The 72089-nt window shown below is 40.6% G+C and overlaps 2 protein-coding genes across 5 annotated transcripts in view; both read left to right on the plus strand.

Annotated features, from left to right (window-relative positions):
- The first annotated feature begins 2796 nt into the window (after positions 1-2796).
- treh (trehalase (brush-border membrane glycoprotein)) lies at positions 2797-56730 on the plus strand. 2 transcript variants are annotated; one of them, XM_053623309.1, is made up of 15 exons: positions 2797-3009; positions 10535-10635; positions 10722-10869; positions 10965-11052; positions 11133-11233; positions 11313-11405; positions 11593-11709; positions 11811-11933; positions 12032-12081; positions 12255-12455; positions 15783-16000; positions 22077-22188; positions 43522-43634; positions 44998-45051; positions 55075-56730. In XM_053623309.1, exons 1-15 carry the CDS (start codon positions 2936-2938, stop codon positions 55225-55227), a joined length of 1746 nt encoding a protein of 581 aa, XP_053479284.1. In that variant the 5' UTR covers positions 2797-2935; the 3' UTR covers positions 55228-56730. The 2 variants fall into 2 exon arrangements, with proteins under 2 accessions (XP_053479284.1, XP_053479283.1); XM_053623308.1 differs by having other exon boundaries at positions 2936-3009; positions 9768-10635.
- Positions 56731-63028: 6298 nt separating this feature from the next.
- The window catches only part of LOC128606843 (uncharacterized), a 10971-nt gene continuing 1910 nt past the window's right edge, over positions 63029-72089 (plus strand). Inside the window, exons 1-4 of one of the 3 annotated variants that reach the window (XM_053623328.1) lie at positions 63029-63084; positions 63353-63388; positions 70935-70981; positions 71318-72089. The exon at positions 71318-72089 is cut by the window's right edge and continues 1910 nt beyond it. In XM_053623328.1, the coding sequence (XP_053479303.1) occupies positions 71993-72089 (97 nt within the window). In that variant the 5' untranslated portion in view covers positions 63029-63084; positions 63353-63388; positions 70935-70981; positions 71318-71992. Of the gene's footprint in view, positions 63085-63352; positions 63389-64593; positions 64979-70934; positions 70982-71317 lie in introns of those variants that run through there. The other 2 variants (XM_053623327.1, XM_053623329.1) reach the window with 2 other exon arrangements.

Genomic DNA, 72089 nt, shown 5'->3' on the forward strand with positions numbered 1-72089 from the left:
AGAGGTAATATCTCACAGCAAGAACTGACTAATCTGGTGCAGTCCATGAGGATGAGATGAACTGTAGTACTTAAAGCAGCTGGTCGCCACACCAGATACTGACTGAAATCCCCCGCCCCCCCCCCCCCCCCCCCCGCCCCCACACACACAATTTGTTCAGGGACTCATTATTCCATTTCTGTTGGTCAAATGTCTGTGAAACATTTCCAGTTTATGTCTCAGTTGTTGAATTTTATGTTAATACAAATATTTACACTTGTTAAGAAATTTGCTGGAAATAAAAGCAGTTGAATGTGAGAGAACGTTTTTTTTTTTTCCTGAGTATAGTTTACTACTTTACCCAAATATTGGTTAAATTTAGCCCAATGAATGCTTTTGTTGCTGAAAAGGTTTTGCTGTTACATTAACTTAGGTCTCCCATAGCATGACAATCAAAGATGGGGACAAGCCCAGTTGAAGGTACATGCATGTGCTAGTGAATATCTGACCCTAATTTATGAGGTTAATATTACTGGTTCTAAACAATGAACTTTAGTTGAAAAGGTATTCTTTATTTCTGTGTTGTTTATAAATAGTAAACAGTCACATTTCACAATATTAATTCATCCATCTTTACTAACCATTTTATACTGGTCAGAGTTGGTGGATCTGGAGCTTATCCCAGGAACACTGAAATCACCAACGCCATAATGACCCATTTTATAATCACTGACTTGCTTAGAAATTTCTGTTTATTCCTCTGCCATTAGGTGGCAGTTTAGTAACAAATAGGATTAGACTTGTTGGCAGCAGATGGTACTGTTGGTGCTGAGTTCTACTTGCTTATGTTAAATAATAAAAATAAAAAAAAACATTTCTCTTGTATTTCACAGCAAATGACATTATCCTAGCTAGCTATCTAGCTGCTCTTAGGTTTGGAATTTGACATCGCATCATGGGATTGTTCTGCTGTTTTGGGTAGAGTAATTCCTTGTTTACATGCTTTAAATGGGTTCACACTCACTTTTTTAGTGGCGCAGTCCTGGAGAGGGGGAAGAAGCGAGCGGAAACAGGACACCCACACACACACTTCGTACCCATCTCCAGGACTGAGCCAAAAAGTGAGCGGTTATTCCATCCACATTCAGACCTCTGTAGCATATCGCAATTGGTCTGATGCATATTCTCACACACACACACACACACACACGCATGCTAATACAAACATAATTACACACACACTTTCTCTTCTGTTCTGTTCCATAGTCTGTTCTTTTGTTCTCTGTTGTCTTGTATAAATGCAGATGCTGACAAGTTTGTTGTTAACATGTTGTGAAAGTAAAGACAGTCAACTGTTGGGAAAATGTTTGTTTGTTTTTTTTGTGTGCGAGATTTTGTGTTGAAAATGACAGGTTCTGTGTTATTGTACCCATCACAGGAATACTATATGCTGCCCCATCTTAAACCCAGGTTTTATGTATATAAACAGATCAGACAGATGTTCAAGGAGAGGTGTGACTTCCAGTTTTCCATGTAGTCTGAGATTCAGGATTTTCCTTTCATTTTAATCAGATCCAAAGTAACTAGTAACTTGCAACTTGTGTAGTCTTCTCATTGGATACTAAATTACTCTTACTCAAGTGATTATTAATATTACTTTTACTGTTACGTGAGTAATTGTATAACCTCTGAGTGTTACTAATAAAGGCAGTGAGTGTATAAGCATATGTTACTTGTAAGGGCACAGTATACTTTATACACAGCATTATACAGACTTGACCTTTTCCCACTAATAAAACAATAAAATAATACATTATATTGCCAGTCACATACTAAATATAATCTGGAGTTGTTGTTATTTTATTACTTTTTCCAAATACATTGTACCCTAAAATCTTGGTAGTTGACAGAAACCTAGGAATTTTATGTAAAAAGTTGGAAAGCCTTTCCAATTATAAGATAACTCATAAGAGAAAAATCCATAATAAGAAACCCATGTCCATGTTTGCTGTGTACAATCCATGTGCATCTATTTTAAATCCATTTTGCTGTTCATTTTAAATATGAACATCTACACTGACCATTTAAAGATTTTTTTTTTTTTTAATTTCCAAGCTAAAAATAATATGTCTATGTTTACAACCTGTCATTGTCTATTTTGTATAATACTCTCTGTGAAAGATGTTTTTGTGTTATTGTAAAAATTGGACAACAAATATGCAGGTAACAAAGAGATATACAATGTTTCCTTAGGTCAATCTTGAATTTGTCTATCCCTTTTTTACTTTTTTATGTACTTTTTTCTTTTTAATTATTTTTAAAATGTTATTTTAGTAATAAGGTTTAAATGATTATAATAAATAGGACATATCTTGCTGATATATTCTGTATTTTCTTCAAGATCCACATGACAATGTGAAAACATATTTACATTTACATTTATTAATTTAGCAGACACTTTTATCCAAAGCAACTTACAAATGAGAAAATACAAGCAAAGTGATATCAAGCAGAGAACAACACAAGTAGTGCTACCATACAAGATCCATTAATTGAGTTCCAGAAGAAGCAAAGTGCGCAGAGTAGAGGTGTAAGTGTAAGAGTAATTTTTTTAATTTATTTATTATTATGGGCTGGTTAGGTGTTCACGGAAGAGGTTAAACATACTTAACTGTAAAAACATGGTGGTCAAATATATATATATATATATATATATATATATATATATATATATATATATATATATATATATATATATATATATATAGCATTAGTTTTAATAGAATATGCGTCATTCTGGTACGAGCAAAGGAAAAAACATGAGGTACTTGAACTTGTACCCTGTCTTGTGACTCATAGATCATTTTAGATAAGCTGGCCTTTGCTACTCCATGGAGTTGCACAGCAGACACACTTGAAAGATTGTGTCTGGTCAAAGAATTAATAGTTTAAGACAATGTTCTGGCTGTGTGGAGGGATCACTTTTCTTTTTATATGTCATGGAGCTGCTCTTCTCCCACCTTGTGACAGGTGAGTTTTTCTTGCCTGAAGGTGCTATGGCAACAAAACAAGGAAATCTTTTTTTTTTTTTTTTTCTTATCCTTTAAAAAAAGTATATTCCTTTAGACATTTGAGCATTCCTTTAAGTACCAGTTTGCCTAAAACATATCTAGGTGTGTCTACCTAGTGATTTTGTTAAATGGCTATACAGCATAGGTTTCATTTGGATTAGTGCATTAGTTTGAAGGTTAACTTTGGGCTAACAGACTGACAAAGGCACCTTTTTCTCTCCTCAGCTTAAGGACAAGTTACGTTATGCCTGTGTTGAGCAAGGAAAATATAATACTTAACCATTCAAACCCAGCACCTGGGAAAAGTCAAATAAAATAAAATAAAAATGATATATATTGCCAAAGGTTTGTGTGTGGACACCTTACCATACAATTGTATAGGATGTCTTTGTATATCTTACACATGGGCACAAATCCCAATGGCCACATTTCAAAATCTAGTGAAAACCTTCCTAGAAGACTGGAAGGTATTATAACAGTAAAGGGGGACTAAACATATGGGTGTGGTGGTCAGGTCTCCACAAACCTTTGGCCATATAGTGTGTGTGTGTGTGTGTGTGTGTGTGTGTAGTAGAGAGATATATATATATATATATATATATATATATATATATATATATATATATATATATATATATATATATATATATATATCTCTCCACTTTATTAGGGATACTTGTACACCTATTCATTCATACAAATATCTAATCAGCCAGTCATGTGTCAGCAGTGCAATGCATAAAATCATGCAGATGCGGGCCAGCAGCTTTGGGTAATGTCAATATCAACTATCAGAATGGGGACAAAATGTGACCTCAAACCAATCTGGCCATTTTCCTCTGACCTCTCTTATCAACAAGGCATTTCCACCCACAGAGCTGTCACTCAATTTCTTTCATACCATACTGTGTAAAGTCTAGAGATTGTTGTGTGTGAAACGCCCAGGATATCAGCAGTTTCTGAAATACTCAAAACAAAAACCTTGCCCAGGAGGAATAATCTGCCCCGGGCATTCGGGACTTTTATCTTTAGCCCCAAATAATTCTCCAGTAGTTTGTCACTACGTAACTAAATGTTAGTAAAAGCAGACAGCAATGTTGTACTTTTGTATCTTCAGTGAAGGGAGTGTTGTATTTTATCTTTAGTGACTGCAGGCAAGACCAGTCGGAAAGGGCTTACGGGGAAAATACAGTTTCAGTAAATATATTTCCAATGAGGCTATTCACACGAAATTTTCATGACATTTTCATATGAATAGCCTCACTGGAAATATATTTACTGAAAAAAATGTTGACGCATCCAATACTTATTTCCCCTACTGTACATAGAAATACTTGTGTCTTATTGGCTGACAGGTCTCAATTCTACCAAACGCTAGCTCATTGTGCGGGGAAAATGGATATATGCAGATGTTTCTTTTTGTTTGTTTGTTTTATACCAGTAAAGGGATTGAAACTGAAACACTAACATCCTCTCATGCTGAGCCAGGAAAGCAAAGTGTGCAAATGTCTATACAAGTCCATTGTACACGTTTTAATTGTGGTTGAGATACACATAAAAGTGCGACATACTCAGCTCAGGAAAGCCTGTAGAATATATATATATATATATATATATATATATATATATATATATATATATATATATATATATATATATATATATATATATATATATATATATATGTGTGTGTGTGTGACAGTCAGTGAGTGAGTGTGTGTGTTTGTGTGTGCGCAAATATATATACACTGTTATTTAAATAAAACAGGCTGGTCACTCACACCTGATTGTCATCACATTAATTGAAAACACCTGACTCTGATTTCACTTTCAAATTAACTGCTAGGTTCACATACTTTTGCCACTAAAAGACATTTAATATTAGAACATTTTCCTCAATAAATGACCAAGTACAATATTTTTTTGTCCCATTTATTTAAGTGGGTTCTCTTTGTCTACTTTTAGGAGTTTTGTGAGGTGATATTTATGCAGATATATATATAAAATACTAAAGGGTTCACAAACTATATAAACCTGTATAATATTTTGAGTTGTATGATTCATTTAATGTTCAGCTGGATTATGTAATATGACATTTCAGATATGTGATTTACATATGCATATAGTGGTGCTTGCAAGTTTTTCATATTTTTTTCTCCATATTTCTGCATAATTATGACCTAAAACATCAACAGATTTCCCATTTATTTATTAAGGAAAATTATCCAATATTGCACATCTTTGAGTGACAAAAGTATGTGAACCTCTAGGATAAATAGTTACTTTGAAGGTGAAATTAAACTCAGATGTTTTCAATTAATGGGATGAAAATCAGGTGTGTGTGTGCACCCTGTTTTATTTAAAAGAACAGGGATCTATCAAAGTCTGATCTTCACAACACATTTTTGTGGAAGTGTATCATGGCACAAAAAAGGAAACTTTTGAGGACCTCATAAAATGAGTTGTTGATGCTCATAACCTGGAAAAGGTTACAAAACCATCTTTAAAGAGTTTGGACTCCACCAATTCACAGTCAGACAGATTGTGTACAAATGGAGGAAATACAAGACCACTGTTACCCTCCACAGGAGTGGTCGACCAAAAAACGATCACTCCAAAATCAAGACTTTTTATAGGTCACAAAGGTAACAAACCCATGGTAACTTATAAGCAACTAAATGCCTTTTTTTGAGGTCACAAAGGTAACAAACCCATGGTAACTTATAAGCAACTAAATGCCTCGCTGGCTAATATTAATATTCATGAATCCACCATGAGGAGAACTGTGAACAGCAGTGGTGTGCATGACAGTGTTGCAAGGAGAAAGCCACTGCCCTCCAAAAAAAAAAAAGATTGCCCCTCTTCAGTTCGCTAAAGGTAACGTGGACAAGGCAGAAAGCTAGTGGAAAAATGTTTTGTGGACAGATGAGACCAAAATAAAATTGCATTCCATTGTAAGAACCTTATCCCATCTGTGAAACATGGAGGTGGAAGTATCACGATTTGTGACTGTTTTGCTGCATCTGGGCCAGGACGGCTTGCCGATTGACCTCATGGAACAATGAATTCTGAATTATACCAGCGAATTCTAAAGGAAAATATTAGGATGTCTGTCAATTTATGGACTGAAGCTCGGCCATTGTCCTTTAGGATTTTCTGGTAGAGATCAGAATTCATGTTTCCCTCAATTATTGAAAGTTGCCCAGGCCCTGAAGCAGCAAAGCATCCCCACACTATCACATTTCCACCACCATGCTTGACCGTGGGTATAATGTTCTCTTTGTGGAATTCTGTGTTTGGTTCATGTCAGATGTAATGGGACCCTTGTCCTCCAAAAAGTTCCATGTTAAACTCATCAGTCCAAAGAACATCTTCCCAAAAGGTTTGAGGATCATCAAGGTGTGTTTTGGCAAAATTCAGACGAGCCTTAATGTTCTTCTGGGTTAGCACTGGTTTTTGCCTTGCCAATCTTCCATGAATGCCATTTTTGCCCAGTGTCTTTCTGATAGTGGAGTCATGAACAGTGACTTTTATTGATGCAAAAGAGGCCTGTCGGTCCTTTGATGTTGTCCTTGGCTCTTTTGTGATTTGCTGAATGAATAGTTGCTGAATTCTGGAAGTTCGGCAACTCTGGGAAGGTTCACTACTGTGCTGAGGTTTTCCATTTGGAGATAATGGCTCTCACTGTTGTCCTTTGAAGTCCCAGAGCCTTTACAATAGCTTTGTAACCCTTCCTAAACTGATGTATTTTCAATTTCATGCTGTTGAAAAAGTTCTAAGTGTTGATTTGATTGAACAAGGTTTGCAGTAATCAGGCCTGGTTGCGTCTAGTCAAGCTGAACCTGATTATGAATGCAGTTTCAAAGATTTGGGGAATTAGTAACTACGGGGGCAAATACATTTTCATACAGGCCCAGCTGTTATTGGATAACTTTTTGCTTCAATAAATAAAATTTATTTAAAAACTGTATTTTGTGTTTACTCAGGTTGCCTTTGTTTTATCTTAGATTTTGTTTTAATTTCTGAAACAATTTAGAATGAGATACACAAAACCAGAAGGAATCGGGATGGGGCAAATACTTTTTCATAGTACTCAAGAAAAAAAGAAACTCCCCTTTTTCAGGAGACTGTATTTTAAAGATCATTTTGTAAAATCCAAATAAGCTTTACAGATCTTTATTGGAAAGGGTTTAAACAATGATTTTCAGGCTTGTTCAATGAACCATAAACAATTATTGCACATGCACCTGTGGAACAGTCCTTAAGACTGTCGTGTCAAAAACAACTAGTGGTGCTAATTACCTTTTTCCATAGGTGATCATACTCAAAAGCACAATTGAAAGTAAAAATATAGAACACGTTGGATGAGAGAAGCAAAAATCCAGTTTATTGTTCAAAAAACATGAGATCCAATCAGTGAGATGTCCCAAAGTGATCTGAGTGTAAGCACAGACTCAATGCCCTATTTATACAGTTTTATCTTTAGGTTATGCCCAATTATCTCATTCTTTTGGAATCCCAATATGCTTTAAAATGCCTTTTTTGATTTCCCTTAAATCCTACTTTTCCCATTTTTAAATACCATTAGGATCAACTTTTCTCACTCTGGAATCCCCTTAAAACCCACTTTCAGCCATTGGATATCATCTTCATGTTTTTCTTTCGGGTATTTACAAAGGCCCTTCCTGGCATTCCTCCTTACGGTAACAGAGCTGTGCGCATCTCATCGCCCTGTTGTCCTGGACAATTTGTATATTTTATCACTTCTTCATTATGGGTGAGATATATTTTTAGTATTGCCTATTGTTACATATACAGTGGCAAGAAAAAGTATGTGAAACTTTTGGAATTTCATGGTTTTCTGCATAAATTTGTCATAAAATGTGATCTGATCTTCATCTAAGTCAAGGGTATTGATAAATATAATGTGCCTAAAATAATAACACAAAATAAATTCTGATCCCTCATGTCTTTATTGAACACACTCATTCAACATTCAAAATGGCAGTGGAAATAGTAAGTGAACCCTTAGAATTAATAACTGGTTTACCCCCCACCGGCAGCAATAACCTCAACCAGGCGCTTCCTGTAGCTGTGGATCAGACCTGCACATCGTTCAGGAGGAATTTTAGCCCATTCTTCCTGGCAGAACTGCTTTAGCTCTGAAATATTCTTTGGACGTCTCATGTGTATGGCTCTCTTCAAGTCATTCCATAGTATCTCTATTGGGTTGAGGTCTGGGCTCTGACTTGGCCACTCCAAAAGGCGGATTTTGCTTTTCTGAAGCCATTCTGTTGTGGACTTGCTCTGGTGTTTTGGGTCATTGTCCTGTTGCATCACCCAACTTCTACACAGTTTCAGCTGACGTACAGACATTCTCACATTATCCTGAAGAATTGTCTGATATACTTGGGAATTCCTGTTCCCCTCACTGATTGCAAGCTGGCCAGGCCCTGATGCAGCAAAGCAGGCCCAAATCATGATGTTTTCTCCACCATACTTTACGGTTGGGATGATGTTTTCATGATAATATGCCGTGTCCTTTCTATGCCAGATGTAGTGCTGTGTGGTTTTTCCAAATAATTCAATCTTAGTTTTATCAGTCCACAAAACATTTTGCCAATACCGCTGTGGAGTGTCAATGTGCTCTTTGCAAACTTCAGGCATGCAGCAATGTTCTTTTTAGTAAGCAGTGGCTTCCTACGTGGTGTCCTACCGTAGATACCCCTCTTGTTCAATGTTTTACGTATTATAGACTCATGAACAGAGATGTTAGCTAGTTCCAATGATACCTTCAAATCTTTGGCTGTCATTCTGGGTTGTTTCTTTACCTCATTGATGAATCTTCGTTGTGCTCTTGGTGTCATTTTGACTGGGCGCCCACTTCTTGGTAGAGTAGCAACAGTCCCAAAGTGTCTCCATTTGTAGAATGTTTGCCTAACTGTAAACTGGTGAATTTCTAAAGTCTTTGAAATCACTTTGTAACCCTTGCCAGCTTTATGTACATCAACAATTCTTGATCATGGATCCTCTGAACACTCTTTTTGGCCAGACATGGCTCACATAAGCGTGTGCTTCTTGTGCAGAGCAAACTCCAAAAGTTTAAGGGGTTTTTATCAGTCAAAGTAGCTGTAGTCCACGCCTCCAAACTCATTTTCTTAATTAGACTCCAGGTGTGCTAAAACCCGACTTTTTTGAGGTCATTAACTCAAGGGTTCACATACTTTTTCCACAAGCACTATGAGGTTTTTTGGTTGTTCTTAATAAAGACATGAAAGATCAGAATTTATTTTGTGTTATTATTTTAGACACATTATATTTGTCAATACCCTTGACTTAGATGAAGATCAGATCACATTTTATGACAAATTTATGGAGAATACCATGAAATTCCAAAAGGTTCACATACTTTTTCTTGCCACTGTATTTCTTCTCTAATCATTAGTTTGTTATATGTTTTTTGGTGCTTCTTAAACATTCTGTGAGTATATGTGTGTGTGTGTGTGTGTGTGTGTGTGTGTGTGTGTGTGTGTGTGTGTTTTCTTAAACATCTTATGAGTGTGTGTTTTCAACTTTATCCTTTTTCCATGCCGTGTATTGATACCTGTTTCCTACATTCTTTGCATGTTCTTGTACATGAATATATGTGGATATATTTTAAGTGTTACCACTACTGTTTTGTCTCATTTTTGTCCTTTCTCTCTGATCTCTGTCCAGCTGACCAACTCCCTCCTTCAGCTCTCTCTCGGTTGCTCAATCTCACAGGCCTGGGTGACTATCTATGTCATCAGCTGGCACATTTGGCAGTGGATGTTACAGCTCTGTTGGAATGTCTCTGCTCTTCACCTGAACCCTCAGGGTTTCCTTATCCTCCTGCTTATCGTATCATTCCATTGGTGACCTTTGTTCATGCATCTACTCAAACTGAGGCTCAACTGTTTCCCATAACCTCTGTGGAGAGCCCGTTTATTCTTTCCTCTGATGATTATAGTAGATGTGCTGCAAACACACCACCATGTTGCCTTTCACCTACTGATAATTCTCTGGCAAGTTCTGTTCCCACCCCAGTGTATAATGTATATGATAGTGATTCTCAATAAACTACATACTCTGTTACCCTTGTATTTTCCTGTGTCTTAAATTTATTATCACAAGACACTAACAATTTACAGAAAGTATGCAATTAAGGTCACAGTTACAATATCTTAGGACACTAAAGAGACCTTTCTACTGACTCTGAAAAACACCAGAAGAAAAATGCCTTGGGTGCTTGCTCATCTGCATGAACATGCCTTAAGCCTGCTGCAGGGAGGCATGAGGACTGCAAATATGGTCAGAGCAATAAACTGTTAAAAAGCACTAACTTGACAGCACTGATTGAGGAAAAAGCCATAGATATTTTTTATGATCCCGACCTTGAATATGTGTGTGTACAGACTGCTGTACTTCGTTGATATCTGTGTTTATGCATGTGATTCTGATAGTAAGATCTACTGCACGGGAGAGCTGTTAAGACAGATACAGATGGCCAAACTGTTTGGTGACAATAAGGCCTTTGTGGATATGAAATTGACTGCAGCACCTGGTGAGAGCACTGCATTGCTTTGGTGTTTTGCCTTTCATATTTCCTCATTGTCTGCTTATCTCACTGTTGATTTTCACTCCATGTAGATATTGTTTTAGGTGCCTTCTCCAACCTAACACAAAGGTTTCGATATGGGACAGTTCCTCCTTCAGATCTACGAGTGTTTGTGAATACGTACTTTGTGAATAGCGGGAAAGAGTTTGAGCAGTGGAGTCCTCCAGACTGGCATGACAAGTAAGATCTCAGTTTGAAGTGCAATGGATAAAATTTCAAAAGTATGTATCCTACTGCCGGAAAGGAAGAATGATATAGTTTATATTTGATTGCAGGCCAAAATTGCTGTCCAAGATATCTGACCCAAAACTTCGCAGCTGGGCTGAGGAGTTGCACAGTTTGTGGAAATCACTTGGCCGAAAGGTCTGTCCTGTAATATCTGCATGATCAGAATTTTTGTTGGTGGATCTAAGTTTCTCTTCTCTCTCAATCTCTTTTCTCAGATCAGTATTGATGTGAGAGACAGTCCTCAAATGTATTCTATGATATACTGTCCATATCCAGGCATAGTACCAGGCGGACGCTTCAATGAGTTTTACTACTGGTGAGGCAAGCATAAATACACATATTATGCTCACACATGAACACCCTTAGTGATCGTATTTTACTTATGTATCCTACAGGGATTCATATTGGGTGCTAAATGGTCTCATATTATCTGAGATGATGGAAACAGCCAGAGGAATGATCCAAAACTTCCTACACATGGTGGACAGGTGAACCTTTTTTCACCTATCAGATTAGGTTACCCTAATCTTTAGGTTATCAGATTAGGATACCTACACACACACACACACACACACACAACGCCGCACACATAGGATGAATAGAAATTGGTTTAACTGACAGTGTAAATCAGGCATTTACTGAATACCATTACTATACAGTAACCTAATCACGCAGGTATGGTTTTGTTCCAAATGGAGGGAGAATTTACTATGAGAGACGCAGCCAGCCACCCTTCCTACCGCTAATGGTGGAGAGTTACTATGAGGCCACTGAGGATGTAGACTTTCTCAAGTAAGTCTTTTTGCAGATAATTTCTCCTACAGGTAATCCCTATTTTTAGACATTGTTATAGTCCTCATTGTCTCATGCAATGTGTTTGGTGATGTTTACAGGAAGGCTTTACCAATGTTGGAAAATGAGTACAATTTTTGGATGAAGAACCGCTCCATTGTTGTGGAAGTGAATAGTGTCAAGCATGTCATGAATCGTTATTATGTACAAGTTGGCCAGCCCAGGTAGGAGCTAAATTAGGCTGTGTAATTTTAAAAAATCCATACAAAGGAAATTTCTAATATTCTAAAATAGCAGGTAATGCACTCTTCATCCTCTACAGGCCAGAATCTTATACACATGATGCAGAGCTGGCAGAGGGCTTACCTGCAGGTACATCTTCCAATATCAAGAACCTACTGCTTATGCAATAAGCTGCTTTTTGCTGCTTTTGTATGAGAGCATCTGAAAATAATAGGATAATACAATTATAATGAAATATGTCTTTTGAATGCTTTTAGAAAGACTTTATGAATTATGCTTGACTGATGCTGTGTCTTTCTCAGAGGCTCAGGAGAAGCTGTGGACAGAACTGAAAGCAGCAGCTGAGTCTGGTTGGGATTTTTCCTCGCGCTGGTACATTAACAACTTGGGCCAAAACAGTGGCTCATTTAGGGACACTAGGACCAGCTCCATTGTGCCTGTCGACCTCAATGCTCTCATTTGTCGCAATGAGCGTGTCCTGGCCACCTTCCACAGGATTCTTGGTGAGCAAGAATATATCTGCAAATTTTTATACAGTACAGGGTCTGGCATTTTCCCCAAAGCTTGGAGAACATATAAATATCTCAATTAAGCAATATAGAACTGACAACTGTGTGATCATACTGAATGTCAGCATGGTTGTGACTCAGCCGCAGATAATCACAGCTGTGCTGATATTCAGTATAACAGTACGATTACAATATTGCTTTTATTCATTTTAATTAATTACATTTTTTATCAGTTTCATAAATAAGAAATTTATATCAAGTAACTGACATTTCCGAAACAATATGGCCAAATAATTTGGTTATTTTTGCTCCACGAACGGAAATAGATCCTGAGGAAGTCACACTCACTGATGGCCCATCGGCCCTAAAACAGAGTGTGAAGCACGGAAAAGTGAGCCATGCTAGGCTAAAGGCTAGCCCTAGCCGTCCGGCTCTACCAGCCCTAGCCGTCCAGCTATACCAGCCCTAGCCATCCGGCTCTACCATCCATTCTCCTCTCCAATGTTTGCTCGCTTGACAGTAAACTGGACTTAGTCTACAGCTGTGTTTTCGTTTTTACAGAAGCATGGCTCAACAACAGCATTCTGGACGCAGCCAATCAGCTAGCTGGGCTAACCGCACACACCGATAGTATAGCAACAATGTCCAGTGAGACTCAGGGCAGTGGTCTGTGTATTTACATAAACAACAAATGAAGCAGAAATGCCGTTGTGGTCTCAAGCTACTGTTTGTCGATGGTAGAGTTTATGACTGTGAAACGCTGACCATATTACCTGCCCAGAGAGTTTACCACTGTGCTTATTGTCACAGTGTACATTCCACCTGACGCTAATGCTAAGGAGGCACTAAGTGAACTGTATGGGGCTATCAGTAACCTACAGACAGAGCATCCTGATGGATTTTTGTTCATTGTTGAAGGAGATTTTAGCCACACAAATCTGAAATCATTGCTGCCAAAATTCTACCACATATTTATTTTGCAACCTGTGGTACAAACACTTTAGACCTTGTTTACAGCAGCATTCACGGTGCTTAAAAGGCTGTACCCTGCCCCCATCTTAGTGGCTTGGACCACATCTCTGTTATGCTAATCCCAGCATACAGACCACTTCTGAAACATGCCAAACCGGTTCTAAAACAGGTGAGAACCTGGCCTGAGGGAGACATCTCAGCAGTTCAGGACTGTTTAGAGCACACAGATTGGAATATGTTGAAAGAGGCTGCTACATACCGCAAGACCACAGACATGGAGGAATACACAGTATCAGTGACTGACTACATCATCAAGTGCATAGATGATATAAATTCCTTCAAGATCATCACCACATGTACAAACCAGAAACCATGGATGACTGCTGAAGTGCGCTCACTGTTGAAAACCTGAGACGCTGCCTTCAGGTCTGATGATAAGGCAGCCCTCCACACAGCAAGGGCCAATCTGTCCTGGGCTATCAGAGAGGCAAAGCACAACTGCACAAAAGAATCCAGCATCAATTCATAAACACAAGGACACAAGACATATGTGGCAAGGTATTCAGGCCATCACAGACTACAAAGCTACACCGTCTGTCTGTGATGATGACTCCTCGCTCCCAAATGCACTGAACGATTTCTACCCACAATTCAAAGCACAGAACAACATGCCAGCGAGAAAAACCACCCCAACTCTCATCAACAAAGTACTTAGTCTGTCTGCATTAGATGTCAGAAAAACTCTGTCCAGAGTTAACCCATGGAAATCTGCAGGTCCTGACAACAGGCCTGGCTGGGTGCTCAACAGAGGATGCTATATCTGCTACCATCCATCTGTCTCTGACCCAACTAAACAAAAAGGACAATAACAAAAGGATGCTGTTCATAGACTTCAGTTCAGCATTCAACACAATCATCCCACAACAACTGACAACAAAGCTGATCCTGCTGGGTTTAAACACCTCCCTCTGCAAGTGGATCTAGGACTTTCTGACCAGGTGACCCCAGTCCCTCCACCTTCAGCACCACCACACTGAACACCAGCACCCCCCCCCCCCAGGGCTGTTGCTGCTGTTTACCCTGCTGACTCATGACTGTGCTGCAAAGTTCAGTTCTAATCACATCAACAAGTTTGCTGGTGGCACTGAAGTTGTGGGCCTTATCAGCAACAATGCTGGGTCAGCATACAGGGAGGAGGTGAACCAGCTCTCAGAATGGTGTAGACACAACAATCTATCTCTTAATGTTGATAAGACTAAAGAGATTATTATTGACTTCAGGGGAACCCAAGTGGACTGCTCACCACTGCACATCAATGGGACAACTGTGGAGAGAGTCAAAAGCTTAAGGTTTTTTGGTGTGCACATGACTGAGGATCTCTCCTGGACTCTCAACACCACCTGCTTAGTCAAGAAGGCCCAGCAGTGGGCTCTGAAGAGAACCAAACCTCCCCCTCCCATCCTCACCACCTTCTACAGAGGGATGAAAGAGAGCGTCCTGACCAGCTGTCTCACTGTGTAGTATGGGAACTGCACAGCCTCTGACCACAAGACCCTACAGCGAATTGTGAGGACAGCTGAAAAGATAATTGGAGTCTCTCTACCCTCCATCAACACCCCATTCAACAACCGCTGCATCAGCAAAGCCACTCATGAACTATTCACCCTCTTACCATCTGGCAGAAGGTACAAGAGCATCCGTGCCACCACCAGCAGACTCCACAATGGTTTCTTTGTGAGATTACTCAACACCCTGTTACCTCACAAAGCTCACCTGGGCTAGTCAAACAACTAAGCCAATAAGACTCATATCACTGCACACGCACTAACGCAGCAAGACTCAGTATCACTGCACACTGCACTTCAAATAGTTGCATCAGTCACTTTATATTATGGAACTAATTTTTGCTGCCAGTATTGCTGCTATACTTGTGCTGCTACATGACACAATAGCTTACAGTTTACAGTCCATGTTCCATGTATTTATTGTCCTGTGTATTTACTGTACTGTGTATTTATTGTTTTTGTTCTGTGTATTTATTGTTTTGCACTCATATCACACTGTTCTGTATTGCACTTTATGTAGTCTTGCGTATTGTTGGACATTTCATTCAGTGTATACAAGCTATATAGAGGAATAACAATAAAAACCCACTTGGCTTGACTTGACTTGACTCTAGTACACATTTTGTACAAGCATATTCATGACTAAGTGCTGAGGTCTAGTTCTCTAATTACAAATTTACTGTATACATTTTCACTATGCTACCATTTGATCTTGGTTTGTTTGTAACGTACCAATGTTGGTATATTGGGTGAGTTATTGTATGCCTTTGTCCTCTACCCACAGGTGATGAAGAAAGGGCACTTAAATATGACAATGCAGTCTCTTTCAGGCTGAAGGCTATAGAGAGTGTTTTATGGGATGCAAAGAAAGGAGCATGGTTTGATTATAACTTGTTGAGTAGGACCAAGAATTCAGCCTTCTATACGACTAACCTAAGTCCTCTCTGGGCAAGGTGTTATTCTCAACCTGAGATGGGACAGCAGGCACTACAGTATCTCAGAGTGAGTAGTGTTTTTTTAAGACTCTTTTTTTCTATAGTAGTAATTGTGTGTTACAGAGCATGCAAGTATGCTAATTTTTCAGTTGCAAACCTGTAGTATATTTTGAGTTGTATGATTCATTTAATATTCAGCTGGATTGTGTAAAATGCCATTTCAGATGATTTACATATGCATACAGCGGTGCTTGAAAGTTTGTGAGCCCTTTAGAATTTTCTATATATGTGCATAAATTTGACTGAAAACAATCAGATTTTCACACCAGTCCTAAACAAGTCACAAAAGTAGACAAAGAAAACCCAATTAAACTTGATCATTTATTCATTGAGGAAAATTATCCAAAATTACATGTCTGTGAGTGGCAAAACTATGTGAACCTCTTGGATTAGCAGTTAATTTGAAGGTAAAATTACAGTCAGGTGTTTTCAGTGAATGGGATGACAATCAGGTGTGTGTGTGTGTGTGTGTGTGTGTGTGTGTGTGTGTGTGTGTGAACACCCCATTTTATTTAAAGAACAGGGATCTATCAAAGTCTGATCTTCAAAACACATATTTGTGGAAGTGTATCATGGCATGCCCAAAGGAGATTTCTGAGGACCTCAGAAACAGAGTTGTTGATGCTCATTGGGATGGAAAGCTTACAAAACCATCTCTAAAGAGTTTGGCCACTCTCACATTGGCTAATGTTAATGAGTCCACCATCAAGAGAACACTAAACGATGGGGTGCATGGCAGGTTTGAAAGTCACTGCTCTCCAAAAAGAACATTGCTGCCCATCTGCAGTTTGGTAAAGATCATGGGGACAAGCCAGAAGACTACTTTAAAAATGTCTGTGTGAATCATAGTGAATCATAGTGATGGTAATATCATGGTTTGGGCCTGTTTTGCTGCATCTGGGACAGGATGGCTTACCATCATTGAACATCAGGGAACAATGAATTCTGAATTATACCAGCAAATTCTAAAGGAAAATGTGAGGACAACTGTCCGTGAACTGAATCTCAAGAAAAAGCATACAGCAAGACAATGACCCTAAGCACACTATTCTTCTTTAACCCTTCTTTGGTAGAATGACTTAAGTTAATGTTTTGGAATGGCCAAGTCAAGTCCTGACCTTAACTCAATGCAAATGCTGTGGAAAGACCTAAAGCAAGCAGTTCATGTGAGGAAACCCACCACCATGCCAGAGCTGAAGCTGTTCTGTAATTAGGAATGGGCTACAATTCCAAGTGTCACAAATACAAGTGTCCAGGACTGATCAACATTTACCGGAAACTTTTAGTTGCAGTTATTGCTGCACAAGGGGGGTCACACCAGATACTGAAAGCACATACTTTTCACATACTTTTGCCACTCCCAGATATTTAATTTTGGATCATTTTCCTCAATAAGTAAACAAGAAAGTATATTTTTTTGTCTCATTTATTTAATTGGGTTCCCTTTATCTACTTTTAGAACTCGTGTGAAAATCTGACTGTTTTACCGCATATACAGTGAGGGAAAGAAGTATTTGATCCCCTGCTGATTTTGTACGTTTGCCCACTGACAAAGAAATGATCAGTCTATAATTTCAATGGTAGGTTTATTTGAACAGTGAGAGACAGAATAACAACAAGGAAATCCAGAAAAATGCATGTAAAAAATGTTATAAATTGATTTGCATTTTAATGAGGGAAATAAGTATTTGACCCCCTCTCAATCAGAAAGATTTCTGGCTCCCAGGTGTCTTTTATACAGGTAACGAGCTGAGATTAGGAGCACACTCTTAAAGGGAGTGCTCCTAATCTCAGCTTGTTACCTGTATAAAAGACACCTGTCCACAGAAGCAATCAATCAATCAGATTCCAAACTCTCCACCATGGCCAAGACCAAAGAGCTCTCCAAGGATGTCAGGGACAAGATTGTAGACCTACACAAGTCTGGAATGGGCTACAAGACCATTGCCAAGCAGCTTGGTGAGAAGGTGACAACAGTTGGTGCGATTATTCGCAAATGGAAGAAACACAAAAGAACTGTCAATCTCCCTCGGCCTGGGGCTCCATGCAAGATCTCACCTCGTGGAGTTGCAATGATCATGAGAACAGTGAGGAATCAGCCCAGAACTACACGGGAGGATCTTGTCAATGATCTCAAGGCAGCTGGGACCATAGTCACCAAGAAAACAATTGGTAACACACTACGCCATGAAGGTCTGAAATCCTGCAGTGCCTGCAAGGTCCCCCTGCTCAAGATAGCACATATACATGTCCGTCTGAAGTTTGCCAATGAACATCTGAATGATTCAGAGGACAACTGGGTGAAAGTGTTGTGGTCAGATGAGACCAAAATGGAGCTCTTTGGCATCAACTCAACTCGCCGTGTTTGGAAGAGGAGGAATGCTGCCTATGACCCCAAGAACACCATCCCCACCGTCAAACATGGAGGTGGAAACATTATGATTTGGGGGTGTTTTTCTGCTAAGGGGACAGGACAACTTCACCGCATCAAAGGGACGATGGACGGGGCCATGTACCGTCAAATCTTGGGTGAGAACCTCCTTCCCTCAGCCAGGGCATTGAAAATGGGTCATGGATGGGTATTCCAGCATGACAATGACCCAAAACACATAGCCAAGGCAACAAAGGAGTGGCTCAAGAAGAAGCACATTAAGGTCCTGGAGTGGCCTAGCCAGTCTCCAGACCTTAATCCCATAGAAAATCTGTGGAGGGAGCTGAAGGTTCGAGTTGCCAAACGTCAGCCTCAAAACCTTAATGACTTGGAGATCTGCAAAGAGGAGTGGGACAAAATCCCTCCTGAGATGTGTGCAAACCTGGTGGCCAACTAAAAGAAACGTCTGACCTCTGTGATTTCCAACAAGGGTTTTGCCACCAAGTACTAAGTCATGTTTTGCAGAGGGGTCAAATACATATTTCCCTTATTAAAATGCAAATCAATTTATAACATTTTTTACATGCATTTTTCTGGATTTTTTTGTTGTTATTCTGTCTCTCACTGTTCAAATAAATCTACCATTAAAATTATAGACTGATCATTTCTTTGTCAGTGGGCAAACGTACAAAATCAGCAGGGGATCAAATACTTTTTTCCCTCACTGTATATGCAACAATTATAAAGGGTTCACAAACTTTCAAGCATCACTGTATGTGTTTATAAAGGTGTTCAATTTCAGTTGTGAATGTGTAAGCTAGTTAGTATACACTAGTGCACAGCCCAACCCTGGACTTGGAGTACCTCCTGTCCTGCACATTTTAGTGCTTTCCCTTCTCCCAGTTTAACTTCAGAAGGGTTGTTAATAAGCTGATTAGTTGAATCAAGTGTGTTGGGAGCAGAGAAAACACTAAAATGTGCAGTGTTAGGAAACTGTGCACTGGTGTCACTCACCAGCTCATGGCACATTTTATGCAGCATTATTTCCCTCTCCTTTCCCCTCTGTCGCTCACTTTTTTTTTTTTTGTCTATGAACAATGGTTATACAGTTGCCTCCAAAAGTATTGGAATGGCAAGGCAAATCTTTTGTTTTTGCTATACACCAAAGACATTTGGGTTTGAGATCAAAATATGAATAAGATAAGATAAACTTTATTGATCCCACACTGGGGAAATTCCCTCATTACAGCAGCTCAATTACACACACACACACAAAACAGATAGGAAAGAATAGACATTAAATAGGAATAGAATTGAAGAGAAAAAAAAAGAAAAAAAAAGATCAGAAATTCAACTTTCATTTCCTGATATTTACATCTAGATATGTTAAACAACTTAGAGCAAGGCATCTCTGGTGACAGAGCACCTAATTTTTAGGAGAGCAAAAATATTGGAAGAGACAATATTAAAGTAATTTAATGTAAATAACACTTCATATTTGCTTGCATATCCCTTGCTTGCAATAACTGCATCAAACCATGGACCCACTGAAATCAACAAACTGCTGCATTGTTCTTTTATTTATACTTTTACAGGTTCTTTTTATTGTTCTTTCAGTTGTTATTTGTTTTTTGTTTTGGGGTTTTCTCCATTCAGTCTCCTCTTCAGGAAGTGAAATCATGCTCAGCCGGGTTACGGTGATTCACTTGGGCAGTCTAAACTCCACTTTTCCCCCCGATGAAGTCCTTTGTTGTATTGGCAGTGTGTTTTGGGTCATTGTCTTGCCATATGTGGCATTCCTCCCAATTAGATTGGATGCATTTCTCTTAAATTGGCAGAGAGAAAGTTTCTGTATTCTTCTGAATTCATTCTGCTACCATGATGAGTTTACGTCATCAATAATGATTAGTGAGCCCATTCCAGAAGCAGCCAAGCAAGCCCAAACCATTATACCACCTCCACCATGCTTGACCTTTTATGTTTTGGATTATGTGCAGATCCTTTCTTTCTCCATCATTTTAGTAGAGGTTAATCTTGGTAACAGAAATTTTGTGGTTCATCTCTGTATGCGAATTCCAATCTGGTCTTCTGATTCTTACTGCTTATGAGAGGTATGGCCTCTATGTTTCTGCTGCTGGTAGTGAGGAGTCTGGTGTGGCTTAGGGGGAGCTGATACACAGTCTAACTGTGAGGGCCTGAATGCTTTGATACCATTTGCCAGATGGCAGGAGGATGAGTTTGTGTGACAGGTGCGTGGGGTCATCCACAATGCTAGTGGCTTTGCGGATGCAATGTGTGGTGTATTATCTGAGAACCAGATGATCTTTTTACCTGTCCTCACTATCCCTTGCAGAGACTAGTGATCTGAGATGGTGAAATTTCTAAACCAGGCAGAGATGCTTCTGCTCAGGATGCTCTCGATAGACCCTCTGTAGAATCTGGTGAGGATGGGGGAATGGGAGATGGGCTTTTCTTAGCCTTTGCAGAAAGTGGAGACACTACTGGGCTTTCTTGACTATAGAGCTGGCATTGAGGGACTAGGTGAGGTTCTCTGCCAGGTGAACATCAAGAAATTTGGTGCTCTTGACAATCTCCATGGAGAAGCCATCGATGTTCAGTGGAGAGTGTTTGCTTTGTGCTCTCCTGAAGTCAACAAATAGACATCTCTTATGTTTTGTCTACATTTAGAGACAGGTTATTGGCTCTGCACCAGTCCATTAGAACTAATTAAATAAGTGGAATCATGTGTGGCTCCTGCCTCATTGGAATGAAAGCCTGCAGGCATATCGGCCATTTGTGGATAAGATTGAAGACCCTTGGTTTAAACAGTCAGTCTAACAGGGCACGCCTGTGCACACCTGGACTGATACCTGTCAGTCACATGTTCCAATATTTTTGATCACTTAAGAAAGGAGTAGCTTTAAACAAAAAGTGCCATGTTCTAAGTTGTTTACATATCTAGATGTAAATATCAGAAAATGAAAGTGGAAATATCATCTCATTCATCTTGACCCATCGTCTCATATTTATCTTTTGTTCTCAAACCTAAATGTCTTCAGTGTATTAGAGAATTGTCATTCCAATATTTTTAGAGAGGACTGTATTTTAGTTGTGTTTTGTCTGCATTGTTGGCATGTTCTTTTCTCTTTAAATAGCCAGGAATGTGTCTGCTATAGTCAGCTGGTGAAGATTTGATTATGCACTTTGTCAGAGTGATTTTGTTAGTGTTCTAGAGCAGTGGTTTTCAAAGTGGGGGCCGCCAGGGGGCCTCAACAATTTGGTGTGAAAAATAAATAAATGTATGTTTTCTCTTTCTCACTCTCAGACACACACACACACACACACACACACACACACACACACACACAATCAATTCCTAACCTAATGTAAAGATGTAAGATATAATTATTAATAAAAAAGGGGGATATATTCAGAAGTCTGTATTTTTAATGTGTTTTAAAGACATCTTGCAAAAGGGGACCTCGGTCAAATTTTAATGCTATTTGGGGGGCCTTGCCCAGGAAAAGTTTGGGAACCACTGTTCTAGAGTTCTGTCGGTCACACTGTTAGTTAGGCTGGCATACTGTCTCCTTTTATGTCCAAATATATTTGAAATGCTATTTTGTAATGTACATTTTATAATCATAGAAAAAATGTAGGTCATGTAATTTCTATTAAAAATGTCTATCTGTATCTGTCTTTCTCTATATAGGGGAGTGGTGCTCTGGACTACCCCAATGGTGTTCCTACCTCTCTTAGTCAGAGTGGCCAACAATGGGACATGCCTAATGCCTGGCCTCCACTCCAGCACATGCTTATAGAGGGTAGGAAAATATAAAAGATCAGATCTGCCTAAATAAACAAAGACAAAATAAAATTCATAATGAATTATTAATCAGAAATATTAAAAAACTGTAAGGAATATACATTTAAGGAATATAAACAATAGGCAGAGTATTAATTTTTTTGTTTTATTTTTTCTTGCCAGAAAGCTTCAGACTAGATCAGGCCTGATTCTGAACATTTGAGCACCCTAAGAAACTCAGTGTTAGAAGTGTTAGAAGGTCAGATAGCAAAGTCTCTGATATATATATATATATATATATATATATATATATATATGTATATATATATATATATATATATATATATATATATATATATATATATATCAGACAATAGTTTTAATTTTAATTGAAGCAAGTGGAGAAATTGACTAAATCCAATTAATTAGCTTTAATTTCTTAGCTAATTTTGATCAGTGCTAATTCTTCAGTGTTTTGGGTCTGTTTCTCCTCTATTGCTTTTTTAATTTTGTGTTTTTCAGCCCCTGAAAGATATCAGTGGTTCATGATAGCCACTTCTCAGTAATCTTGTGACATCAGTTACATTATTGACCTAATTTTGTTACTTAAATGGCAGTTTCTATTCTTTTCAAACTACAAGGGGAGCCCCCTGCAACTGGCTGATACATAAACCTTTTTGCCAAAAGTGTGCTTTTTTGCATATCTATTGTAAAAATAATGGGGCCAATGGGACCTCCCAACCAACCAATTATTCAGTTTATAGCATGAAACGATGGTTACGTATGTAACCGTGGTTCTATGAACTTCGGATGACCGCCAGAGGTGGTGCTTTCATCACCTGGATGTCGATCACGTGTATGTGCAGGTTGAGTGTTTATATCAACAAAGTCACCTGTGACCTGGGTGACGCGTGCCTTTTGCCCTGGTACTAAAGGCACGTTCACCCCGGAAACGAACTCTTGGCAATCTTCGCGCGAATCTTCCAAGTGACTGCCAAGCTCTGGCGGTCATTCGAAATTCATAGAACCACGGTTACATAGGTAACCATTGCTCTATTACATTTCTACTGACCGCGTATTTCATTTCTACTGAGAGGTGGTGCTTTCAGCACCTGGATGACTAATACCAACAAGGTCACAAGGAAGTTCTACTTGCCCCTTAACAACTGCTGTGAAGCTGGGGAAAAAATGGCTGTAGCCACTGGGTTGTGCGAGATCCCATTTCCCCTATAAAATCTTATGCAAATGTGCAGGTTGATGCCCATGACACAGCTGCACAAATATCTGAAAGAAGCACCCCTCATAGGGCTGCCCATGAAGTAGACACACTCCTGGTTGAGTGACTTCGAACCTGAGGAGGGATCTGGAGACCCCTGCCCTTATAGGCATAAACAATAGCCTCTACAATCCATTTTGACAGTCCCTGCTTGGACAAAGCGTGACATCACCTATGCCCCATATGGCAGACAAACAGTGAATCTGACTGCTGGAATTCAGCAGTCGTTTGGATATAACACTTTAGTGCTCGCACTGGGCACCACAGACTCGCACTCGACCCCTGTTCATCTTCCTGATTTGGGGGCCCAAACGCTGACAGACTGAGGGGCTGGTTCGTATAAGACGAAGAAAAGGTCTCTGGGAGAAATGACGGGTTCGGCCATAAAGTTACCCCTGTGTTCCCAGAACTCCAGTTTAGGCACTCTCGGCTTACTGATAAGGTGTTCAACTCACCTACTCGTCTAGCCGATGCCATGGCTAAATGGAAAGCTGCTTTCATAGACAGCCACCTCAATTCTGACCTCTCTAGAGGTTCAAATGGAGGCTGACAGTGCCTCTAATACGAGAGGCAAGTCCCAAGAGGATACAGGGTTTTGTCGAGGAGGTCTCAGACATTGAGCACCTTTAAGGAAGCGTGTCACAAGGGTGTGAGACCCAATCATCACACCATCGACTCTATTATGCATGGCTGAGATGGCAGCTATGTATACCTTGATGGTTGAGGCTGCAAGTCCTCCATCAAGACGTCCATTAAAACATTCTCTTCTCCTCCATGGGCGTAGGCACCTTCAGCAACTGGCAGTGACTCTGACCAGCTTGTGCCTGTGTTGAGTGGGATGCAAGCTGAGCTCGTTCAGCCAGATCTGGAGAGGCCGTAATGACAGAAGGCCCAAAGGGACCACCAATGAGGCTGCTATGAGAATACCTAGCAGTCTTAGAAATACTTTGTGGACCAGAGCCCTGCCTCTTCTGAAGTGACTGATGAGCTGGAGAATGTTGTTGGCTCGCCATTGACAGGGGGTAGCCATCATCAACTGTGAGTCCAACTGGATGCCAATAAACAGTCTTTGCTGACTGGGCATCAGGGAGCTCTTTCCATAATTCACTGTAAGCCCTAGCATGGTAACCTGGGACACCAGCAGTGCTGATTCTCTGAGGGCATCTACTCTTGACTGAGAACAGATCAACCAGTCATCCAGGTACGGGAAAATTCGAATCCCCCTGGCCTGTAATGGAGACAGTGCTGCTGCTACACACCTGGTGAAGACACTTGGCACCAATGAAATCTCGAACAGGAGCACACAAAACTGGTAAGCCCTTCCCTCGAAGGTGAAACGGAGGAATTGCCTGTGCTGGGGCACAATTGAAGGGTGAAAAAATCGTTATGTCTGATGCCTTGCAGCACATCCACTGTATGTAGCATGTGGAACTTGAAAACCTTGAGGTGTGTTCAGAGGTCTTAAATCCAGTATGGGGCCAAATCCGCCGTCTTTCTTTGCGATAAAGTGGAATAGAATCCACTGTTCTGTAAAGCGCTGTCTAATTGCTCAATGGCACCCTTCCTCAGGACAGCCCAGACCTCCTGGCATAGGGCCAGGGCCTTGTTTGGGTACTTGACGACTAAGGCCAGTTTGACTCCATGGAACCTCGGCGGTCGACATCTGAATTGAATGTTGTATCCCTGTGACAGGGTTGGTGCAACCCAGGGGTCTGACGTAAGCGCTTCCCAACATCTGAGCTACTGGTTGGTGAAGCACCTGACCGCTGGAGTGGTACAGACATTGTCTACCCCATCGCCCCCTATAAATTCTGTAGGGGCAACGGTCCGAAGTCTGGCATCGCTGTGCCAAGCGAGGGGGCTGGGTGGGGGTTGGCTGACGAAACCTTTCTGGGCGTTGTGCTCTCGGCTCGGTAATCAGGTATGTACTGAGTATGTATTTGTATGTATTTGTTGGGCAAATACATTTGCATACGACTTTTACATCATTGCACCTTTGGCCCCACCCACTGGTGCTCAGTCGCTGAGGAGTGAGTAGTGGTTCTGAGGAGCATGTACACACTCAGAATGGATGTGTTAACATCCTGCACACTTTTTGTGTTATTACTATTTCAACACATGTTGTGCTAATTTATTGTCCAAAACAATTGCTGACTGCAGTGCCAACATCATCCAAATCTAAACTCATCTCAAAGTGAATGTTAGTTGCTTTGACCTTTTGACTGTGACAGAAGAGTAGGAGTCCTGAAGTGAGGAAATGAAATAACCACAAGTCTTAAGGGTAAAGGACACAAAAACTGATCATTTCAGTCAGAGACTGGGTGGTAAAAGGTCATAAGAGAGAGATAGTTTGTATATATTGTAACCGTAGTTTTGACAGGTATAGGTCAAAGGTCAAAAAGATACACATTCTAACTCTCTATATCTAGATCAAAGGTCATGATCATAAAAATATGAATAGTTATGTTAAATCTGGATCACATCCATTCGTGACCATATATGGTGCTGCCATGTGTGTTTTTCCGCCCCACACGTTGCGCACACCTGGTAAATCTTTTCACATAGAATATGAAACTCTCTGTGGTAGGACATAAAAATATATATAGTTTTGTTAAATCTGGTTCACATCCAAATCGTGACCATACCTGGTACGACCATTTGTTCCCCCACCCCACCCCACCCCACCCCACCCCACACAGACACAAGTTGCATACTCATGTTTTTCCTCTTCACATAGAATATGAAGCTCTCTGTGGTAGGTCATAAGAATATATATAGTTTTGTTAAATCTGGTTCACATCCAAATCGTGACCATACCTGGTACGACCATTTGTCCCCCCCCCCCACCCCACCCCACACAGACACAAGTTGCATACTCATGTTTTTCCTCTTCACATAGAATATGAAGCTCTCTGTGGTAGGTCATCGACCATGTGTCCCCCCCCCCCACCCCACCCCACCCCACCCCACACAGACACAAGTTGCATACTCATGTTTTTCCTCTTCACATAGAATATGAAGCTCTCTGTGGTAGGTCATAAGAATATATATAGTTTTGTTAAATCTGGTTCACATCCAAATCGTGACCATACCTGGTACGACCATTTGTTCCCCCCACCCCACCCCACCCCACTGCACCCCACCCCACACAGACACAAATTGCATACTCATGATTTTCCTCTTCACATAGAATATGAAGCTCTCTGTGGTAGGTCATAAGAATATATATAGTTCTGTTAAATCTGGTTCAGATCCAAATCGTGACCATACCTGGTACGGCCATGTGTATCCCACATCCAAACAAAAATATCACACACACACACCCACACACACACACACACACACACACAAACACACACGTGCATGTACAGACAAACGCATGCATACAAACCTGCTTATAAAAGTCGAGCATCCCTCTAGGCTTTATAATACTCTGTACTTAGAACAACGTGTGCGATCTTACAACATGGCTGATGTTTGTCCTAACGCGCCGAAAAAAGCTCACCCTTTTTTGGGAAGAATAGAAAAAATGTTAGAACATGAAAAGATTCAATATTGGGTAATGTCAAACGGATGTACAGCCGGGTTTTTTTTCGATGCAGAAAAAGGAACCGTTTTGCTTTTCAAGTTCTCGGTCCCGGGACACACGATCTTTTCCTTTCACGTAGAATATGAAGCACTCCGAGTCAGGCCTAGGTCAAAAGGTCAACAACGTAAAAACCCCGTTCTGATGCATTCCCGAGCACAAACACACCCCACACACACACTCGAATGCATACGAACCTGTTTATAAAGTCGAGCACTTCGAAAGTTTTAACATCGGCAAAGTTCAACAGAATTTCCAGACCCCATGGATTTCTCGGCAGGTAAAAATTTGTATTTTAATCAATTAATAGTTAAATATAAATTGAAATACAATGTTTATGTAATTATCCAGTAGGCAATGATATTGATATAAACTTAGAACTAATCATTCTGAGTACAAAAATCATCATACTTATCTGGTCATTATGTAATCTGGTACGATACTTTATCTAAATTGTAAATATTCATTACATTTATATTACAGTGCAAGACCGAGTTAAGCTCATCTGTTTCTAGTGTATAGGTAATTAAAATTTGTCTCTTAGATCTATGTAGTGATCTAAAATGAGAATGTTAAGTTATTAAAAGTATGTTTTACTGTTTTATAGACAGCTTGGTGATTATTTCTGATGATGAGATTCCCGAAACAACCACTCAGGACCTTTTGAATCTGAGTTCCACACGTAAGTCACAACATAAAATTGTGAATGTTTCATGCTGTAAAAAGTCTTTCATACGTGAATATAACATTGTTTGTATCATATTCAGAATTTGAGGGACACGTGTCTAACAGTGATTACGACGGAGATATTTCAGGTGAGTTGTAGTATATTTACCTTCTATTTACACAACAAAAAATAAATAAATAAATAAAATAAATAAAAGCTCTTTCACATGTTCTGTGACTTATAGATACGAGTGCTGCAATAGAAGACCCAGAGGAAATCATCTCGGAAACCGACATTCAACAAGACATCGAACTACAACAGATCTGCGCAGTGTGGCGTGAATTCTTCGAAGCAAAGACTGATTTATTGGAAAACTTTGGACAGATTGATTATACACTTGAATCTGGTTGAGGTACAGATTTTATCCCTTTACTGTACAGCACGCTTGAAAATGTGAATAGATGTCTCTCAGTGAGCATAAAGTTGATTAGAAAATTGTATGATAGATATGGCGCAGAAACGACTGAAATGCAGTTCGGATATGGAGATTAAAAAAAAGAGAACCGAAAATTCTCCATTATCGCATGATTTCTTTTATGACGGAAACCAGAGTTTTTCAAATGATTCGCACACACCCCTGAACCCATATTTAACTGAAGCGATCAACAGGCTGAACGAAAGTTTAATACCGTCACACCAAGTCGTTAGTGAGAGACCTAATCAGAGTCCAAATCACGTCGTATCAAACACAACGGTAACGCCGAATGATATATTTTCTGAATTAAATCAATGTCTGTTAGAGTTACATAATAACCTAAATGAACACGGTCATTCAGTACAAATAAACCCTGATCTAATCGATGCATTCAATCAGTTGAATGAAAATTTAAGATCGTCAGAACAGAACAATACTCAAAATGAAAACCCCAGACGAATTTCCAGTCAAAATGTATCAAGTACGCCGGTCACGTCGCACGACATATTTTTCGAATTAAATCAATGTCTGTTAGAGTTACAAAATAACCTAATCGAACAAAGAGAATCTTTGCAGATAAATCCATGTTTAATAGACGTGGTGAATCAAATCAATGAAAATATGTCATTACCTCCCGTTCAGAATATCGTCTCGACTCCAGAAAACGCTCAGGAACCTAGTCCGTTATCTTCTCATGATATGATACACGAACTTAATCAAAGTCTTATGAGGATAAATGACGGTCTTGTTAACTTAATCGAAAACCCTGACAATATTGCACAAAATTCGGAAAACGATAATGAACGCAACCGCCCGATGGAAAACATACACTCACCTAATACCCAAGATTCTCAAATGGAAAACACACATTTGCCCGATACCCAAGATTCTCAAATGGAAAACTCGCCCGATATCCAAGTAGAGCAAGAGGGTGATGGATTAGATCCTAATATTAGAATAATTAATCGGGAAAGATTCAACAACACTGAGATTAGGAGAAGAGTGAATTTTTCTTCTATCGCGAACGTTGACAGCTTTGCAGATTTTTATAATTATGTTTTAGAGATTTTAAACAGCGCAATTGAAATCGCTAACAATTTAATTTCTGCCAAGGATGTAGTCACCGTTGAAATTAGAGGTGATACGATCAATGTTTCATCACGCGTTCAATTAGACAATGGTGTCATCGATTTAGGTTCTTTTCTGACCATGCTCGAAAATGCAATTCAGAGTAAACGTGAAATTTTTACCGATAATACCCTTGAAATAGTCGTCCAAATCGTTCGACCACCTCGGGGTGGTGGAATTAGAAGGAAAATAGGCCATATATTCAAAACAGAAACCCTGCAGAAGAAAATGCAGCATCTATACATTTTTCACAACAGAGACAACATGTGCTTCGCCTTGTGTGTTAGCCAACTTTTGAATCGTGAAAAAAATGATTTTGAAACCGAACAAATCGCTAGAAAATTACAACACGATGTGGGATTATCCGTAAACACCGCAGTCAGCTTCGCTGACGTACCGAGATTTGAGAGACATTTGAATTGCAAAATCGTAATCGTACACTGTTCTGCTAGCAAAGCCGGATACTCTTTCTTTCAAACTAGCAAGACTCCCCACGAAAAAACCATTTACTTGTTTTTACATGACAACCACTATTACGGGGTTAAAAGTATCAACGGACTTTTAGGAACGAGTCATGTTTGTCATTTCTGCCATTCGGGGTTCGACGTTTTATGGAAGCATAAATGCGCTTATAGCTGCAACGTTTGTCACGACCCCGATTGTTACAAACACCCTAAGAATGTTACTAAATGTCCAGAGTGTCAGAGACTGTGTAGCTCCCAATACTGTTTCGAGAGGCATAAAGCAAAGATTCAATCGCACAAAGGCGAATATTCTATGTGTGAAACGGGATTCTACTGCGGTAAATGTAAACGTGTGATAAGGGATAATCCTTCTAATCGTGAGAATCACGTATGTGCCCATTCGAAATGCATACTCTGTGGCCAAAAACTCGATGAGGATATCGAGCATAGATGTTTTATACAGAGGGCCAGGAAAGAAAGCGAAAATACGGATTATGTGTTTTACGATTTCGAAACTAGGCAGGAAACAGGAACACATGTAGCTAATTTCATATGCTGTATTGATTTTAAGGGAGAGGAGTGGGTGGCTGAAGGGGATGATTGCGTCAGTGCCTTCTTTAAAAAGTTTCGGTGTAATGCATACCACGGATACAAGTTTATAGCCCATAACGCTAGAGGGTTCGATTCATACCTTTTGTTAAACCATTTAGTGAAAGAAGGAATCACACCCGAAATCATAGCACAAGGCGGTAAAATTTTGTGTTTCATCGATACCGCGTTTCGTCAGTCCTACATTGATAGTCTATCGTTCTTACCCATGAAATTGAGTAGCATCCCAAAAGCCATGGGTTTTTCGGAAAGCAAGAAAGGCTATTTTCCCCATTTCTGGAACACCGTAGAACATCAGGATTACGTAGGGCCGTATCCTGACCCTAAGTTTTACGGTGTAGATGGCATGATGCCTAAGGATAGAGAAGAATTCTTTAAGTGGTACAGAACGGTTTCTGACAAAGTGTTTGATTTCAAGAAAGAGATGGCGGAATACTGTGTGAACGATGTAGAAATTTTGAGAAAGGGTTGTATAGATTTCAGACAAGAAATTCTGGATAGTACAAAGGTCGATCCTTTTAAATGCATAACGATCGCGTCTGTGTGCATGAAAATCTTTAGAACCAACTTCCTGCGTAAAGACACTTTAGCTATTCCGCCTCTTGATAATTACATCACCACTCAGAAATCTTTCTCAACACCATCCATACAATGGCTCGAATATGTTTCAAAAACGCAAAACCTACCCATTCGCCACGCGTTGAACGAAGGTGAAGTCAGGTTCGGTACTTATTACGTAGATGGTTACTGTGAGGAAGGGGAAAACCGTAAGGTTTTTGAGTTTCTTGGGTGTTTTTATCACGGCTGTGAAAAGTGTTTTCCCTCAATGACCCCGCATCCTCTTACCAAATCAAATGCAACCTTCGGAGATATCCGTCAAAAATCGATGGAGAGAATTAAGAATTTGCAAGACACTCTCAATTTGCAAGTCACTCTGATGTGGGAACACGAGTGGAATGAAATGAAGAAAAACGACAATCTCGTGCAAAATTTTCTAAAAGACTTTGACTTTCCTGAGCGTTTAAACCCTCGAGATTCTCTTTACGGCGGTCGAACAAACGCGTTAAACTTGCATTATGTAGCTCAAACCGGTGAGAGAATCGATTATTTCGACTTTACCTCGCTTTACCCATTCGTAAATAAGACAAAGACATACCCGATCGATCACCCTATCATCATTTATCGTGACTTTCAACCTCTGAAAAATTACTTCGGTATCATTAGAGCAAAGGTATTACCACCTAGGGATCTGTGGGCACCTGTTCTACCATTTCGTGTAAAAAGCAAACTCCTCTTTCCTCTATGTAGAACGTGTGCCGAACATCAGTTAAAACATTGCGATCATACGGCTCAGGAGAGAGCTCTTATCGGAACATGGGCATCTATCGAAATTGAGAAAGCCGTTGAAAAAGGTTACAAAATTCTAAAAGTGTTTGAAGTGTGGCACTTTCCTAAAAGGTCTGATAAGCTTTTTACGAGATATATTAAAATGTTCCTCAAGACCAAACAGGAAAGTTCAGGTTATCCGTCCTGGGTCGTTGATGAATCATCTAAACGTGAGTACATTCGCAAATATGAGGAGAACGAAGGGATTACGTTGGATCCGAAATTTATCACTGTTAATCCTGCCAAAAGATCCGTGGCTAAACTCGCACTAAACTCGTTGTGGGGTAAGATGTGTCAAAGACCAGACAGATCGAACACGACCTTAATTCGAGATCCTGCCGAGTTTTTACAGTTCATGTTCTCCGATATTTATAATGTGAGTCAGTTCTCTTTTTTGAATGAGGAGGTGGCGATGGTACAGTGGCGTTACGCAGACGAGAGATTGATTAAACCGCTAAACGCTAATGTATTCATCGGCATTTTCACTACAGCGTACGCAAGGCTTGAGCTGTACAATTTGATGGATCGATTGGGTCAGCGTTGTTTGTACACAGACACAGATAGCGTCATTTTTAAAAGTAAGGAAGGTGACTGGATGCCACCCTTAAGCGATTACTTGGGTGGTCTTACCAGCGAACTAGATGATGGCGATCAAATCGTGGAATTTGTAAGCGCAGGTCCTAAAACCTACGGTTACAAAACCATGAAAGGAAAAACAACCATGAAAGCTAAAGGCATTACTTTAAATTATATCAATTCTGAAATTGTCAATTTGAAATCACTAACAGAACTGGTGGACGAGCGAGTGAAAAATCCGGATCATACAGGTCATCTCGTAACCACGCATAACCAAATCGTGAGAGATAAAAAGGGGTTTCATTTGAGAAACAAATCACAGTTGAAAAGGTTCAGGGTTGTGTACGATAAGCGTGTTTTACTATCTGATTTTACAACTCTCCCTTACGGCTATTAAGACTATTCTTGTATATATGTGTATATAGTTTCTGTTGATGTGTTTTGTAAAGGAAAATATGAACGTGACTGCTTTTGACGCTAGGATGCAACTTCCCTTTTCAAAGGCTTTTACAAAATACACACACCACAGAAATCTGAGCGTCATCTACCTCGTTCAAAACTTGTTTTTTCAAGGAAAGACCAGTAGAACAATCAACCTGAACACCAACTACATGGTTCTTTTTAAAAACCCTAGAGATAAATTACAGATCAGCATACTGGCTCGTCAAATGTATCCGGGTAACAGCAAGTATTTTTTAGAATGCTTTCTCGATGCCGTCTCTAGACCTTACGGGTATTTATTTGTTGACCTGAAAGCACAAACGCCAGAAGAACTTCGTCTCCGTTCAGGGTTGTTTCCGAGGGAGAAACCGGTTGTGTATGTTCCGAAGAAGAAGAAAAAACTTTAAAGTATCGACAACAAATGTCTGAGCGATTGAAAAAAACCCTCCCGTTGCTGAATTCATTACACAGGTCTCCATCCCGAAGGAGAAAGGATATATTACGCGATGCGCCCACAGATCTCATCCTGAGCATATGTGAACTAGCTTTAAACGTGCTCAGGGGAAACATACCACTGACGACAAAACAGTATCGGGTTTTAAAAAAACAAAAAAAAAAATGGATCAAACTATTTGCTGATAAAAGAGCATCCGTTGAAAGAAAAAGGAAAGTTATTAATCAATCCGGAGGATTTCTTCTGCCTTTGCTCAGTGTAGCCATTCCTTTTATAAGCAGCTTAATCGCGTCCCGCAACAATTAACATGGAGACTGCTGAGAAAATGTATTTAGTCCCTCAACATCAGATCGATAAACTTAGAAACATCACCGCGGAGAAGGAAACCATAAGAAAGACTGTTGAAAACAACTTGGACGATGCAATACGTGGTATTTTATCAAGGACTGATCTGAATGATTACGATAAGGCGAAACTCTACGCGTCTGTGCTGCAAAATTTTTTAAACTTGGTTAAAGTAGGAGAGCAGGAAACCGCCCAATTGACCCTGTCTCTACCTAAAATATCGGAAAGCAAAACGGAAGCAGCTGTGACCGAACACCCCAAAGACGAGATCGTGCAAGAGGTCCTCGCTAACATTTCTGCTAGAAACAAAAGAAACGCTTCGTACGTTATGGAAAAACTTTTAAAAGCCGGGGCTGCGTGGAACGATAGCGGTGAATTCATTTTTAAAGGAAACACTATCAAAGGATCTCACATGGTGGATTTGCTAAAAAATCTCACGGCCCCTCATCGAGTATCCGACGAACGGAGGCCTTTAGGTTGGAAAGAGTTCTTACAGACAGTAGCCAACCTAAATATACCCTTTTCAGCAATACCTAATGGCGGTGTTCGACGCAAAATATCTGACATAAAAAGATCTAAAGATATCTCTCATCTTGTTTCCCCACCTAAAAGCAAAGACCACGATTCTGAGCCAGTTTTCAAATCCCCCGTTTTTAACCGTACTGACTGGTTTGATTTTTGAAAAGGACGAGGGACAAAGCATGTTATGTTATGTTACCCTTTATTTCAATAAAATAACTATTGTTTAACATTTTTCTTGTGAAGCATAGTCATTTAACATTCCACTACATATGCAAATGAAACATATCTAGAGAGTTAACACATTGTACACATGTAATTGAATGCTTTTTATTTACTCTAGGGTACATTTTTTTAACGAATGACACAACAGTGTTATCATTTCTAATTAAATCTTTGCTATACATAGACATAATACGGTTAAATGAATAACCTTTAGCTTTGTGACACAGAAAAAACACACAGTGTTGCCCGCAGCAAACCGACGTAAAGTTTTGAACTTGTACAGGGTTATATTTTATTTTGCAACAGTTCTTTGTCAAAAAATAATGAATCGATCGAGGAAAGAGTTCGTAGTCTGGAGGGTTTCCGTACGAGTCAAAAAATTCTCCTGTGTTTTCGTCATTAAGGCATAACGCTAGCCAGTGCTCACCCGGCATGTGTCTCGGATGTGTGTTTACGATGAATAAAGCTGGAAACATTCTCAGAGTACTTGTAGGTAGCTCGTCACAGGCCATCACGCCATGAAATATTTTATCTATTTCAGGACAACTTCTCATAACCTCCGTTAGTTCTCTGGTATCCATGAGTTACTGGTAATCGATGAGCACGTTTCTTCGATTGTTTATTTCTAGAATGCTGTCAAAACTGGCATACACTATTAGATTCACCGTGATCGGAAGTGGTTGACGAAATCTGAGTTCCAATCGCATATTGCCCGATTTTATTAATGACAAATGTTGCCCACAATCGTCATCGGGATTCATGTTGAAAGCGAATAAAGTATATCCGTTCAGGTACTCTTCTCTGTTTATCGACAGTGCCTGATCTTTCAGCTGCTTTCCTGATGCTAAAATTAGAGAATGGAATTCACGGACCACGTTACCGGACTGAAAAACAGGCTGAAACGGTTTTGCGGGATATTGCGTACCATCTACGTACAGCGCGATAAACTCTGCATCGTAATGTTTAAAATTAAAAGGGTTTTTATTGTACGACCCGCTGAAGGCGTCGTTGTCAACCATCCCAAAGATAATGGTTTTAGGTAAGGGACCGAGGAAGAGGTTCTCTTGTGAACAAATGCGGCTCCCTGCAGCTAGACTGAAGGTCTTCAAACAGACTCTTTCGATCGGATACTTGGCTGTGGCGGTGAGAAGTGCTTGTCCGTGTCCGATTTTTACAGACGGTGAGACGGTTACTTTCTTCACAAAAAGAGAAGCGTTGAGTATTTTCAGATTGAAATTTGCATTTCCTTCCTTCATCAAACAGAATTCAGCTTTGCTGCGAACCATTTTAATCCTCAAATCGATCCCGTTCAGTAAAAGTTTATCCTGAAAAAATATATCCGAGTGAATGTGTCCAATCAGGTCGAAGGTGTTGCTTTCAGCACTGAAACTGGCCCTTTTTTTGAGGCCTTCGTTTCGTCCGTCCGGGTCTGTGGCGTCCATATGCCCCGCTGTGTCTTTGTAGAATAGCCCGGTGCAAAATTGTGTTTCCAGTGTATCTTTTCCATAGTTGATAAGACTTTCAAAGGTGGCACGGTATGGGTATGTACTGCTAGATTGAGAAATAAGACGATCCCCGAGCATGACATCCACTTGTGAAAAAAGTGAGGCTACGGGGTAGTTAACGACCCCAACCTTTGCATCGTTAGCTATATTGGAACCGTCGGGGTTCACGATTTTACAGGTCAGATGTAAAAAAGTGTTGTTCAAGTCGAGGTAATCCTCCCCGTTTCCAGCCACATAGAACTCCAGGGGCCCGTTGTCCGTAAGAGCGGAAAGTGGTGGTATTTCGACATAAGTGTACTTTTCGATACTCGTTTGGGTAAAAGGTAATGTGAAAATATCCAATTCTGTCTTGGTACACTCTGAGGATAGACTGTGTAAGAACGCCATGATGTTAGAAAATGTTCAGCCGATTTCTCTTGTGAGAGATGTAAGGGTGCCTGTTGCCTCTCTGCTCGGTCTTTTTCACACTGTTCTTGATTTTAGTAACCTTACGTCTTTTATTAGGAACCACATGTTGACGCCCTGGGAGCCTTTTAGATTTTTTACGCGCAGTCAACGCAAGCCCCGATCCGTCTTGATTCTGAGCTTGTGTCTTGCTCATAATGTTGTTGAATACGTCACTTACGAACCCTTTAGCAGCTGTTTTTAAATGAGGCTTTGCAATAGCAAAACCCCTTTTGAGGAACGGAACCGCCATTCTAAAAAGACCCTTGAACAGTCCTCCTAGCCCCGACCCATACATGGTGGGGGCGCCTTGAAACCCAGGAAGACCATTTCCAGCCTGGTGGACATAATAATCCACGTAGGTCTGCGGATGAACGTAGCCCCTATCCATCATTTTACATACGGAACGAATGTTTAGCGGGTCTAAAGTGTAGTTTAGCAATAAATTTCCCGTAACTAAAAGGTATAGGCTTGTTCTGATCCGTTTTGACTTCGATTACTATATCGGTAATGTGGTTCTTGGTGAGAGGTACGTAATGCAACTTATCATAAGTAATTGTGACGACTTTGTTGTTTTTACCCGTTATATGTACGCATCTCAGTAACGGAGCAAAACTGTCACCAACTCGTTGATACTCGATAACGTCTGTATATACATACATCGTATAAAAGCCTGCGTGAATATCAGAGGGGTTAGGCGCTTCTGGTTCGCGGGCCGTTATCGGAACACCGGGGTTCATACCGAGCATATATGCTAATTTTCCATTAGCTTTGAACGCAAAATGTTTTTGGGATACGATGCGTATTTTATTTTTCATAGGGTTATAGAATAGCTCTATTCCGAGCTCCATTTTCTTTAAGTTGTTGTTGATTTCACTAACCACTTCATCGATATTTTTATAATATCCTGGAGTGATATTAAAGTTACTGTTTAGTGTTCTCTTTCCATCCGTCTGAATAATATGACACATACTGTCTTCCTCCGTTAACGAGTACCAACTCTGGATATATTGAACCTCTGCGAGCGATACTTCCCATATTCCGTTCAAATCGATTGGTTTGGCGAATTTAGTAGTGTAATGCGAGATCTTATTATTAGGGTAAATATCCAAAAACGCGTTGCTTGGAAGGGTCACAAAGAAACCGCACTCTTCCATGGTTTAATGAGTATAGTTTTCAGTTTTGTTCACGGTGATCCTTTTGTTATGTTAACTACGTCTTCGACCGGAACCCACGAATTAAATTTATCGGGCCAACCCACCCATTTCACCAGGCAGATTTTTTTCTGGTTTCGGGTCTTTTCAGACAAGATTTTCTCAATTTTAAACGTCTTGTCCTTACCGATAATGATCTTTTGTAGCTCGGGTTCATAAAATGTTCCGTCAATTTTTTCACCATCATAGTCTCGTAATTTATACACTGGGGGATCTCTCGGTATCCGTTCGGAGATTGTAAAATATTCATCCGTAAAGTTTTGCTCGTTTCCTTTCTCAAACTGTCTTTTTAAACGAGAAATTCTAACGATATCACCAACTTTAAACTTGAAATTTAGTTTCTTTAATTTAGGTGTGAACAATCCGTAGAGGGTTTTAAATACTCTGAAGGAATTGGATTCGTTGACCTCGGCAGGTTTCATTTTGATGCTGGAATGGTAATTGTGATTGTACGCTTGAATCAAATCCTGAACTATGTCGATGTATTTTCTCGTGTTAAAAGCGGTAAAATATCTCCACATCCTGGTCTTTAGCGTTCTGTTGAACCTTTCACACACCGATGCTTTTTGCCCCGTACCCGTAGCAAAGTGAATAATGTCATGTTTTTTCATTAATGTTTGAAAATTTTTGTTAAAAAACTCCTTCCCTTGATCAGTTTGTAGTTTTCTGGGGACCCTACCTTCATTTAGAATGGAATCAAAAGCTTTAGTTACTTCGATTCCGGTCTTGTTTCGTAACACACGTACCCAGGCATATTTGGATAAAATATCTATACACGTGATCATAAATTTCGCATTGTCGTTACTCTCTGACAAGTTGCTCATATCGACTAAATCAGCTTGCCATTGTTCATCGATGTTCTTCACAAAAACCTTGTTTCTTTTAAACTTTGTAGATACTGGTTTATGTAGACTGTATGCATCCTGCTCTGCTAACCAGTTTTTTATTTCAGTATCATTAGCTCTTTTACCTATTTTCTCAACAATAGCTCTTTGCAAACTCTCAACACCACCGTACGAACCAGGTTCTGACGGTGTATAATATATATTCTTCATCAATCGTTCAGTCATTTCGAGTGTCAAGGCAAGAATGATCAAATACCAGTGTAGAATAAGCATTTATCTCAGAACACGTGAGTAAGGTATTACATATTCAATCAAAGTAACATTTTCCATTCTAAACACACGCAGGTTTAGATACATGTTTAGTTTACATTCAATTGATTCAGCAATACATATAAAAAAAAAAAAAAAAAACTTGTTACACACCTATGTGTTAAGGACACACGCTATTTACGAATGTCTTCAGCATTTTTGTTTTAATCGGCTTCAGCCTTTTCTCGCAGTTAGAATAGACGTGGCTTGTTTTGAGGTTTCCCATGTATGCGATGGTTCAGCAGGTTCCAGAGATGAGTGAAAGTTCCAGTAATCTACGACGTCTTCGCACACTTGCTCGTTGAAAACGTCTTTGGTTTTCTCCTTGACCTCGTTCAGCACGGTTTTGATGTGAGGCTCGTCTCGCCATTCACACACGGTGGCTTCAGCGATGCCTTGAATTTTTTCCAGGGAAGGAGTGTGTTTGATTCCACACAGTTTCAGACCTCTTGCCAATGTGTATTTGAACCATGGTTTAAACAGTTTTTTCAGCAATCGGTAGGTGTTTAGGTGTAGATAGTACTCTTCAGGATCGAACAAACACGTGTGTTGGAGTTGACTCGGGTGATCGATCGCGCAGCCGTGACAGTTGTCCTTCAGATCTTGTTGGATAACTCTGTCCAGCAGTTCCCCCGTAACAGCACGTATGATGGTTAGAACAGTGTTGGTTATACACCCGTCGGCTTCATCGTTCGTTGTCAGATAGGTCAGATTTCTTTTTCCTAGGCTTTCACCGTCTTCAAAACCCGAACTGGTCACATCATCATCATCATCATCATCATCATCAGCAGCAGCATACAGGGTTGCATCAGAGGTGTAGAAAACGGGGTTGATTTCACAAGACATATTGCTGGTTGACGTTCAGAATACTTTGGCTCGATATGTAATCAGACTCATTTATATAGCGTGTGGGAGGAGTCTTGGGGAGGTGGAGTTTCTGATCAAGAATAGTATATTGACGATCTCAGAATAAGACTTCTTCTAGCCTTTTTTTTATTTGCATCATTTCTTTGTCTCTTCCAGTTTTTTGGAATAATTCATCGATTTGCCGGAAGTAGCGTTGCAGATCGTGCCAGCTGGTTCGGTCATACCTCACTTCACAATTCTCTTTGTTATCAGGGGCGTTGTCACCGGTTAATACAGCAGCACAGTGCAGTGAAACTTGGTTCTTGGAGAAATTTGTTGCGCTGATACAGTATTTGCATTGAAGAGACGTACTGTTCCATTTACGTCTGTACGCATCCGGGGAAAAGAAATCCATTCTAACAATGTAGTCAAAATCCTTGCACCATTTTCTGAACTTTTTCCAGTCACCTTTGTTAAAAGTTACGTTCTCTGTAGCACGGCTCCAGTGGATGTGTCCCGGGACCGAGAACTTGAAAAGCAAAACGGTTCCTTTTTCTGCATCGAAAAAAAACCCGGCTGTACATCCGTTTGACATTACCCAATATTGAATCTTTTCATGTTCTAACATTTTTTCTATTCTTCCCAAAAAAGGGTGAGCTTTTTTCGGCGCGTTAGGACAAACATCAGCCATGTTGTAAGATCGCACACGTTGTTCTAAGTACAGAGTATTATAAAGCCTAGAGGGATGCTCGACTTTTATAAGCAGGTTTGTATGCATGCGTTTGTCTGTACATGCACGTGTGTGTTTGTGTGTGTGTGTGTGTGTGTGTGTGTGTGTGTGTGTGGGTGTGTGTGTGTGATATTTTTGTTTGGATGTGGGATACACATGGCCGTACCAGGTATGGTCACGATTTGGATGTGAACCAGATTTAACAAAACTATATATATTCTTATGACCTACCACAGAGAGCTTCATATTCTATGTGAAGAGGAAAATCATGAGTATGCAATTTTTGTGTGTGTGGGGTGGGGTGCAGTGGGGTGGGGTGGGGTGGGGTTAACAAATGGCCGTACCAGGTATGGTCACGATTTGGATGTGAACCAGATTTAACAAAACTATATATATTCTTATGACCTACCACAGAGAGCTTCATATTCTATGTGAAGAGGAAAAACATGAGTATGCAACTTGTGTCTGTGTGGGGTGGGGTGGGGTGGGGGGGGGGGACACATGGTCGATGACCTACCACAGAGAGCTTCATATTCTATGTGAAGAGGAAAAACATGAGTATGCAACTTGTGTCTGTGTGGGGTGGGGTGGGGGGGGGGGGAACAAATGGTCGTACCAAGTATGGTCACGATTTGGATGTGAACCAGATTTAACAAAACTATATATATTCTTATGACCTACCACAGAGAGCTTCATATTCTATGTGAAGAGGAAAAACATGAGTATGCAACTTGTGTCTGTGTGGGGTGGGGTGGGGTGGGGTGGGGGAACAAATGGTCGTACCAGGTATGGTCACGATTTGGATGTGAACCAGATTTAACAAAACTATCCTATTTTTATGTCCTACCACAGAGAGTTTCATATTCTATGTGAAAAGATGTACCAGGTGTGCGCAACGTGTGGGGCGGAAAAACACACATGGCAGCACCATATATGGTCACGAATGGATGTGATCCAGATTTAACATAACTATTCATATTTTTATGATCATGACCTTTGATCTAGATATAGAGAGTTAGAATGTGTATCTTTTTGACCTTTGACCTATACCTGTCAAAACTACGGTTACAATATATACAATCTCTCTCTGTCATAAATTACTAAATTTTGTATGTTTTTTGTGCAATAAATGTTACTAATATTATAATTACACCTCAGAGAAGATTAAAAAATATCACGGCCCCTTTAAAGAACCCCGTGATGTCATCTCAGTGAATCGAATCTTAATTTAAAATCTAAATTTAAATAAAATAAGAAATCTTTGGTAAAACCAGAAAAAGGGATTAATTTTATTGTATTCCCAGGGGGATGGTAACACCACTGTAATGGTACAGTTTGTGCCCAGACACATGGCTTCACCATATGATGATTCAGAGACCTCTCACAGGTGCTGAACCAAACTGCTAGTCATTCATACGGTAATGAAAAAGACCAGGCCCAGATTAAGAATTCAGAGGCCCCTGGGCACAATCTCTTGTAGCGATAGATGCTATTTACACTAAGTGAAAATAGCATAATTTTCTTATTTACACTAAGTGAAAATAAATAGCGATATATTCTTTTTACACTATATTAAAGTAGCAGTTCTTTACAATAAATACAAATAGTTGTTAGATGCTATTTGTACTGAAAATTGTGTCAGATACTATTTGCATCTCAGTATTGTTGTACATTGAAACAGGATGCAGTAATAACATAGAGTGTAAATGACTATATATATTAGAATTATTAAATGGATGCCACCCTACTGGGACAATAAAGCACTCCCTGCAACTACAACTAACTGATAAACACTTTATTATTAAACAGTCATTAGGCACTTTATTTCCACTTTTCAAATATTTTCTTCATTTTTATCGAAAATAAATTCCATTCTGATCTGATATGTGATGGGAAAAGAGTGAGTTTTGCAAAAGGCGGATTCAAACTCGAGTTGAACGTGTCAAAATTATATCTGTTGATATTTCTGTTGAATAAATGGTTGAACAAACTAATTTTCCTTGTAGTTTTGTTCAAGTATATCAACTTTATGAATAGGCACTGTTTCAAAAATGATCAAATGTTTACTTGTCCAAATATGTCAAAAACAGCAACAATTTCTTGTTGTACTTATTTTTTCACATGACTGCAAATATATAACAGACACCTGTGCTTCCCCTATTTTAATAAGGGGAATACTGGGGTACATGGAATTTTAACATATGGTTTTTCAATAATCAGTGAGGAGAAGCAAAATGGATTAGCACACAGAAAGAGAGAGAGAACTGTAACTAAAATATTTAACTCATTAAAATTAATGTCTAACTTCAGTCAGAGCAGATTATGGAAGAATGGCAGTATATTGGCAATGGTAGGTGCTACTCACATTTTTAAAATAATAAACATATACTGTATATGTCTTGTAAAATATGCTGTATAGTAAAAATTATCCAAATTTGGTGCTACAAGTATTTAAATTCTTCCTTTTGGAATATTTAGCCTTGTCCTCTCAAATTTATAGTAATCTGCATAACATACAAACCTACTTTTGCAAACTAGTCCTAGAATTTTATTTTCAAAATACTTAGTAGATCATTTTGTTGAGATTTCTAAACAATATGGCCACTACATATCAATACATTTTTGCAGGTCAAAACAACTGTAACTCATGATTCCCTGGACAGAATCAGGTGAAACTTGAAAGTCACATTCAAGACTAGATTCTGAGGCTGTAAAATCTGAGACATGGTAATCCATAGAGAGCAGGGTTAAGTTCAAATAGCTGTTTCTTTGAAACCATAAATTTGTTTGAGCATTGTTATGCTAACCTGAATGTGTATTTTTTATGATAACTGGGTTACTTAAAAAACATTAGCCAATCAGCTTTCAGCAGGCATTTCACAAGATTACCATTAAGCTAATTTCACAACACTTTGGAAGTAGGTGTTTTATGTCATTTGGTGACAACTGGCCACTGGGGCTGCTATTTGCTAACAGTGCTTAGACCCTGCAGATTCATTTTTATATTGGTATACAGTACATTCCTGACTATTTATTCATTCACTGTCTCCATACATGTTCAGTTCAATTCAGGAATAACCTTTCACTAGTATAAAAGGTCAAGATGATAAAAAAGGAAACAAATAACTTATAAGTTATATGACAACAGGGATGTGCAGTGCAACAAATTAATAGGCTATACAGTCAGATTGATATACATGTAGCCCCAGGCTTGGGGGAAAAAGCCAAGCAAATTTGAGGATTACCTTTTAGGACATTTGGTATGTAACTCGATATTTAAAGTTACCATCTTGTATTGTCTTTCTCAGGTCTGTCAGAGCTTGACTCAGTAGATGCCAAAGATCTTGCCTTTGATTTGGCCCAACAGTGGATTCAAACAAACTGGCTGGCTTATGTTAAATATGATGCCATGTTTGAAAAGGTGCATTTCCTGTTGTTTTTCCTAAGTATTTCAGTGATATAAATATATAGATTACACTGTCGCTGATTACATATTGATTAAATATTGGAGTAGAAATTAAGCCCTTCAGCTTTAATTTGAGGGTATGTACATCCAAATTGGGTGGACAGTGTAGGACACTTTTTATATGTCCCCCTTTTAAAGGATAATTTCCTTTCCTTACACTTCAGGAAAGCAGATGAAAGGTCTAGAATTGATTTCAAGTGTGACATTTGCATTTCTAATCTGTTGCGCTCAATATGAAGTCTAAAGAGCTGTCACTGCCAATGAAGCAAGCCAATAGGCTGAAAAATCAAAGGAAACCACTCAGAGAGATTAAGTGTGGTTAAATCAACTACTTGGTACATTCTTAAAAAAGAAAGAATGCACTGGTGAGCTCAGGAACACCAAAAGCCCAGAACATCATAGAAAACAAGTGTGATGGATGACAGAAGAATTATTTCCCTGATGAAGAAAAACCCCTTCACATCTGTTGGCCAGAGGGATCCAGTGAGTAGGTATATCTGTGTCAAAGTCAATAATAAAGAGAATACTTCAGGGTAAACACAAAGGGTTAACCACAAGATGTAAACCATTGGTAAGCCTCAAAAACAGTTAGTCAAAAAAAGCATGTACTTTTCTGGAACAACATCCTAAGGCCAAATTATCATGATCCAAAGTATACCAGTTCAACTTATGGGCATGTATGTCTGCCAATGGAACTGGTTCTCTAGTGTTTATTTATGAGTTCACTGCTGACAAAGGCAGCAGGATTAAAATGTATAGGGCTATATTTCCTGCTCAGATTCAACCAAATGCTTCAAAACTCATTGGATGGTGCTTCACAGTGCAGATAGACAATGATCTGCAGTGTACTTGAAGGCAACCCAAGGCCAAAAAGTGTAATGTTCCGCAATGGTCAAGACAATCACCTAACCTAAATCCAACTGAGAATGCATTTCTATTGCTAAAGGAAAAACACCCCAAGAACAAGCAGGAACTGGAGACAGCTGCAGTAAAGGCCTGGAAAAGCATCACCGGGGAAGAAACCCAGCATCTGGTGATGTCTATGGGTTCCAGACTTCCAGGCAATCACTGACTGCAAAGGATTTGCAACCAAGTATTTTAAAAAAGGGGGGGAGGGGTTGTCATATATAAAAAGTGCTTTTATTCATAAACATCGGATGTGGGTATCCTCAATTTAAAGCTGCAAGTCTGCTCTGTGAGCTCATATATATTTTTAAATTTCAAATACTATGTACACAGCTGGAAAAAACAGTACCTTTTTCAATGTCCATATATATGTATAAGTATATATAAAAGTATATATTTATGTCTGTTGCAGTATGATGTCAGTGGAGATAACAAACCTGGAGGAGGTGGTGAATATGAAGTTCAGGTGATGCTGTAATCCTGTTTACATGTACCAATTTCTACCTCTCTTTCTATGGTGGTGATTAACGTAATCCTTTAAGGAAATACTTGAAGTGTGCTTTTCAGACTGATGAAATGTTGCACCTCTTTAACAATGTATTACAATATTACATTATTATTACATTACAATATATTACAATATATACAATGTATTACAATATTAAACAATATTACATTATTACATTACACTAATATTATATATATATATATATATATATATATATATATATATATATAGTACTGCTTGAAAGTTTGTGAACCATGCAGAATTTTCTGTTTATCTGCTTCAATACGACCTGAAACATTATCAGATTTTCACACCTAAAAGTCCTAAAAGTAGATCGAGAAAACCCAAAATACTTTGTCATTTATTTATTGAGGAAAATGATCCAATATTACATTTACATTTATTCATTTAGCAGACACTTTTATCCAAAGCGACTTACAAATGAGAAAATACAAGCAAAGCGATATATCAAGCAGAGAACAATACAAGTAGTGGTACTATACAAGATCCATTAATTGAGAGATTCTGCAGTCCGGATTGAGGTTGGAAGTTCATTCCACCACTGAGGAACAGTTAGTTTGAAGGTTCTGGAAAAGGACCTTGAGCCACGCTGAGTAAGAACTACTAAGCGTCGGTCGCTAATCGATCGCAGATTGCGTGAGGGAACGTAAGCCTTCAGGAGAGAGTTGAGGTAAGAGGGAGCTGTTCCAGACAAGGTCTTGTAGGTGAGCATCAAGGCCTTGAATTTGATGCGGGCAGCTACAGGAAGCCAGTGGAGGGAGATGAGGAGGGGTGTGATATGGGTTCTCTTGGGCTGGTTGAAGATGAGGCATGCTGCAGCATTCTGAATCATCTGAAGGGGTTTGATGGAGCTGGTTGGGAGGTCCAAAAGTAGTGAGTTGCAGTAGTCCAGTTTCGAGATAACAAGAGCCTGGACTATTATCTGTGTAGCCTGTTCGGTGAGGTAGGGTCTGATTTTCTTAATGTTGTACAGGATGAACCTACAGGACCGTGCAGTTGTTGAGATGTGGTCTGTAAAGGTCAAGCTGTCATCAAGAATCACCCCAAGGTTCCTGGCTGTCCTGGTTGGCTTGAGTGTGGTTGAGCTGAGCTGTACAGTGAGGTTGTGGTTGATCGAGGGGCAGGCTGGGATGACGAGAAGCTCAGATTTTGCCAGGTTGAGCTTAAGATGGTGTTCCCTCATCCAGACCGAGATGTCCGACAGGCAAGCAGAGATACGTGCAGAGACGGATGGATCGTCAGGCTGGAAGGACAAATAGAGCTGGGTGTCGTCAGCATAGCAATGATATGAGAAGCCATGAGACTCAATCACCTGCCCTAGAGATGTAGTGTAGATAGAAAAGAGTAGTGGACCCAGAACTGACCCCTGTGGAATGCCAGTTGCGAGTTGCTGAGTTTCAGAAATACCTCCCCTCCATGATACCTTGAAGGATATGTCAGAGAGGTAGGATTCCACCCAGGCTGGAGAGGGTTGACAGGAAGATCTGATGGATCACAGTGTCAAAAGCAGCAGAGAGGTCAAGTAGGATGAGGACAGATGATCTAGAGGTTGCTCTTGCTAGTCATAAGGCTTCAGTGACGGAAAGCAGAGCAGTCTCTGTGCAGTGATTGCTCTTGAAGCCAGACTGCTTGGTGTACAGGAGGTTGTTCTGTGTGAAAAAATTGGAGAGTTGATTAAAAATGTCTCTTTCAAGAATTTTAGAAAGAAAAGGGAGGAGGGAAACAGGCCTGTAGTTGTCCACTACATCAGGGTTAAGTGATGGTTTTTTAAGCAGTAGGGTAACCTGGGCCTACTTAAATGAGGTAGGGTATGTGCCAGTAGAGAGGGATGTGTTAAAGATGTGTGTGAGTGCAGGTAATAGTGTGGGAGAGATGGACTGAAGAAGTTGTGTGTGTGGGCTGCAGGCCTGCCATCACAGTACCCCCATCAGCTCTGAGCCTACTGCTGGTGAGAGTTGACATTCCTCCTCCTCGATGGCCCACTTTATGGTGAGGGCTTCTCATTCCATGGCGGCATACTTCTGCTTGGGAGGGGTGAGCGTTCTGCTGATGTAGAGGACTGTGTGCTTCCTCTTCTTCCCTGTCGAAGGTCTGGGACAGGACGGCCCCCCAGCCCTGTCTCGGATGTATTAGCATGGGCGACAAAGGGAAAAGGAGCAGTTGGGGTTTCCTGAGAATAGGTGAGCTGTTCTACTTGAGGGCCTGAAATGCCCGCCCTGCTTCCTTGGTCCATTGCACCCAGTCCGGTTGGCCCTTCTTCATAAGATCTGAGTGGGGGAGGGCTAGAGTGGAGAAGTTAGGGACGAATCTCCTATAGTACCCCGCCAGCCCCAAAAAGGCACATACCTGTTTTTTTTTATGTGGGCCAGGGATACCCTTTCACCGCCTTCAGCTTCTTCACCTGTGGCATCAGCAGGCCACGGCTAATGCTGTACCCCAGGTACTGAACTTCTGTCAGCCCCAGATGGCACTTCTTTGGGTTAGCCATTCACCCGGACTTCCGGAGGCCCCCGAGTACCTCCCTGAGATGGTAGAGGTGGTTGGCCCAGGTGGAAGGTGTATAGGCTGAAAGGGAGAACCAAGTACTGCTAGTGGCCACTGGAAATGCTGAAGGCAGTCTTGGGCCTTGCTTCTTAGGCCAGGATGACTTGCCCTCCCCAAGCACTCTACCAGGTTGTCGACTCTGGGAAGGAGGTAGCTGTCAAACTATGAAGGGCCGCTGACTGACCCATCACTCCTGGCAGAGTTTTTATCTCATGCTGGACCAGGTGGGTCAGGTCTGGGGAGGATGAGAAAATGTCAGCGAACTGGTCAACCAGCTCCATCAGCTCCTGATGCTGTGTGGGCATGAGGTCTTCTCTTTGATGGACCAAGGTATGCTCATCGGACCCTGAGGGAATAGTAGAGAAGGCAGAAAGCACTGGGGCAGGCTGGACCCATCTCTTCAGTAGGTTAATGTGGTATATTCACTGTGGCCCACCCTCTCGAGAACTGTGAAGGGGCCATGCCAACGGGCCAGGAATTTACAAGAGGCATTTGGGAGTAGTAAGAGCACCTGTTCACCTGGATGGAATTCTCTGGGCTGGGCTGCATGGTTATAGGCCTGTTGTAATTCTTGTTGTGCCGCCTCCATATGCTCGCTGATGATTGGGGCGACTCGGTCGAGCCGCTCCTGCATCTCTTGTACATATTCCACCAGTGAGCAGAATGGAGAGGGTTTCTCTTCTTAAACTCTGCAGGCCACATCCAGCATTAACAGAGGTCACCATCCGAAGAGAAACTCAAATGGGGTGAACCCCTTAGATTCTTGGGTCATCTCTCAGATGGTGAAGAGGATATAGGGAAGGAATAGGTCCCAGTTTTGGCCCTAATCATCCACCACTCATCGGAGCATCTGCTTGAGGGTCTGATTGAACCACTCCACCAAGCCATCTGTCTGTGGGTGGTAGACAGAGGTCCGGAGGCATTTCACCTGCAACAGCCGACACAGATCACCCATGAGCTTAGAGGTGAAAGGCGTACCTTGCTCTGTTAAGATGCCCATGGGGATCCCCATGCGGCTGAACAGGAGCACCAGTTCTGTGATGATGTTTTGGGAGGTGGCCTTCCACAGCAGGACTGCCTCGGGGTACTTGGTGGCGTAGTTCAGGATGACCAGGATGTATTCATGACCCCGGGCAGACTTCAGGAGCGGCCCTACCAGATCCATGACTATCCTCACGAAGGGGAAGTCAATGATAGCGAGATGGATGAGGGGTGCGGGAGGTGGCTTTCAGGGCTCTATATGCTGGCACTGAGGGCACTGATGGCAGAAGACCCAGACATTGGCATCCATCCTGGGCCAGAGGAACCTATCACGCAGCTTTGCCAGGGTGTTGCGGATGCTGAGGTGGCCACCAAGTGGGTGGCTGTGGGCCATGTGCATCAGGGGCCGGGTTTTGTGTTGCGACATGACCAGGAGATCGCAGGGTTGGCCCTGGCTTTCTGTTCTGAATTACAGGAGGCCATTGGAAACCAGGAAATAGGTCGCAGGGAGAGGCTGTTCTGGATGCTGGTCAATGCCGTCAATCAGATGCACCTGGCCCCAGCAGTGCCTCAGCCATTCATCCTCCTTCTGCTTGCACCCTATATTCCCTTCCCGAGCGACCTTGTGAAACACAGAGGAGACTGAGTTAGGGTGTGTGTGTGTCTCATACAGCGGCGTCCCCATCATCCTGGGCCATGTAGGCTGGCCGAACCCGGTCTTTGATGTTGGGTGACTTCTTTCCATGCCGGCAGTGGTGGTGTCGGGAACCCTGGCCAGTCATGCCCGAGCAACAGTGGGATTGGGAGCTTGAGGATCAGTCCAACAAGGATTGACCACTTGCCGGCTGGGGAGGAGGACAGGACCTCAGCAACGAGGACCTTTCAGACATCTCCATGGACACAGGAGATGGGGAGGACTTTGGTGGGTTTGGGCCTCTAATTGAGGGTAGTCGGGTGGTCCAAGGTTACCGTACATCCGGAATCCAGGAGAGCGGCGACTGGTTGGCTGTTCACTTTGACGGCCGGTTTGGGGTTTTGCCCCAGCGGAGCCCCAGATTGGTATCCCTCTGCTCGCCCCTGCCAATGCTCAGGGTGGCTAGGGTGCATTCGAGGGCTTCCACCATCTCTTCCGGGGTGCAGGTGCTTCTCATCCCCACCATTTTGTGTTCTTCACGTGACAGAGCCCTTAGGAAGTGGTCCATCACAATCCCTTCGGCCACTTCGGTGGCGGTGTGCCAGTACGGCTGGAGACACCTCCCATTGATTCAGAGCAGGGAGTTCATCTGAGGCCGAGCAGTGGCTCCTAGCCGGTGGGACCAGCTGTGGAACTCTGCCACTGCATTGAAGGGGGATAGGCCTCAGTGGCCCAAAATTTCAGCTTTCAACGATGGGTAGTGGGAATTTTGGTAGGGTGGAAGGGCATGGTAGGTGGAGGAAAGGAGTGAGGATGTCCATCCAGCGCTCTTCTTCCCATTGTTTGCACCGGATAACCCACTTGTAGGTTAGGAGGAAGACCTCTAACTCATCTTCACTGGTGAGCTTCATCAGGATACTTGGCGCTTCTCAGCAGGGGTTTGTGAGAGGGACTGATGTGGAGGAGCAGGGTTTCCTCTTCAGCTCCAGCAGTTCTTGGGTGGCAGCGTGTAGGCTCTGAGCCAGTTCCTGGGTCACTGCCTGCAGCTGGATGTTTGTCTCCAGCAGGTGTTTTACCATGGGGTCCATGATGGTTGTGGATTGGATCTGTGTTCTAATATGCCCACATTCTCCACCAGTGTAGCTTTAGGCTGCAACAGGCAGAACATAGACACACTGAAGATGGTGGTAGTGGAAAAGTGCTCTTTTATTCATGCTCAGGTGAATGGCTGGAGGTGTAGAGGAGAGTGGAGTGGCAGTAGGGATCGCGGTGGAGCAGCAGTGAGGTGTGACCCAGGGGGCATGGAGCAGGCCGAGGGTGCCAGCAGAAGGTGCAGTACAGCTGGGGAGCTTCTTCTCTGTTGTCCTTGCCGGCTTCTGGCAGGCAGAGAGACAAAACACGTTATTGAACATGTGATTGGAGAACACACTCACCCCTCTGTGCCTGCTGCTCCCTCTTATAGCTACCTCTCTCCTGCATGACGGTGAGAAGAAGCCATTCCACTCATCAGCTGCCAACCATGTGTGTTTCTGCCACTCCACTTTGCATCCATGTGCTGTCCAAAACAAACGGGTTGCTGAAGTGCCACTGTCACCTGGCCGGCGGTTGCTTGAGGAGCGTGGTGTGTGTGCGGTGACTTCCTGTGAGTGCAGGCCACAGGCCCGCTATCACAGATGGCATCAGCAACTCTTTTTCTGAGGCCCTCTGAAATCTCCTTTGTTTATGATATGATACACTTCCACAGACGTGTTGTGAAAACTTTGATAGATCAATGTTCTTTAAATAAAATGGGGTGCTTACTTACACCTTCACACCGGCCATCCCATTGACTGAAAATACCTGTCTCTAATTTCAGCTTCAAATTAACTGCTAATCTTAGAGGTTAACATACTTTTGCTACTCACAGATATGTAATATTGGATAATTTCCCTCACCAAATAAATGAGCAAGTATAATATCTTTGTCTCATTAGTTGAATTGGATTCTCTTTGTCTACGTTTAGGACTTGTGTGAAAAACTGATGATGTCTTAGGTCATATTTATACAGATACATTAAAAAATTCAAAAAGGGTTCACAAACTTTCAAACACCACTTTCTCTCTCTCTCTCTGTATATATATATATATATATATATATATATATATATATATATATATATATATATATATACACACACACACACACATGTATATATACAGTAGCAAGAAAAAGTATGTGACCCTTTTGGAATTTCATGGTTTTCTTCATAAATTTGTCATAAAATGTGATCTGCTGTGATCTGAATATGATGTGCCTAAAATAATAACACAAAATAAATTCTGATCCCCCATGTCTTTATTGAACACACTCATTCAACATTCAAAATGGCAGTGGAAAAAGTAAGTGAACCCTTAGAATTAATAAATGGTTGACCCCCCCCCTGGCAGCAATAACCTCAACCAGGCGCTTCCTGTAGCTGTGGATCAGACCTGCACATCATTCAGGAGGAATTTTAGCCCATTCTTCCTGGCAGAACTGCTTTAGCTCTGTCATATTCTTTGAACATTTCATGTGTATGGCTCTCTTCAAGTCATTCCATAGCATCTCTATTGGGTTGAGGTCTGGGCTCTGACTTGGCCCCTCCAAAGGGCGGATTTTGTTTTTCTGAAGCCATTCTGTCGTGGACTTGCTCCGTTGTTTTGGGTTGCTGTCCTGTTGCATCACCCAACTTCTACACAGTTTCAGCTGACGTACAGACATTCTCACATTATCCTGAAGAATTGTCTGATATACTTGGGAATTCATCTTCAGCTCAATGATTGCAAGCTGGCCAGGCCCTGATGCAGCAAAGCAGGCCCAAATCATGATGTTTCCTCCACCATACTTTACAGTTGGGATGATGTTTTCATGATGATATGCTGTGCCCTTTCTATGCCAGATGTAGTGCTGTGTGGATTTTCCAAATAGTTCAATCTTAGTTTCATCAGTCCACAAAACATTTTGCCAATATCGCTGTGGAGTTTCAATGTGATCTTTTGCAAACTTCAGGCGTACAGAAATATTCTTTTTAGTAAGCAGTGGCTTCCTTTGTGGTGTCCTGCCGTAGATACCCCTCTTGTTCAATGTTTTACGTATTGTAGACTCATGAACAGAGATGTTAGCCAGTTCCAATGATGCCTTCAAATCTTTGGCTGTAATTGTGGGTTGTTTCTTTACTGCATTGATGAGTCTTCGTTGTGCTCTTGGTGTCATTTTGACTGGGTGCCCACTTCTTGGTAGAGTAGTAACAGTCCCAAAGTGTCTCCATTTGTAAAATGTTTGCCTAACTGTTTCTAAAGTCTTTGAAATCACTTTGTAACCCTTGCCAGCTTTATGTAAATCAACAATTCTTCATCGTAGATCTTCTGAAAGCTCTTTTTGGCGAGGCATGGCTCACATAAGTGTGTGCTTCTTGTGCAGAGCAAACTCCAAAAGTTTGAGGGGTTTTTATCAGTCAAAGTAGCTGTAGTCCACACCTCCAAACTCATTTTCTTAATGAGAGTCCAGGTGTGCTAAAACCTGACTCCAATTAGCTTTTTTCAGGTCATTACCTCAAGGGTTCACATACTTTTTCCACAAGCACTATGAGGTTTTTTTGGTTGTTCTCAATAAAGACATGAAAGATCAGAATTTTTTGTGTTATTTTTTTAGACACATTATATTTGTCAATACCCTTGACTTAGATGAAGATCAGATCAAATTTTATGACAAATTTATGCAGAAAACCATGAAATTCCAAAAGTTTCACATACTTTTTCTTGCCACTGTATATGTAACAATAGGCAATACTAAAAATATATCTCACCCATAATGAAGAAGTGATAAAATATACAAATTGTCCAGGACAACAGGGTGATGAGATGTGCACAGCTCAGTTACCGTAAGGAGGAATGTTAGGAAGGGCCTTTGTAAATACCCGAAAGAAAAACATGAAGATGATATCCAGTGGCTGAAAGTGGGTTTTAAGGGGATTCCAGAGTGAGAAAAGTTGATCCTAATGGTATTTAAAAATGGGAAAAGTAGGATTTAAGGGAAATCAAAAAAGGCATTTTTAAAGCATATTGGGATTCCAAAAGAATGAGATAATTGGGCATAACCTAAAGATAAAACTGTATAAATAGGGCATTGAGTCTGTGCTTACACTCAGATCACTTTGGGACATCTCACTGATTGGATCTCATGTTTTTTGAACAATAAACTGGATTTTTGCTTCTCTCATCCAACGTGTTCTATATTTTTACTTTCAATTGTGCTTTTGAGTATGATCACCTATGGAAAACGGTAATTAGCACCACTAGTTGTTTTTGACATGACAGTCTTAAGGACTGTTCCACAGGTGCATGTGCAATAATTGTTTATGGTTCATTGAACAAGCATGAAAAGCATTTGTTTAAACCCTTTCCAATAAAGATCTGTAAAGCTTATTTGGATTTTACAAAATGATCTTTAAAATACAGTCTCCTGAAAAAGGGAAGTTTCTTTTTTTCTTGAGTACTATGAAAAAGTATTTGCCCCATCCTGATTTCTTCTGGTTTTGTGTATATCTCATACTAAATTGTTTCAGAAATTAAAACAAAATCTAAGATAAAACAAAGGCAACCTGAGTAAACACAAAATACAGTTTTTAAATAAATTTTATTTATTGAAGCAAAAAGTTATCCAATAACAGCTGGGCCTGTATGAAAATGTATTTGCCCCCGTAGTTACTAATTCCCCAAACCTTTGAAACTGCATTCATAATCGGGTTCAGCTTGACTAGATGCAACCAGGCCTGACTACTACAAACCCTGTTCAATCAAATCAACACTTATAACTTTTTCAACAGCATGAAGTTGGTTAAAAGATCTTACCCAGTAACAAATGCCAAAGTTGAAAGAAATTCCAGAAATGATGAGGAAGAAGATTAAAATACATCAGTTTGGGAAGGGTTACAAAGCTATTGCAAAGGCTCTGGGACTTCAAAGGACAACAGTGAGAGCCATTATCTCCAGAGGGAAAACCTCAGCACAGTAGTGAACCTTCCCAGAGCTGCCGAACTTCCAGAATTCAGCAACTATTCATCCAGCAAGTCACAAAAGAGCCAAGGACAACATCAAAGGACCGACAGACCTCTCTCGCATCAATAAAAGTCACTGTTCATGACTCCACTATCAGAAAGCCACTGGGCAAAAATGGCATTCATGGAAGATTGGCAAGGCAAAAACCAGTGCTAACCCAGAGGAACATTAAGGCTCGTCTGAATTTTGCCAAAACACACCGTGATGATCCTCAAACCTTTTGGGAAGATGTTCTTTGGACTGATGAGTTTAAAGTGGAACATTTTGGAGGACAAGGGTCCCGTTACATCTGACATGAACCAAACACAGAATTCCACAAAAAGAACATTATACCCACGGTCAAGCATGGTGGTAGAAATGTGATCATGTGGGGATGCTTTGCTGCTTCAGGGCCTGGGCAACTTTCAATAATTGAGGGAAACATGAATTCTGATCTCTACCAGAAAATCCTAAAGGACAATGGCCTTTATGCAGAAAACCAAATTCCAAAAGGTTCACATACTTTTTCTTGCCACTGTCTTTATATATATATATATATATATATATATATATATATATATATATATATATATATATATATATACACACACACACACACACACACACCATATATGTATTATTATTATTGTTATAACAGTCACCAGAGCACTGAATGTGCATCTAGAATGATGCTGTCAATGATGCTGAATAATTCTACCTGAGTCATTTTTGTACTTGCTTTTGCAGCTGGGATTTGGATGGACCAATGGTGTTGCTCTACAGCTGCTGGACCAGTATGGGAATAAGCTGAGCTCTGCGGGAAGTGTCCTAGGGTCTGGTCTTCAGATTGGACTAATTTACACAATTGCAAATGTCATATTTTACCATGCACCATTCTGATAGTTATATGTGGCAAAAGGACTTCTTGTATATTTGAATTTTAGAATTCCATTGTAGTCAGTATGCTTGTTTATTCTGCTTGTTTTGAATAGTCATTACAATACCTATATTGCGCTATAGGACTGTATGACTATAAACAGTTATGACTACAAATACAGAGATCACAATAAGTAAAAATCAATGTAGATTTTAGCACCATTCAGTTGTATGGCTTGTCAATGTGTCTTAAATTGTAATTTAAAAAAATATATTATATGTACAGTACATGATTGTGTATACATAAACAACATAGTTGTAGAGCTATATAAGTAAACATTTCCTTAGTTTTTAATCAACAAAAGCATTCAATAAAAGTAAGAAATAATTAAGAGCAAATTATGATCATAGTTCCTCATTAATTCTTTCAGGAAGCAGAACATGATGGGAATCAGCAAACAGGACAGCATAGACAAAACAGAGTAACAATGCAAACTTGAAACCAGAACAGCAATCGCACATCAACGGCTTAATTAGTTCATATGCAAATACAAACTAAGCGCTATGCAATGCGCAGTGAGTGAGAGTCCATTTAAAAGTGTGCGTGTAATTTGGAACAGGTGAAAGTATTCAGAAGTCTGGGGATTGAGAACATATTAGCAGTTATGAGTTCTGGGAAGCATAATCCAGTGTGGCCATGTCTGTAGGCTGCAGTGTGTTCTGGAAAACTGAGTTCAAGGAAGAAACTGACCTGACAATGACCCTACTGACCCCCAACGCCCCCCCAAAAAAAGGGCTCCTATATCTCCTTCTGGGCCTTCCCCATGTTTGTGGACCTGGACAGTGAGGGTGATTGGCATGGAACACCTAGCACAGGTTGGGGTCAAGGATGTCATGTGCCAGTACCCAGCATTGTTCTTCTGGACCATAACCCTCCTAGTTGATAAGATATTCCAACTTGCCATTTCTGTGATGAGAGTTGAGAATTGTTTTTACTAAGTATGCTGGCTGGCCTTCAATGTCGAGGGAAAGTGGAGGGGTGGCCAAAGGAGTGTTAGTGGCTAGGGTGCAGATGGGTTTCAGGTGGGAAACATAGAATGAGGGAGCAGTGCAGCAGTGTCATTGTAGGTTCAGTTTATATGTGACATAATTTATTTGTTTTAGGATTTTGAATGGGCCGATATACCTGGGATTTCTTGCAAGCTTGTAGATGATGGAAATCTTTGGTGGCCCGCCAGACTCTGTCCCCGGCTTGCTTGTGGGGTTCTCTCCTCAGTGCCTGTCAGCATTTTCTTCATTAGATTTGGCCACTTGTTCCAGGTGCTGATGAGTACTTTCCCACATCTGTTCACTTCTCCAAAACCACTGATGAATTGGTCGGGTTAGCATTCCACGCACACTGGAATGAGGTGTGCTGGGTGGCTGAGTGTCACAAGGAGTTTTGGGAATACTTGGCCCATGGCAGAAACTGGGCCCAATTCTCCTGGTTTTTGGATTAGAAGGTTCTTAAAAAGTGGCCGATCTCCTGGTTGGCCCTCCCCACCTGTCTGTTTGTCTGCAGGTGTTGTCCAAAGGAAAAACTGACAGTTACTCCCAGCTTGTCTGTGAAACTATCCCAATCTCGAGGGGTTGAACTGACATTGTCCCCCAGAATCCCAATATACATGAATACTTGTTTAAAGAGGAGTTCAGCTTTGATGAAGGCAGTGGGTAAGATGTCCAGTGGAATGAGGTGGAGCGACTTTGGTTCAGACATTTAGCAGTTTTGAAGTATTCAAGATTTGTATGGGCTGTGAAAATGGTGAGAGGATAAGTGGCCTCCTCCAGCCAGTGGTCCCACTCTTCGAAGGCTAGTTTTACTGTCAGCACTTCCCTGTTTTCGATATCATATTTTTGCTCGGCTTGGGTGAGTTTTCTGAAGGCATACGCCACATGGTGAAGCTTGGTTTCTCTCCAAAACATTGGAACAATATAGATCTGATACCTGTTTTTGAGGCTGCCACGTCTACAATGAATAGTTTGGACAGATTGGGGTGATTCAAAATGGGAGCTGTCTTTAGTTGACTGAGGTCTGCCTCCACAGCCGGGTTCCAAACCAGGTGTTTTGTCCCCTTTTTGAGGAGGGAGGTCAGAGGGTGAGCTATGGCACTAAAACCCTGAATGAAGAGGCAGTGAAAGTTGGCAAAATCTAGAAACCACTGCAAATTCTTGATGGTTTTGGGCATAGGCCACTCCATGACAGCAGACACCTTGGCCTGGTCCATAGCATCTCCATCTGGCCTAATGATGTGCCCCAAGAAGGAGATGGTGCATTGGTGAAATTCACATTTCTCTCCCTTTATGAACAGCTGTTTCTGTGTGAGGCACTGGAGAACTTAGCAGACATAGAGCATGTGAGCATCATAGGAAGGGGAGTACATGAGAATGTCATCAGTGTAAGCTTTGACATATTTGCCCAGCATGTCCCTCGGGATGTCAGTGATAAAATTCTGGAACATCGAGTAGGCACAAAAGAGTCCATAAGGCATGAAGCAGGACTAGTAGTTGCCACATGTGGTGCTAAAAGTAGCCTTCTATTAATCTCCTTCCCAGATGCGCACTAGATTATATGCGCTGCACAGGTCCCAATTCATAGTGAATGTGGGCGGCTGTGGCTAGGTGATAGAGCGGGTTGTCCACTAATTGTAGGGTTGGCAGTTTGATTCCCGGTCCATGTGACTCCACATACCGAAGTGCCCTTGGGCAAGACACTGAACCCCAAGTTGCTCCCGATGGCAAGTTAGTGCCTTGCATGGCAGCTCTGCTACCATTGGTGTGTGAGTGTGTGTGTGAATGGGTGAATGAAACACAGTGTAAAGTGCTTTGGATAAAAGCGCTATGTAAGTGCAGACCATTTACCATCTGGGTTGTTTGAGTGCAGCTGGGACCAGGGGCAATGGATATCAATACTTCACAGTGATTTGGTTGTGCCCGCAGTACTCAATAATCAATACAGGGTCTGAGACCACCCCCTTTTTTTTCAACAAAGAAAAATCCAGCAGAGGTTGGTGATGTGGAAGGGCGAATATACCCCTGTGCTTCTTGGATTTACTCTTCCATTGCTTTTTGTTCAGCGATTGATAGTAGGTAGATCCAGCTGTGGGGAGGTGTGGTTCTGGGGAGTATCTCAATTGCACAGTGATAAAGATGGTGTGGGAGTAAACTGTTGGCCTTGGGGTTGATGAAGACTGAGGTCCCAGTACATGGGGGAGAATGTCGAGGGGTGCATAGTGCTCCAAACTTTCTACAGAGGTGGAGACCACACAGTGCTTGGGTAACTGACTGCACTGATGATGACATTAGTTAGAACATAAATGATCTCCTTGTACAGCCATAAGATTATGAGGGTTATGGAGCAGGAATCATGGGAAGCCCAAGATAATGTGATGTTTCATAGTGACTGTCACCAGGAATGAGATATATTATTGATGGACCACACCGACTTGTAACAGGAGAGGTTATAAGCAGCATTCTGTGGTACCTCCCCAATGGGACCTACATCGTTGGCATGGATGATCATGGGGTGCGACAGGTGTTGGGTTGGAATGTTCAGACAGGTGACAGTGTCCATGTCCATGAAGTTACCGGCTGAACCAGAGTGGTCAAACAGGGGGTCAAAGCTAGGTCGATGAGTTAGTCGAGTGTTAGTGGTTCATCCTGGCATGCCATGTTGGTGAGTATTTCCAGATGGAGCCCTCGGTGAAAGGCTTTGAGAGCAAGGTCATTCCATCTGCTGCCTACCACTATCATGTGGAATTCAAGGGCAAACTTGGCCACCTGATGGAAACTTTGGTTGAAGGTTAGTAGTTGTTTGCTGACCTCCTTGCCCTCTAGTGAGTGATTGAACACACAGTGGAAAAGTTCCATGAACCCCTCATGAGATGATGTTGGTTCACCTACTTTCTCCCCACACAGCTGTGGCCCACTTCAGCGCTTTATCGATGAGAAGATTCATGAAACGTGCAGTTTTCTGTGGTTCAGACATACCCTTGTGACTGGTGATATACAAAGAGCATTGCAGGAGGAATCCCTCACACAAAGAGGAATCCCTGGTGAATTTGTCCAGAGCCGGCATCAGCATGCTGGCTGTCTGCACAGGAACATGAAGCCAACAGTGGATGCAAGGGCTTGAAAGAGGTTAATCTTTGTGTCAAGATTGGCCAAAAGCTGCTGCTGCTCTCCTATAAGCTGTCCTTGAGCTGAAAGTATATGGAACAAGTCCGGCTCTTGTGCTGCATCCATTGTCATGGCAAAGTAATATCACAAAACAAGGCAGAAATGCCCAGTTCATCCAAGAAACTCTGTCTGAGCATGGATTGGCTCCCTCAACGCCATGCAACAACCTGTCAGCCATGCTTCTCTGCCCTTGTATAATCCTGCCTATAAATTCTTTTAAATACCAACTCACTGCCTACGGCCTGCATGCTAATAAATTTCATATCCTACATATTGCTTACGGTTGGTAAAATACATTGATTGTAGAAAAAAAATTATCACAGCTGGCAAATGCTTATAATGGCTTTCAGCACTAATAAGGGCCAATAAAAGTTAATACATGTGACAGCGGCCGGTAAAACACCCACAATGGGTTTTAATAGTGGAGGGCACCTTACAAATATTAATTACAGATGTTGTATAAAAAAATGGTAACAGTTTTTATGAAGTCCGTGCTTATAATGAATTATAGCCCCATTTATAACTATTTATAAGCAAGTATTACTGCTCTATGAACACATTTATAAAGACACATAAAGACCTAAACTTCATTATAATGACAGTTATAGCCACATTTATATTAGTTATAATTACTTATAAGTGATAGACTTGCTTTTTCAATGCCCATGCTCATAATGCATTATACACCAATTTATAAGTATTAATTAATCAGTCTTATGGTTCCATTAATGTATGCATAAAAATACAGCCTGCATTTTTATAATGTTATTATGTCATAGTTATACTGACTTAGTAGTAATACAGATTTATTTCTAGGTCCAATAAGTGAATTATTTTATATATTTGTTGATAGTTGTGTTGTGCTGCCTTATAAATACTTATTGTGAGTTATAATACAATTACTAACCTTTATAAAGGCATCAGTGATGGCTTTAAGTAAAGAGAAAGCATAGGATGCAGTTTCCATAATGTAAATGTTAAGAAATCATGAAGATGTGCTTATTATGCATTATAAATGCCTTTAAAATTGTTTATTTTTAAATGTAACTACTGAACAATAATGGTTTTAATAAAGTCATGAAAAAGTATTGAACACGCTAAGAAAAAGCAGTTCTCCAAGTCAAGGAACCAACTGAAATCCATAACTAGTTAGAAAGTAATTATACCTCCTATCTGTGCAAATTAATATCAGCTGGGTTAGTAAATTGATGATCTATAAAAAAGGCTTTTCATATTACACATAACTTTAAATTATGCACTTTAATGTTGTGAATTCTTTATATTTTTTGGATTTCTTGAGTTAATATTAATGTCTGGTGAAAATTTCATGTGGATAACTTGTGTTCATACTTAACTTCATGTGTTCATACTGAATTTCGAGCTGGTGTTAATGTGGTATTAAGCAGGAGGGAAGCATACAAGGGCACATGATCACCCACAAGGGCATAGAGGTTCATTTGTTTCGAAAGCGGGCCAGAGACATGGATACCAAAATACAAAAGCTTTATTAATACAATAATCCAGCTTTTAAATCCAACTTTAAAACAGTAAAAGGATGTATGATCCAGGTAGAAGAATACACATAAAACACATAAACAACACTGCAAAAAGGGAGGCAGAGGCTTTCCAGTGGCAGGTAGGCTAGCTGACGAGCACAAGACTCCTATATTCACAAAAAAAAAAAAAAAAAGAGTTCAAACAGTAAAACAATAAAAACACAAGAATCACCCGTCACCCGCCAGGTCCTACCGAGAAGGTTCACAAACTTAACGCCCTCCAAGTGCTGTTAGCGGGCAGCTGGATTGCAACAAAAGACAAACACAACAATCAACACATAACAGAACAAAAAATCAGAAACAAATAATCTCACAGGCTCAACAAATATAACACGTAAATGGAGGTGGTTAGTCACACAACACTCCACAGTTACACAGTGTTACGCTCCCGCCAGCAGATGGCACTGCGGCGTCGACATGCACGAGTGGCTTTAGAGAGTGCGCGTGCACGAGACTGCACTCTTGTATATGGACATGCACCTTTGTTTGTTTTGGTTCTCCCCCTGTTTAAGTATTGGTTGATGTTCGAGGGTGTGTCTTGATTTACTCCAGCTGTCTGTGTTTAGTTTGATTGTGTTTGCTATTTAAAGCCCTCATGTTACGTTGCACTTGGGTCAGTATTATTTGGAGATACGGTTAACTAGCTAACTAAGTCTAAGTACATGTAAGTGTTAGCCACCTCGATGTTAAGCGATCGTGTTCTCGTGTCCTGTTTATGTTTCATGCCTTGAATCTCGCTTCATGTCTAAGACCGCGTATCGCGTATCATGTTTATTAACCTTGTGTTCGAGCAATAAAGACGTTGATCTGCACCTGCTCCCGCCTCACCTCCCTGTATCGTAATACACAGAGCCAGACATGAGGCTAGATGGACAAAGTTAAACTGAATAGCTCAAAACAAACATCATGAAACAAAAACAAAGCAAACAGTAAATACAAAAAATGAAAATAAGCAACCAAACTAAACAAAAGCACACAAACTACAAACAAACAAACACACACACACTAAAGACCAAGCACACAAACTAAAGAAAAGCAAATACAAACAAAGCAGTAGCATCGTAGCTGTCCCACTGGCTTAATCAGACCTGATGTTTCCTAGTTCATAGATTATTCCTCCTCAAAGTTAAACATAAAAGATTGTTTATGACATAACTATTTAAAAGTACGAATCAGTAGCGATGGCTTCACATACCTGCATGATGTAGATACAGCTGTAAATCCAATTGCGAACCTTGCGAAAAACAAAAGCCATCAACATTGTTGTACAGAGGCTTAGGCCTCAACGTATGACATATTACTCTCAGCCTAGCAAGAAACTTACTCTGCATGACATCATAGAGCCAAGGCCTCAAGCAGCTGCATTCACGCTCACCCCAAGACATAAGAAAAAGGAAAGGAGATGTCAGCACAGAGCAGCCGGAAAAGCAAGAGGCACAGAAGACACTAGAAAGCAGGACGAGACAAGAGAAGAATTCACAGCAGTGTAGAGATCCTAGGACTTCACCTGCACAACATTCAAATGTGGATGTCAAAGAGACAGAGGTTACAGATAAAATCTGATTGGATGTCTGATCAAATTAAAAAAAGAATGTGGGGAGGTTAGGATATTATTGGGATCAACTTCTTTATGTGATACTAATGAAGGGAGAAAGTTTCTGTTAATTGAAGAACATAATCTACAGCAAAGAATCAGAGTTAACAGAAAAAACAGGAACTATGTCAACATATGGAATGAACAGCTCACTTAAGAAATGGGAAGTCTCAATTCAGAGACCTTTGTACAGCAATGTATGGCTGAGTTTCACAAGTTAACCATCTAGCAAACCAGCCAAAATGGGAAGGGTGAAATCACAAAGGTCAGGGCATTACAAGCATATTATTGTTCTGCAAATGTATAATCGTCTAGCAACACAGGTCAAAATGGGAAGTGGGAATTCACACAGGGAAGTGTGATTTCACTCAGTGCTTGAAAAAAATGTTTTGTTTCTTGAAATGTAATAGAAAAAATGTTCTAGCTGTGTTAAACAGTATATATACATGCATGATTTAAACCAAACTTTGCCGAATCTTGGGTGAAGATCATTCGCTGAGGAGACAGCCAGGCTTGGTATTTATTATGTACAAGCTTTAAGTAGATCTAGTTATTGTTAAATAGAGAATTGATCTCTGTTTAATTTTTAATATTTTCTTTTACTGTAACTTTTATTCTTTAGTAAAACAAATTCTTGAGAGAGGAGGTTTGAGCAAAAGACATTGTTGTTTACAGAGTGGTTTAGTGTAGTTAGAAAAATAGACAAGGTTTATTATTTTGTTCTTCAAAGAAACCAACTGAACTACCTACAAGAAGCTCACTATTCCACTTTTCATGATTCCAGAGCCCCAGTGGTGAGGATTCACTACCCTGGAATAAGGTAATAACTTATTCTATGCTATACCTGAGTGTCTAGAATATCTTATCTTGGCACATAAACCATTTTGGATTAAAAATAGGATAAAAGAACACGGCAATAAAGCACTGGAATGCGGAGGAAGAATGTTGAGAGAATGGCAGTCTCCAGCTGATCACAGTAATAAACTGTCCATAACTAAGCTGTCGACAAGAATAACAAATTGATTACATTAAACCACGCATATTAGTGTTAGTCACATACCTCCAAAGTGGATAGGATCAAAACCGGAATGGGCGATCCTTGTGTAGTGACGCACAAGCGGTGCTCTGAAGTTCAATTTTATATGCTCCCTAAGAGCATGTGATTGGATAACCCATGCACCCAAAGACATGGTACAATAATTATGGACAAATTGGTGCAATGCCCACTGTTTGTCCCATTACATTAACCATTAAATGCATACATGTTTCACCAATCATTATTACATATTCTGGTCGTTAGCGACCCGGAGATTATATCTAACGTGGATGGATCTCTAAATTGCCCCAATAGTATAAAACTGTCCTAATATTTTATTAACAATTACAAAATAATAAAATACAGCATATTTTGTTATATTTTGACATTTTATTTATCAATAAACATATAAAAATATATACCCCATTAAAAATTATGCACTTATAATTCACGCATTAAAATAGTGAAACTAGTTTAGCATTTTCAGTCAATCATTTCAGTCACCATAACAAAATTAAAATAAGTACAATATTGAATATTTTCATAATTAAAGTCATTTTATCATGTATAATTTTCATGGCTAAAAACAGGGAGTCTTAATTATCCGGGGCTGAGCCCAGATTCTTCTCCATGCATTTTTTCCAGCTCATCTAGTAGCTTTCCATAAAGTTTTATTTTATGGAAGCTGTGGTAAACTAGCTGTCAATGTATGACATGATCAGAAAAAGTTGGATTTATCATAAAACTTGCCTCGGGTGTTGTCAGTGCTGGACTACCAGACCATATAAAATATAAAACTTTTCTAACTAAGCTAGTTTGGTGTTGCTAGCCAAGGGGAGGCACGCTATATGTAGCCAAGCTATATGTAGCTCATACAGTGCCATGCAAAGCACATTATCTTTCTTCTGCTCTGCTCATATCATGTTCGTGTAAATTGGAACTCATATAGACATTTACACACCTTGTTTTCTTGCTCAGCATCAGAGGATGTTGCTTTTTCAGTTTCAATCTCTTTACTGATATAAAAAAAAAATAAAATAAAAAATCAGCATATATCCATTTTCCTCAAACTGACTGACTGACTGTGTGAGCTAGCATTTGGCAGAATTGAGAGCTGTTAGCCACGAGTATTTCCGCGTATTTTCCTGTAAAACCTGTCTGATTGGTCTCACCTCCATTCACTGAAGATATAAAATTACAATCTTCTTTTACTGACATTCAGTTACGCAGTGACCAACTGCTCCAAGTGGAGAATTATTCGACAGCTTCCTGAACCTGGGTGAATACAATGCAGGCTACACACAAAGGCTACTCCTGAAAAGTGGGACAATTCCCACTTTGCTCGTACAATCTTTTGCTTCTGAATCAGAAACTGTAAGTGTGTTTGATTATTTTATGAAGTATCTGCTATTGACTGTTCAAATGTGGAGTTTTGTGTTGTGGCCCAGGGTTCAGTTGTAGACCTCTGCTAATGTGCTATCTAAAGTTTGCTAAGTTGCCGCAAGAGTTTGTTTGTTTGTTGGTGGTCTGACAGAGACGTTGATTGTAGCTGCTGTTGTGATTGTATCTTCAAACAACATCCAACAGTATCTTATAGCAATCGAATCACAGGAATCTTAGCTTTCCAAAGATATATGACATGATTACCTATGTACACAGAGAAGCTGTGTAGAGAGCATAGTTTTGCACTTAACAACATGCCGGCCCACCGGTGGGGTGTCAGAATTTGCATTGTATCTGAACGGTAAGAGAGTTACAAAAAAAAACCATATCACTGTGGAACATTCTGCTCAAGTCGTGTTTGCAAAGTTGGTTCCACTTGAGCATTAGCATTTTCTGAATCTGACTCAGGTTCAAAATTAAACAGTAAAACCTACAGTATGTTGCTTTGGAGCTTAAAATTGCTTTAGAAGCATCGGAGGCTGAAACTAAGCCAAGGGGCGTTACATTTCTGACACATGTTTGGGGCCAATCACAATGCAATGGGTCAGCTGGCCAATCCAAGCACTCTGGGCTTTTCGGAAGGAGGGGCTTTGGAGAAATTGGAGCGTTTCAGGCAGCTTGGGAATAGAGGTTCTGCAATAATGTACAATATGTGAAAAATAATGTGTTTTTTGAACATTAAAGCATGTTAACCTATTCTATTACACCCAATAAACAAAATAATGAACATTTAAAAATGTTTAAATGTCATGATTTGATTCCTTTAATAAACCTTTGCTGATTATAGTAAATGCAATTGATCCATTTTGTGTTCTTGTTGGGCATTATCCAAATGAGTATAACCTGACTTCACTTCATCTCTAGCCTTGAAATTAATGAGTATACCCCTTGGTTGCCCTATTGCATCTATATGCACTCTGTGCAGTTATAGCAGGTTGTTCAGGATCCCAGTTCATCATAGTGATTTCCTGAATCATTTGCACCCTAGCACATATTCCCGTCCACCCTTTAGGTAATGTGGCCCTTAAATGCTTGCCTTCAAAAAAGCTAGAATAAATCTGCTACTGCTACTCTCTGCTCCTCATACGGGTGTATTAACGGGAACGGCAAAGTTTGGTTCGTGCAGTTTTGAGGCATTATTACCATCATATTCTCTGGCACTCTTGCTGTTGCTTGATATACAGCTTCTTTTACTACATTTGTCGGCCAGAAAGTATCATTATTTAGGTTACAGCACAATTACCCTTAAATTTGGCTAACTCATGTTTGCCATGTGACTTATTAAAACATTCATACTCAAGTGTGTAATCTATTTCATACACTGAAGGAGTCTCCCTTTTCTAAACTTCTGTTCACACATCTAAGCGTCGGCACCAATGTTCCCATCCTGACAAATTGTAATATTTATGAAACTGTGATTGTCCTAAGAAGGATAGATATTCAGCAGGACAGTAAGGAATTTTAGAACTGTTCATATGGCAAAATGGTTGATTAAATTCAGCACATTATCTGCAATCATACTGGTTGGGTATTACTATGAGTCTTTTTAGAGGTGATGGCATGCATAACCAACAATTGTTCATTCTTGATTTCTCTGCGGTGTACATTGCCCACTCATACCACCCATTGTCCTGTGCAGTTTTTAGTAATTTATCCTTCTTTTTACTTTGTGGAACAGAAAATAACATTACCATCCTGGGAATTAAGGTTGATGTTTTGTTTGTGTTATTAGTTCTGAGTAATCTTCTAATCTGTATATCAATCTGGGAATCAGTCAAGGCTTGGGGGCCCTCAATGGCTGAAAAATCAAGTGTAGGGAATCCTGGTTGGTAGGTTGTTGAAGGGCCTGAGTCTGCAGGAGGTTTTGCAAGAAGCTGAGCAATATCATGCTCAGTACAATGACCAGGCTCACTCTCTTGTTCGGTGGGGGCAGGTAACGGTTCATTTCCTTTCCCCTCTGCAGGCATATCAGGTTCAGAACCAGATGCAACAACTGAATAAGCATCTCTCTTAGGTTATTCTGGGGCAGGTTCTGGTTCCTCCCCTCCTCCTTCATGGCTTTCTTCTGACATATAAGCTGCTAGACCTTCTTCTTCTGAAGCAGTCTGATCTTCTCGTCTCCTACATCTTAGTCTAGGTATTCTAGTACAATGGTTCAAATGATATCAAGCAGTCCTTCCTTTAACTTGTATGGTTGTTGGGGTGGCTGCTACCACTTTGTATGGACCTTCTTGTCTGTGTGCATTCCACTTTCTCCTGAATACCCTTAGATGTACCTGGTCTCCAGGAACCACTGGACATGGTACTTCTTCTTCTTCCCTTGGCCCCCTGTTCTGATCCTGTGACTAGATTTCTTTGTGCATAGCAGTTAGCTGTCACATATATGTTCTCAGTTCCATTTGCAACTGCTCTAGATGCGGTCCTTCGTAGGGACCTCTCAAATATGGCACAGGCATGGGTTGACCGATAAGCATTTCATGTGGTGTTAGATTCATAATTCTGTTAGTCTGTTAGCTCATCAGTGCAAGGGGTAATGTATCAACCCAGTTGAGTTTGGTGTCAGCACAAATTTTATTCATCTTAGCCTTAAGAATGCAATTCACCCTTTCCACCATTCCTTGCGATTGAAAGTGATAAACACATACCAGTCTCTGTTTTATTCTTAGCTGTTGCAACATTGTTTTCACTGTCTTGGGACATATGCTAACCCATTGTCAGAACGTATCTGTGATGGATTGCTAAATATAGATTTTGATAAAACTTCTCTGGTCAAGAATTTAATCACTGTACCTGCAGCCTGGTCTTTTGATGGTACTGCTTCTACCCATCTGCTAAATCTGTCTATTATCACCAACATGTATCTTTTCCATCCCACATTTCTCACCATGTCCACATAGTCTAGCACTAGGTGTTTGAACGGTCTGTCTGGTACTGGTATGTGCCCTATTGGTGCTGATGTCCCTTTCTTGACATTGTTTTGAGCATAAACTTCATACCCTGACAAAAAAAAAAAATATCCACCATTACTTGTAAATATGAAGACCCGTATCCTTGTTGTTTTATTTTTTCTTATCACCTCCCCCTTGTGCAATGGTAAAAACCATGTGCATCTGAAATAAGTACAGTGAGAAGCGCAGTAGGTGCAATCATATATCCCCCATGAGAGCGCAATATGCCATTTGCGTCTCTAGTAGCACCTCTCTGTTGCCACACCGAATGTTCATAAGCATTTGCCTGATGTTGCATACGTGCAATATCATCCAAGTTAGGTTTAGGCTGAATAAGAACCACTGGGGCTATCACTGCTACCTGGCACCCTGAAGCTTTCTCGGCTTCCAAATCCTCAGCATTGTTACCTTTAATTATGTAGACATTGCCTTTTTTGTGTGCGTGACATTTAATAATTGCTAATCACCTAGGATGCATCATGGCAGAAATCAGTTGGAATATTTGTTCAGCATGTTGGATGGGCATCCCATAACATTTCTAAAGCCTCGTTGTTTCCAAACAGCCCAAAACAGGTGGCACACTCCATGGGCATAGGCAGAGTCAGTATTTTTTTTTCTCAGTTTGACCTTTAGCTAATTGACATGCTGTGGCGAGTGCTTTTAATTCAGCTAATTGAGCAAAACCTAAATGGTCTCTGAAACATCATCTGTCCACAAAGTAATTTAACATCTGCTTCTAAGATGGGTGTGGAACCCAAATCTGGTTGAAGTCCAGATTCCACTACTTTGTGATGAGTATAAATGACTACTGGATAGACCATAGTCAAGGTGGAAGCTTTTTCATAGGTGTAGTGTAGGGCGGCAAGTCCTTGTTGGTAACCCAGAGGGTAGCCCTGTGCTACATTGTCTAGCTTGGTGCAATAATATGCAATGGGTTGTTTTTTCCTACCAATACAGGTGTCCTGCATCAGTACTGCAGATGCATATCCATCTGCCTTGTTGGCTACATACATTTGAAACAATTTGATGTAATCTGGGGTAGCTAATGCTGTTGCAACCTGAAGTTCCTTCTTTAATGATTCAAAGGCTACGAAAGCATCACTATTCCATATTAATGGTGCCCGCAAGTTTTGTTGTCCTACTCTTCACATGAGTGCTCTCAAAGGGGCTGTTTTTATTGCGTAGTCCTCTATCCAGTCAGAACTAAACCCCGTCATACCCATAAAGGTCATCATTTTTCCTACAATTTGTGGTAATGGTGCTTTAATTATACCTTCTAGTTGGGCTAGTGCTATAGCCTTAGTCTGGTGTGCAATGAGCCTTCCTAAGTACTCAACCTGTGGTTGACAGTATTGTAACTTAGTTTTTGAGACTTTATGACCTACTTGAGCTAGTTTGGTTAGCACTCTGATATCTCTATGGCATTGTTCAAATGATGAGGAACAAATTAAAATATCATTAATGTATTGAAGCAATATGCTTTTTAAAATTAGATCTTCAAGGTCAGCCCTAAGAACTTGCCTCTACTATGTCATTAACTGCCCTCAAGTCATGCACTATATGCCATTTTGAGTTGTCTGTTTTAGCAACAGTAAATTTTGAAGCCAGAGGTATCAATTAAAACTGCTGCTGAAACCAAACCTTCAATAATTTTTCTGATCCCTTGTTCTGCATCAGGACAAAATGGATACTGTTGTTTCCTAAGTAGTTGAGCTCCTCACGTAGTTCTAATTCTGACTGAGTTTGCAGCGTTAACCAAGCCCATGTCAGTGTCATGTTGAAACCACAATTCTGTTGGTACCTTGGTCTCCATTTATTTGAGTAGTTCAGCTGTTCTTGATTCAATTGAGGGTGTTTCTTTTAAGTGCGTTTGTCCTTTCTTATTGAACACCACTTCTCGTGGAATTCCTGTCATTATAGTGGTGCACAGAATCCTAATGTACATTTTGTCTGAGTGGAAAATTAAAGGATGTTCTGTTGCCTTCCACTCAACCCTTTCTGCTTTCTTCATCATTTGTTCTAAGTCTTTTGACTCCCATCCGTTGTTCACATAAAGGGTTACTAGTGGAACTGAATTTGGGATCTGAAACCATTTGTCAATGAAATCACAATTATCAATTTGCATTGCAGCTCCCTGTTTCCCTATGACTATATACTGCAATGTCAAAGGGGCATTTGTCATCTTGTGCCATTTTACCACTTCTTTTCAATTTCAACAACACGTTTTGAATCATATATCATTGTACAGTGAAACTGACATTGACTTGTGGTTCTGAAAGTATCATTTGCATTTTTGTTCCCTTGCTGTCTATATACATTCCACCAGGAGAGCATCAAATTTGTAGATCCATTTTACATAGCGCATCTCTCCCTAACAATTGAATAGAAGTTTGGTCTGATACTAAAATGGGCAATTTTACACTTTTGTTTTTGGTTTGTAGACAAACTGAAGACCTGCGTGAAGTCGGCCCCCCACCCAATGCAAAACGTCGGCAAAATAGTCTCAATCGTTTGTGCTCCATTTGTGCTGGTTTGTGCCGTAAAAATTTTCGTTTGTGCTGCTTCGGTTCTGGAGATATTAAAAGAATATTTATAGGTCATTCTGGGGTCACTCAGCCCCCCCAGATGCTTCAAATTCTCAATCGTTCGTGCTTCGTTTGTGCTGGTTTGTGCAGGTAAAAGTTTTGTTTGTGCTGCTTCTGTTTTTAAAATATTAGACATTATGTTTTGTGAGATTACATCACCAGCCCCCCACGTGCTCCAAATTCACTCTAAATCGTCTCAATCGTTCGTGCTTCATTTGTGCCGGTTTGCGCCGACTGTTTTTTTTTTTTTAACAATACAGTTGAAGTAACAAGACAAAACGACAAAACAAATAACCTTAAATAGTCGCATTCACTTAATTGTTACCTATCCACTGTGCGTTTTCAACTTTTAAGGGACACAGCGGATCACAGGATGTGTGAAATGTAACACGGACTCCAAGGTAAGTGCTTTTACTTGTTACTGTATATGTTGTTATAACAGTCGTAATATTAACATTGTCATAAATAAATACACCCACCATAATCTGTTTGCTGTATCTCTGTGTTTATACATACATAGGCCGTGTGTGTGGCTGTACATATATCTACACACACACACACACACACACACACACACACACACGTATGTATGTATCTCTCTCTCTCTCTCTCTCTCTCTCTCTCTATATATATATATATATATATATAAAATGTGTGTGTGTGTATATATGTATATATGTGTATATATATATATATATATATATATATATATATATATATATATATTGTGGTGCCAGGCCGGTAGCCGGCGCACAGGAAACAAAGATTGCTCCTCACGCGACTGCCGCAGTGGCGCAGAAGAGACCGTTCCGCTTCAGCGCCACCAAATGTTTTGGACATCCAGAGAGCACGTGGCGGCGGGGCGGGGCCGCCGACACACCCACGGCTCGTGAATGGTGCACCGTACGGAAGAATTCCACCATCCAGCAAGCAAGGGGAGAGTACAAAAGGGCGATATTCCACTCGCAGAAAGAGAGAAGTATCTCCGAGCATGTGCGCGAATTTCTGGCGTGTTTTATGCAGTTTTGCCGATGCGTGCCTGTTTGCTAATCGCTGTTGTGTGTTTTTCGGGTTTCAGGTGACTCTGACGTGAGTGACAGCTCCGCCCCGCCCCCTTGGCTGTAACCGCCGACGGCCAAGACCCTCACCGCCTGATCGCCCTTCAACCCACACACACACCCACACGCGCACCTACACGCGCACCCCTGTTCACCGATTGTCTTAAATAAATCCCCCATAACATTGAAACAGCCTCCTGTGTGTCTGTGCTCCGCCCACCGCTGGCTAAAATCCCTACACTGGTGGAGGATGCGGGCATGAGCACAGACCCACCTGTCTAAATAAGCGTTTTTTTTTTTTCCCCCTCTCTTTTCCCCATTTTCCCTCTCCTCCATTGGGGATTGTTCATAAACATGGATCCCATGCTGCAGCACCTTCTGGAGGCCAGTATTCAGCAGCAAACGGTGGCACAACAGTTTGCCCACAGCCTACAAGCGGTGACACAAGAGC

The sequence above is a fragment of the Ictalurus furcatus genome, chromosome 4 (genome assembly GCF_023375685.1).
Source record: "Ictalurus furcatus strain D&B chromosome 4, Billie_1.0, whole genome shotgun sequence".
In the NCBI taxonomy this organism is placed as follows: domain Eukaryota; kingdom Metazoa; phylum Chordata; class Actinopteri; order Siluriformes; family Ictaluridae; genus Ictalurus; species Ictalurus furcatus.

Coding starts and splice junctions, on each gene's coding strand:
- treh (XM_053623308.1), top strand. CDS start 10,455: ATGATCCCGACCTTGAATATGTGTGTGTACAGACTGCTGTACTTCGTT. Junction 11,234..11,312: donor TTCAATGAGTTTTACTACTG/GTGAGGCAAGCA, acceptor TGTATCCTACAG/GGATTCATATTGGGTGCTAA. Junction 11,406..11,592: donor TTCCTACACATGGTGGACAG/GTGAACCTTTTT, acceptor CTAATCACGCAG/GTATGGTTTTGTTCCAAATG.